General features: G+C 38.1%; 1 pseudogene; it reads right to left on the reverse strand.

Annotated features, from left to right (window-relative positions):
- Window positions 1–29,607: 29,607 nt before the first annotated feature.
- Window positions 29,608–30,138, reverse strand: LOC118841722 (annotated as a pseudogene).
- Between the last annotated feature and the right edge of the window lie 41,951 nt (window positions 30,139–72,089).

Here is a 72,089-nt window from a genome sequence, read left to right on the forward strand (position 1 = left end):
AACTAAAATGTTAAATAAAATACATACAGAGGAAAAAAGAAGAATCATAACCAATGGAATGAATCATAAGGAAGAAGAAACAAAACCAAAAAAGACAGAAAAAAAAGAAAGAGAGTAAATAGTTTTCCTCAATATGCATTCAGACTCTATGATTCTTTCTCTGATGTGCATAACTTTTTCCATCATGAATCTTTTGGAGCTTTCTTTGAACCTTGCATTGATGAGAAGAGCCAAGTCTATCAAAGTTAGACCTTACAGGTACTGTAATCTGTAATTGCATGTTCTCTTGGTTCTGCTGCCCTCACTTAGCATCAGTTCATATAAGTCTTTCCCAGTTATAATGAAGTCCTTCTGCTCCTCATTTCTAATAGCACAGTAATATTCCATTACATTCATATACCACAATTTGTTTAGCCATTCACCAATTGATGGGCATCCCCTTGTTTTCCCAATTCTTTGACAACATAAAAAGAGCTGCAATAAATATTTTTGTGCATATTGGTCCATTTCCCTATTGTGTTATGTCTTTGGTATTGCTGTGCCAAGGGATATGCACATTTTTATGGCTTTTGGGGCATGGTTTCAAACTGTTCTCCAGAATGGCTGGATCAGGTCACAACCGAAACAACAATGTAATGGTGTTCCAATTTTCCCACATCCTCTCCAGCATTTATACTTTCCCTGTTTTATCAGGTTAGCCAATCTGACAGAAGAGATATGGTACCTGAGAGTTGTTTTGATTTGCATTCTCTAATCAATAGTTATTTTGAGCATTTTTCATATTACTGCAGATATCTTTAATTTCTATCTCTGAAAACCACCTATTCATATTCTTTGACCATTTCTCAATGGGGGAATAACTTGTATTCCTAGAAAATTGACTCAGTTCCCCGTATATTTTAGATGTGAGGGTTTTATCTGGGACACTGGTTGTAAAGATTCTTTCCCAACTTTCTGCTTCCCCCCTAATTTTTGTTGCATTGGCTTTGTTTGTACAAAAACCTTTCAATTTAATATAATCAAAATTATCCACTTTGCATTTTGTAGCACTCTCTATCTTTTGTTTGTTCATGAATTCTTCCCTTCTCCATAGATCAGATAGGTAAACTATTCCTTGCTCTCCCAAATTGCTTATAGCATCAGCCTTTATTCCTAAATCGTGAACTCGTTTTGACTTCATTTTGGTCTTAGTTGATCTCTACAATCAATTTTGAGTTCTTTCAGGAATTCTCTTTTGGCTGGAAACCGATTCTCATTTGCTATTTTGATTTGCTTGTCTTCTGAACTTGTGCTTTCACCTCCCAGTCATTGTAGGAACTTTCTATGGTCAGGTTCTTTTTTGTTATTATTTGTTCATTTTTCCTGAGTATTTCTTGACTTTTAACATTATTTTAAAGTTTTTGTCTGTCCCTGGGATGAAGAGTGCTCTGTCCTAAGCTTGAGGTATTTCATCCTGATGTTTTCAGAGTTAGTCCTGGGAGTTTTTAAGTTTTCGGTTCTTCAAAGGTGGAATGGTCTAAAGGTCACTGCTCTCCTGTCCTTTGCTCTTAAGTTTCAAGTGAAGAATCTGTTCTTGATTTGATATTCTTTTCATAGCTCTATTGCTAAGATCTCACACAAATCCACAAAATTTCAGCTAATTTTCATCATGTGAAGCAGTTATTGAAGAAGCAAACTTCAAGATGGTGTCCTAAACTGTGTTAAGGTCTGTTTTGCAAAAAGCAAAGAGTATCTAAGGATCTATAAGCAAAGTGGAACCAGAGTAACAAATATGAAGAAGAGCTTTCAGAGTTGCCTTGAGAAAGAGACCTATTCTAGAAAATGCAAGACAAAGATATTTTCAGATATCAGATGACTACATTATCTCTTCCATACTGTTAGAAAGCCAGATGCCTCCCAAGAATACCAGCCCTTGTTCTGGGATAATTTCCCAAACCATCTTAAAGGATGACAGTTGAGAGAGACCTGAACTACTTTTCCAGAATTCCTGGAGTCCTCTGAAGAGGCAAGAAACTTGAGGCTCTGTTCCAAGAAAGAATTAAAGAATGGCTTGAAAAGAACAGCCAGAACAGTATTCCAAATCACTCCATCTATATAAGCTCAATTTTCCTGGAGATTGGATCCAAGAAATAACCAAAGGATTTCCTTTCTCCTTTCATAGTAGCATGGATTTGTCACAGACATAGCTTCAAGGAATTTGCTCACTGATTTGAAAAGTCAGATGGATAATGATACAACTGTTCACCACTACAGGCAAAACTCTTACTTTAAGGTGGGAGGAGTTTCATTATGTCAGTTGGGCACAGGTTGGAGGCTACTTGGGTTAAGAATAGCTACATTGGGGATTTCCGGGGGCGGAGACAAGATAGCAGCTGGAAAGCAGTGCGCTCCCTGCCGAGTCCCTCCAAAAACCTATAAAAATTGGCTCTGAACCAATTCCAGAACTGCAGAACCCACAAACCAGCAGAGGGAAGCAGGGCCCCAGCCCAGGATAGCCTGGATGGTCTCTGGGTGAGGTATATTCCACATGGAACTGGGAACTGGGAGCTGGGAGTAGAGCAGAGCCCAGCGTGAGCTGCTCAGACCAACCAGACCAGGAGCCGGGCGGAGCAAGCCCTAGCACCCTGAATCAGTGTGGTGCAGCAGTTACCAGACTTCTCAAGCGACAAACATCAAAGACAGCAGAGAAGGTTAATGGGAAAAGCTGCAGGAGGGGAAGGAGTTCACAGTTTGGCCACTGCCCCTGGGGCAGCAGAGGTGGGGCAGCTACAGCTGCTGTTGCTTCTGGCACCAGGCCCACCTGGTGGGAGGAATTAAGTGGCGGATCAGAGCAGGAGTGCACAGCCTCCTGAAGATCTAAGCCTAATACAGGTTGGGGTTTCTTCGGGAAGGAGGAGTGCTGGTGTGGCAGAGCTGGCGCATCCCCCCAAACGTGGAACATAGAACTCTTTAGTCTACTAGAAGTCATACCCCAACAAAAAACTCAAGGGTCGAGTTAGTTGGTTGGGAATATGGCCAGGCAGCGAAAACGCACCCAGATTCAGTCTCAGACTTTGCATTCTTTCTTTGGTGAATAAGAAGACCAAAAGAAGCCTAAAGAAGTCAACAAAGTGCAAGAGCCTACACAAAAAGCCTCCAGGAAAAACATGAACTGGTCCCAGGCCATGGAAAAGCTCGAAAAGGATTTGGAAAAGCAAGTTAGAGAAGTGGAGGAAAAATTGGGAAGAGAGATGAGAAGGATGTGAGAAAACCATGAAAAACAAGTCAATGACTTGCTAAAGGAGACCCAAAAAAATACTGAAAAATACACTGAAGAAAACAACACCTTAAAAAATAGACTAAGTCAAATGGCAAAAGCGCTCCAAAAAGCCAATGAGAGGAAGAATGCCATGAAAGGCAGAATTGGCCAAATGGAAATAGAGGTCCAAAAGACCACTAAAGAAAATACTACCTTCAATATTAGATTGGAGCAAGTGGAAGCTAATGACTTTATGAGAAATGAAGATATTATAAAACAGAACCAAAGGAATGAAAAAATGGAAAACAATGTGAAATATCTCATTGGAAAAACCACTGACCTGGAAAATAGATCCAGGAGACATAATTTAAAAATTATTGGACTACCTGAAAGCCATGATTAAAAAAAAAGAGCCTAGATATCATCTTTCAAGAAATTATCAAGGACAACTGCCCTGATATTCTAGAGCCACAGGGCAAAATAGAAATGGAAAGAATCCATCGATCGCCTCCTCAAATAGATCCCAAAAAGAAATCTCCTAGGAATATTGTCGCCAAATTCCAGAGCTCCCAGATCAAGGAGAAAATACTGCAAGCAGCCAGAAAGAAACAATTTGAGTATTGTGGAAACACAGTCAGAATAATCCAAGATCTGGCAGCTTCTACATTAAGAGATCGAAGGGCTTGGAATACAATATTCTGGAGGTCAATGGAGCTAGGATTAAAACCCAGAATCACCTCCCCAGCAAAACTGAGTATCATGCTCAAAGGAAAAATATGGATTTTCAATAAAATAGAGGACTTTCAAGCTTTCTCAGTGAAAAGACCAGAACTGAATAGAAAATTTGACTTTCAAACACAAGAATCAAGAGAAGCATGAAAAGGTAAACAAGAAAGAGAAATCATAAGCGACTTACTAAATTTGAACTGTTTTGTTTACATTCCTACATAGAAAGATGATGTGTATGATTCATGAGACCACAATATCATAGTAGCTGAAAGGAATATGCATATATATATATATATGTTTATATATATGTATATATAAACATATATATATGTGTAAGTGAATATGCATGAATGTATATATGTATGTGTATATATATATATATATATATATTATATATATAAAGAGAGAGAGAGAGAGAGAGAGAGAGAGGGAGAGAGAGTGAGAGAGAGAGAGAGAGGGAGAGAGAGAGAGAGAGAGAGAGAGGACACAGGGTGAGTCAAAGATGAAGGGAAGATATCTAAAAGAAATAAAATCAAATTAAGGGATGAGAGAGGAATATATTGAGAGAGGAAATAGGGAGAGATAGAACGGGGTGGATTATCTCGAATAAAGGTGGCAAGAGGAAGCAGTTCAGTGGGAGGAGGGGAGAGGGCAGGTGAGGGGGGAATGAGTGAATGTTGTTCTCATCAAATTTGGCCTGAGGAGGGAATACAATACATACTCAATTGGGTATCTTACCCCACAGGAAAGAACAGGGAAGAAGATAAAAAGGGGGGGGAATGATTGAGGGGAGGACAGATGGACGTGGAGGTACTCAAAAACAAACACTTTGGAAAGTGGACAAGGTCAAGGGAGAAAATTCAATAAAGGGGGATGGGTTGGGAAGGAGCAAAATATACACATATAGCCTATGTTGAATTGCTTGACTTCTTAGGGAGGGTGGGTGGGAAGGGAAGAGGGGAGAGAATTTGGAACTCAAAGTTTTAAAAACATGTGTTCAAAAACAAAAAAAAAAGTTTTTGCATGCAACTAGAAAATAAGACACACAGGCAATGGGGCATAGAAATTTATTTTGCCCTGCAAGAAAGGAAGGGAAAAGGGGATGGGAGGGGAGTGGGGTGACAGAAGGGAGGGCTGAATGGGGAACAGGGCAACCAGAATATACATCATCTTGGAGTGGGGGGGGAGAGTAGAAATGGAGAGAATATTTGTAATTCAAACTCTTGTGAAAATCAATGCTGAAAACTAAATATGTTAAATAAATAAATTAAAAAAAAGAATAGCCACATTTTCCTTAATGAGAGGGCATATGTTAGCACTTGAATGTTTACATTGGCACTGGATCTACTTCCCAACCTTTACTGCTCTTGTAACAGCTCCAACCTCATCGGTTGTTTAATATATGTTTCTACTTAGAGCTGATGTACTATATCCAATGTCTGTCATCAGCAGAATGCCTCCATTGTTCTGGATACTAAAGGAGGGAGCTTTTGATTGTTCAGTCTTGTTCTCTCCAGGCCCCAAACTACTTGCCCTAATTCAAACCCATTTGTACAGATAAAGATCATCTTTTCTTCATCACTTTAGGGAGAACATTTAGGTTTTTTCACATGCCAAGTATGCACTATGGAGTTCAACCAACTAGAAAGAGTTGCCACTATCCCTGTTCCCTATGGTATCTCCTTTTATCAGATTAATGGTTGTTTGAAACCAGTTGCTTCTCTTGTAATGAAAAGAGCCATCAGATAACCAGGCAAAATGCCATATCTCAGGAGCCAGGCTCTTATAGGTTGGATCACTGGGTCAAGGGAGTAGGGAATGGAGGAGAGATATAGGATTATAAGTTCTCATAGAATTCTAAATCTACCAGTATTTATTATATGGTAGGGGGAGACATAGGTATATCTCAGGAGCCAAGAAGGAAACAGCAAAAGAGGAGAAAATGACTATTAAGAATTGAAATATAGGATAATTGTGGAAGCAACTTGCCAGAAAAACTGTCAGTGTATTTGGCTCCCTGGACGCACAAGGGGCGACTGTTGTTAGAAAGTAAAAGAAGAGAGAAAGAGGTATAGCATCAAACCATTTTGAAATACATGGAAAGAAGACTTGGTTCTTGGTGAATGACTTCATATCATAAATGTTTAATGTCTTCCCTGGCCATAATTTAGATGTCCTGACATGACATTGGCAACAATGATCTCTGATTCTCTAAGGGTGATGTTTTTACTTAAGAAAACAATTCAATATATCCATGGAAAGGACTGGACATAGACTCCAATTTACATAGTCATCTTGTACAGTCACTTGTTATTCCACTGGTGCACTTTCCATAGGCCATAATACCAGAGCCAATCACATAGCAGCTTTAGCTTCTTCAAAAGCTCACTCTATTCAAGTCCTCAATTGAATTCATATTTTTTCCTGGTAACTTTATATAAAGGTTTCAAAATTTATCCAAGATGTGGAATGTGGTGCCTCCAATATCCAAACAGTCCTATGAACTTTTGTGCCTCCTTCTTATTGGTGGGGATAGGAAAATCTTGAATCTTCTGTCGATCTTGTGGGAGAATTTCTTGCAGTCCATTATTCCATTGTATACCCCAAAATTTTACAGTTTGAGCTGGTCCTTGAATCTTTGAAGGGTTAATTTCCCATCCTTTGCTTTTCATACACTCAATTAAAAGTACCAAACTCTTCTCCACTTTTTACATTTTCTCCCCGTATCAAAATATCATCTATATAGTGGGTAAGCTGTACACCAGGTAACTTCAATTCATCCAAATGTTCCACCACCATCCTACAACTAACAGTTGGACTATGTAGATATCCTTGTGGCAATTGTGTAAAATTATATCTTTGGCCCTGCCATGTGAAAGCAAACTGGTCCCATTGTTTGGAGTCTATTGGGATCAGAAAGAAAGCATTGGCTAAATCAGTAACTGCATACCAAGTCTCATCACATTTCTGGATCCATCCTATTAAGGTAACAGTATCTGGAACATTAGCATACAAGGGTGGAGTCACCTTATTCAATTGTCTATAGTCCACTGTCATTCTCCACATTCCATCTGATTTTCGAACTGGCCATACAGGATTATTCCATCAAGTTTGTAGGGATTAACACTCCTGCTTCAACATATTCCTTTAAAGTATTGGCAATTTCTACCTGGCACGTGATACTGCTTCAAAGTAATTACTTTAGAAGGTTCAGATAAAGTGATTGGGTCCATTTTTACTTTTCCCACCAAAACCGCATTAACTGCTATCTTCTTTGCTGCAAATTGATATCTTCCCTCATGCAAACAGCTAAACATAGGTACACTCTTGACCTCCTTTTCTCCATCTGCCTTCCTGCTGAATTTACAACAAGGCTGGTAGCTTCATGCTGTATTGCCATCTAAGTTTCTCCATCTTGCTGTGGTGTAGGAGAAACACTTTGATTTGAATTATCAGTCCTTTCAGCAACTGTCTGATTCCTCTTGTAATAGTCTGTCTGTTTTCACATACAATATAATAGGCTGTGAGTAAAATTCAGCCTCTTCTAGAGATTGCTTTTCGGGATCCCCATTGCTGGGTCAACAGTAACCTCTCTGAGGCATTGCTCTAAATCTTAGAGTCTACCCTGTTGCTTCTGCTTCCAGTGCTCACAGAGACCAGTGCCCTTAGACCATTTCCTTGCTAGGGAGCAATAAGTTTCATCCTCACATCCTGGGACAACTATTTTTTCTTTTAAAGCCCTTCAACCTCTAAATAGAGATCTTATTATACCTTGTGATCCCATCTTCCTAGTCACCAAATATAACAGTAAGGCAATAAACATAACATCAACAATAATGGTGAATATGCCTATATAGTTCTGTATCACAAGGTATGAGAGACTATCCATAAAGAAGTTAAGAGAAGTAAACCATTTATTCAGACACCAGAGAACCGTATCATATAACCAAATGCTCAGCTCCCACAGCCAGTCAGTCCATTTTATCATAAGAGCAAGGAAACCAAAACATTCCATACAGAATATCGCAACATGGAGTCTCACCATCTCAAAACCTTTCCAACCCCTTGCTGGGGTCTTCCCCAAAATAAATTCACAGTACAGCTAAGTCAGCCTGTTCAGTTCTAACAATCAAGAGGGTGGCCATCAGCAGCCATTAGTAGCCATAACATCTCTCTCTCTCTCTCTCTCTCTCTCTCTCTCTCTCTCTCTCTCTCTCTTTCTCTCTCTCTCCCCCTCAACATTTCATGTGACATAACTTCCTTTTCTTGTTAAGAAGCTCCTCCCACCATGTAACTTGGGCTTCCTGTGATGTAAGCAGGTCACATGCCCTATTAATGGGTGGGAAAGATCTTCAAATCTACTTGTTACTACACAGAGTTCCTAGATGAAGGAGAAAATAGTGCAAGCACCTAGAAAGAAACAATTCAAATATTGTGGAAACACAATCAGAATAACAGAAGACCTATCAGCTTCTACATTAAGTGATTCAAAGTCTTGGAATATGATATTCCGGAGGTCAATGGAGCTAGGATTAAAACCAAGAATCACCTACCCAACAAAAATGAGTATATTACTTCAAGGGAAAAATAAATTTTCAATGAAATAGAGTCCTTTCAAATATTTTTGATGAAAAGACCAGAGCTAAATAGAAAATTTGACTTTTAAATACAAGAATCAAGTGAAGCATGAAAAGGTAAAGAGGAAAGAGAAATCACAAGAGACTTACTAATGCTGAACTGTTTATGTTCCTATAACTAAAGATGATATTTGTAGCTCATGAGACCTTTCTCAGTATTGGAGTAGTTGAAGGTAATAATACATACATACATATATATATATATATATATATATATATATATATATATATATATAGACAGAAGGCACAGGTTGAGTTTAATATGAAGTGATGATATCTAAAAAATAAAGAGAGTATATTGGGAGGAGAAAGGGAGAGATAGAATATACATAAAAGGGGAAAGAAAAAGCTGGTACAATGGAAGGGAAGAGGGGGCATGTGAAAGTGAATGAATGAACCTTACTCTCATCAGATTTGACTTAAGGAGAGAATAACACACACACACAACTGGGTATCGTACCCTACAGGAAAGTGGGGGGGAAGGGATGTTGCAACAATTCGGCTAGCAGCTGTTGTGGGGGTGAAAAAGCAACATAAACCCAACAACAACAAAGCTGCCAGCACAGATACTTTGATGTGCTTTACTAAGGAAAGTAACTTTAAGGGGTTAACAATCTTACTTTAATCCAACATATACATACAAACTCATTTAATGCAGGAGGAAAAGCCAGCAACCTGAACTACAGAGCAAATACAAAGAAATTACACACCTACACAATATGAACAGACCAAATCACAATTCATAGTTACCAAGAAACCATCAACAATTTGACAAGCTGGGAGACTCTCAGAGTGGCTGCCAGAGTCCCAAGCCAGCACTCCTCCAGGAGTGAGAGCCTCAAGCAAACAGTTCTGTTCTCTCTTTTTGCACAGTCTTTAGACATCATGAAATGTCATCTGAGTAAACAGAACTTAGGTGCCTGCTATTTGCTCTGATCTTAGCAACTCCCCTCAGGGCCCTGAGAGCTTCACACCCACCCCAGCTTAGCACCTAGCAATTAGGGGTTTGGGCCTGGGGCTTTGCAATTAGTAAGGCTCACTCAAATGCACTTAATAAATTTAGCATTGTAAAACACTTAAAATGCCCAAAGTTAATTAATATTACAGGGGATAAGAGAGGGGGGATTATAGAAGGGATGATAGATTGGGGGAGGGGTTAGACAGAAGCAAACACTTTTGGAAGGGGACAGAATCAAAGGAGAAAATTGAATAAATGGGGGACAGGATAAGATGGAGGGAAATATAGTTAGTTTTTCACAACATGACTATTTATGGGAGTGTTTTACAAAATGATACATATACAACCTATATTGTTGGGGTGGGGGTGGGAGGGAAGAACAGAGAGAATTTAGACCTCAAAGTTCTAAAAACAAATGTTAAAAACTGTTTTTACTTGCAACTGGGAAATAAGATATACAGACAATGTAGTATAGAAATCTAACTTGCCCTACAAAAAAAGTAAGAGGAAATGGAATGGGGGGGAGGGGAAATGAGTGATAGAAAGGAGGGCAGACTGGGGGAAGGGGTAATCAAAATACATGCCATCTTGGAATGCAGAGAGTGGAGAGATGGGGAGAAAATTTGTAACTCAAAATCTTGTGGAAATGAATGTTGAAAACTAAAAATAAATTAAAAAGGCAAAGAAAGGAATTTTTTTTTGAAAAAATGGAAATTTACATGATAAAAAGAATCAGAGGGCAAAATAGAATTAAAAAACATACACTGGTCATCTATTGAAAGACAACCCCAAATTAAAACTTTCAAAAATGTTATAGCCAAAATGCAGTGTTTACAGGTCAAGGAAAATAACTCCTACAGGTAACCAGAAAGAATTCAAGTGCTGAGGAGGAGTTCAAGTTAGGATCACAAATGATTTGACAGCCACCACTATAAAGAAGTGAAGAGCTTGGAATGCATTATTCCTAAAAGTTTACAACCAAGAACACCTTATTCAACAAAACAACATTGGAGTTCAAATGCAGGAGTTAAAAGAAAGAAAAATGCAAGCATGAATGAAAAATCCTGTTTCTCTCAAACCATCTCTTATAGTGGTACAGTGGCACAGTGGATAAAGCATTGGGCCTGGAATAAGGAAAACCTGAGTTCAAAACTCATCTCAGACATCAGCTTTATAACTCTGGAGTGAATCATTTCATCTTAGTTTACCTTGGCTTCCTTAAGTATAAAATGAAGATAAAAATGGCACCTATATCATAGGATTGTTGTTAGGATAAACTAAGAAATTTGTAAAAAGCAGTTAGCACAATTTCTGTTGTATGTTAGGCATTATATGAATGCCTACTACCTTCTCCCCTCTCCTTGTCTTTGCTTCTAATTTTATCATAAACATAAACATGAAGACTAAACAAGGAAAAACTACTTACATTCAAATATGGGGACATTGTTTCCCTATGGAGGAAGTTTAATTAGACAGAAGGTGACAGTGGTTCCTTTCTGTCTTAATGATCCTAAGAGAAGAGTGGAGATGAGAAGAATATTCACACAAGGGAGAAAGGTAAAGAAAGTTTAGAGAAAATTATGTCATATAATTAGGGTGCACAAGGAAACACTTGTATAAACATAACTACCTCATTTTGGTCTGAACTAAGTAAAGGAAGCAAAGTCAAATACCCACACAGAGTTGAGGACAAAATTTTAGATGACCTGAGTGAGAAGGTCAGAAAACAGATTACCAAAGGTTGATAAGTACCTGAAAGGAAGGTAAGAAGTATATACTTTTCCTAGGAGGCAGTGAAAGAGAAAAGATTTGGAAAAATAGCTTGAAGATAATAGAGGGTAAGAGAGCCTTTTCAAGCTTGGGAGGTCAAGATATATATTTTATAGGAACAAAAATTTAACGGTATTCTATAAGCTGCTTTGAATTGTCCTTTTTCTTATAGGTAATGTAGCAATGACAGGATAATGTAGAGGAAAAAAAAATCAGTTCAAGCTTTACTATATACGAAATTCCACAGTCTCAAAGACTGATAGGAGGATAACTTGTATTTTTGCCAATGTTCTAATAGTCCCTGATGAGAACTACTTTTTCTTGATAAGGAAAGACTTAATATAAAATGGACATAGGACAAAAAATTGCTGTCTCTCCTGATTCCATTGTGTATAGTAGGTGGCAGAAAACTTGGTTGTTCTGGGAAGGAGCAGTCTGCGGATCAGTCTATAGATATCTTTCCCCAGATACTCCAGAGGGTATGGTGTCATTGTCTCACCACACACAATGAGTCCTTCTGAGAAAGAAAATATGGGACCTGTTGGAGGCATTTTGTGCCTCCATTTCTCCAGCTCAGAGGGATATGAACTTCGGTGTGCTGGTAAGTTTTTTGAACATTAGCTCTCCAGGGGGAAAAATGAATGCACAATACACTTTTAAGTTTAATCTACATATTAACCTTTTTTCTATCCCTTTGTTAAGTCTAAATAAAAAAGAAATAATTGAAGTCAAACTCTGATTTTCAGTGTCTGCTAATTTCTGTAGTATACTGCTCATGCTAAAAACTTAACAATGACATATCTCATGAGAACAGAGCATACCCTGGATATAAGGGACCATGAATAGGACTGAGGGTTCATAATCCACGTGAAATCCAGTCACAAAGAGAATGAACAAAATATCCCTATAAGCAAGCAGGAGTAAGCTCTGAAATGCTGCACCCCTCACCCCAAGGTAGATCTAATATATGCTGAAGATAAACAATGACAAAAGCTTGGGGTGTCTTCCTAATTAGAAAAAGCATTGGGATAAACTGGGAAAATAACAGAAACATAGAAAAGCCTGATGAGCATTCCCTCAGTGCTGAAGGTAGATTGGAGTGATGAAGGACAGACACTGTAGTCCTTTCCAATGATATTTAGATCCTCAGCATCACTAACCTTCCCCAGGGTTTTAGAAGTAATTCTGGGGGAAACATCTCTATGCAGCTCAGGGAGGGGACTCATACCAGTGGGAGACAGTTGTTTTTAGTCATGCTAAACAGAGAAAGACATGCAAATTGAGTTCCTCCCTCTAGGGTGGAAAACCAGGAAAAGCCCTTGTCTGCAGCTTTGGGAGAGGAGCTTTTCTTTTGTGTGGCCTTTCTCTCCTAAGGATTGACACTCTAGAGTCTGAACAATGGGCTATGGCCTGAATGGAATTTTCATTCTGACTATTTTACAAGATAGTTTTGTCTTTTGTTTGTTTCTTAACCAAGAAATACTATTTGAAGTTATGCAATTGTGTGACTGTTGTGTTAAATGACTCTATTTGCAGGTGTCCATTGGGATGTTCAGCTGGTAGAGTCTGGGACATGAGACAGGCTGGAGGATCTCTTTACCTTTCCTGCAAAGCTTCTGGAATCATCTTCAGCAATTATGAAATGCACTAGTCCACCATCCCTGAGGGAAAAGGCTGCAGTGGCTTTCATATATTAATAGTAATGGAGCAACCACATACTATGCAGACTAGAAAGAACCTTCCAAAACCAATATGTCCCTCTCACAATAGTGACCAAGAGGTTACAGAAAAATATTATGGCAGCAAGCCAAGCCGTACTGGTGCTTCCTCCAAATGCTAGGGCTCTCCAGTAAGAAGATTACCCACTGGCCTGCGGCCCTTGCTCAGCACTCTCCAGTCTGCATGAGGATCAGTCCTGCTTTTTGTAGCACCTGCTAACACTGCCTCTGCTTCCGCTGCTGCTGCCCCTGCCATCCCCGCCACCACTACTTCCACTGCTCCTGCCTCCACTGCATTTCAGTCACCAAGCTGTGTTCTCTCCTTTTATATAGTCAGCAGATGTCATCCTATCGACTAGAACGTCACCTGAGAGACCAGAACTCAGGTGCCTACCATTAGCTCTAGTCTTAGCCACTCCCCCTAGGACCTGTGATCCGCCCCCCCCCCCCAGCCTCTTCAAATGGGCAGGAAAGATCTTCTCATTTACTGATTGCCTTTACAGCAAGGAATAGTTTATCTGTCAGATTTACGGAGAACTGACCAAACAAGGGATAGAGAACATCATGAAATGTAAATTGGATAAATTTGATTACATTACATGAAAGTGGTTTTTTTTTGTTTTTTTTTTTGTTTTTTTTACAAATAAAGCGAATGTGATCATGATTAGGAGGAAATGACACAACTTGGAAAGAATTTTTACAACCAGCATCTCTGATAAAGGCCTCATTTCTAAAATATATAGAGAAGTGTGTCAAATTTACAAGAATACATGTTATTCCCAATTGAGAAATGGTCAAAGAATATGCACAGGCAGTTTTCAGAGGAACAAATTAACCTATCTATAGTCATATGAAAAAATGCTCTAAGTCACTATTGATTAGAGAAATGCAAATCAAAACAACTCTGAGGTAACACATCACACCTGTCAGTTTGGCTAACATGACAGAACAGGAAAATGATAAGTGTTGGAGAACATGTGGGAAAATTGCAACACTAATGCATTATTTGTGAAGTTGTGAACTGATCCAACCATTCTGGAGAGCAGTTTGGAAGTATGCCCAAAGAGCTATAAAAATGTGCTTACCCTTTGACCCAGCAATACCACTTCTAGGTCTGTATCCCACAGAGATCATAAAAATGGGAAAAGAACCCACATGGACAAAAATACATATAGTAGTTCTTTCTGTGGTAGCTAACAGCTGGAAACTGAGGGGATGCCCTTCAATTGGGGAATGGCTGAACAAACTGTGGTACATGAATATAATGGAATACTATTGAGCAATAAGAAATGGTGAACAGGTGGACTTCAGAAAAGCTTGGAAACACTTTTATGACCTGATGCTGAGTGAAGTGAGCAGAATCAGGAGAACACTGTAACATCCACAGTGTGTAATGATTAACTATGATTGACTTATTTCTTTTCAGCACTACAATGATCTGATACAATTTGAAAGGGTTCATGATGGAAAACACTATCCATATCCTAATAAAGAACTATGGAGTCTGAATGCAGATTGGAGCACACTATGTTGTGCCGAAAAAAAGTGAGTGAGACTCAGATAGGAATTTTGATGTGGATTTATTCAAGCGCCTGACTGTTCAGAGTAAAGACTGAAATCAAACAGCCCCGAACAGGGGTGGGGTCAGAGTATTTAAAGGGAAAAAATATAAACTGATTTCCATAGAGATGGGAGCACAAACTGTGGAGCAAGCTGGGGTAGGATCATTTCCATGGAGATGGGATCACAAACAGTGGGGTGAGCTGGGGCGAGATGGAGAGTAAATTGGGGGACAGAGCACAACAACTATTTTCCATTTCTTTTGCTCTATTTTTGGTGGCTTTCACATTTTGTTCTGTTTCTTTTTTCAAGGCATGACTAATGTGGAAATATGTTCATACAATTCCACATGTATAATCTATATTGATTGCTTCCATCGTGGGGAGGGAGAAAAAATTTGAAACTCAAAATCTTAAAAAAAATTAATGTTGAAAACTACCTTTACATGTAAATTGGAAAAAAAATACTATTTTCAAAAAAAAAAATGTCATGACAAATAGCAGGAAGGATTAAGGAATGCCATACTTGTAGCATTCTGTGAAATATACAAAACATCCCAATACTTTGGGTTTTAAATAATAAAGGAATTATCTAAATGTATTTTCAAAATATCATAGCAACCAAGAAAACATGCCTTAAAAGATCATAGGAATGAAATTTAGAAAAAATCACATAGGGCCTACTCATATTCTTAAAAATTACCGAATAAGAGCTGCTCAAAGCAGCTAAACCTCATAACTCCCTTTTCCCTCTATTTACTAGATCTCCCAATTGTTTTGGATCAGGGAATTCCTGGACAAGCTACTTCTGCCACCCCAGCCATAGTTCCCCTCCATTGCCTTCAATATCCAATTAAGCCCAAGGCTTGTGAGGGACTGCAACCACTAATTGCCACTCAAATCTCTGACTCACTCCCTCTAGAGTGGGGCCCCTACCCAGCACAAGCTTTTGGGACTTTGAAAACTAAACTGACTACCACTCCAGAATTAGTTCTACCTAACCTAGAAAAACCTTTCACTCTGTATGTTGTTGAAGGGAGAGAACAGGCTTTGGGAGTTCTAACCCAGTCCTTAGGACCTGACGCCAAGCTAGTTGCCTGTTTTTCAAAACAATTAGATTCTCTGGCTGCTACAGCCATTCCAATTGAGGAAGCTTCTAGCATACCAGCCCCTAGAGCATCCTAGAAGCAGAGGGCCACCAGTGGCTGGTTAGCCACAAGCTCACCAAATACCAAGCCTTGCCCTTAGATACCCCTGACCTAATTCTTCGGGTGTGCCACACACTCCTGAACCCCAAAGCAGTGTGGAACACAGAACAAGTGATTAGGGCAGCTAGGTATGAAATACTAATCTTTGATAACCTCCAGGGAAATTGTCCTTTCTCTATACTCCTATACTGTTTGGTTGTTTGCTTAACCTCCTTGCCAGGTTTGTCCCCTCCAGGCTCCAATCCATCAATTTCCAGATGACTGCCCAGACTATGTACCCCCCTGAACTGGACCCATCAAGGCAGGGACAGCTCTACGCCCCTTGCCAGCAGGAAGCAGTTTCAGAAGCTGAGACCTTTGTCCCTGGCCCCAAAAGAATTTGGGTCCTATTTGTTTGAGGGGGGAATGATGAGGGCACAGTCTCTGGGAACCCCCTTGAATCTGGAATACAGTCTCTGGGAGCCCCCTTGAACTGTCCTTGAATCTTCCTACTAGATCCGGCCTTCCCCTAAGACCACAAGCCTTACATGATCATTAGGCTCAAATCTCTACCTAGAGTCACCCTTTATTGTCCTGCTACTTCCCACCCTTGATATTATCCATATCCATGCCTTCAGCTACTTCCCACCCTTAATCCCATTCTCCTGGTTCCTGGACTCTGACCTCATTTTGTCTTCCTTAGACTCCTTCTCAAGACCTTCCCTGAACCTCTCCTCTAGTCACACCAGACCACCCCTCAATCCCTCCTACAGTCTTTGTGTATATAAGCTCCATCTTGCCTCCATGAAGGCGCTCAGATTCAATCTAGCTCAGCTTAGATTGAATCTGGCCCGCTTGTGAAAACAGGCATCACAAAAGGTGGGATTTCTTAAGACAACCCATTATGGTGAATCCCTAACAAACTTCGTCTTTTCCCTTGGCAAAAAAAATAAATAAATAAAATAAAATAAAAATTACCAAACAAGACCAAAAAAAGTATTCACATTAATATACTGAGCAAAAGTTAAGACTTTTTCTTTTTTGGTGAACAGTTGCATGGTGAACTTGGATGACATTTTTCTTCCTGGATTTTATCTATGAGCAGCTTTTTCTAAATGAAAAAATAAATTTTTAAATAAAGAGGGAAGTTTTATACCAATGTCACCAATATTACTTTTTCTTGGGATCTCAGAAAGAATCACATTCTTTACAGGGGATACTGTTTAAACTGGAACTCCTACTAATTAGCTTCACATTTCTCCAGTTTATTTTACACATCAATCTGAGTAACAATTTCATTCATATTTATCCAAAACCATCCCCAACAACACCATTTCTGCCAGAATATTGTGGACTTTGTTTACATGGGGAATTCAATTCAATCCACCAATATTTTTTAAAACATAGTATAGTATTTCCACAAATACTTGTTTTAGGCCCACAATGCCAAGTTTACTTCTGAAAGATCCACACAAAAGACAAATGTAATGTGGCATAATATTTGTAAATATTTGTAAAACAAGTTACTGGATCCACTTATTCACAGGCCTCCTTCTAGGAAGTCATCTCTTCAGTCTGCGTCTCATTTATAATGCTTTTGTTTACATTATAGGAAATGAGATGCTAGCAATAAGTTTTATTTTTTATATAACAAGTTTTATATTTATTTTGTTTATTTGTAAAATGTCTTTATTGCATTTTACAAATCCAAAATGCTTATAAATTCTTGCATATTGCTCATAAATGCTCTATATTTCAATAAACTTTTTCTCTTTTCTTGTTTTTTTTAATTGATAAAAGCTTTGGAATTCCAGAAGACTTTGATCACATTGAAGAGGTTTGGGGTTGAGGGGTACTTGACACCCCAAAGTACAAACACACCACTGTGGAACATTTTATACCATTTTATATCATTTTTGTAATTTCAATAAGATTCAGGGCCATAACTTATTAACCAGAAGAAAAGCCTGATCCTAACAGTCGCTTTGTTCTCTGAGTAAGCTCAGAGATGTCTCTATCTTATGTCAACAAACCGAGATGGAGCATTCCTTACTCTGTCCATGGCCATTAACGGTGAAAACCTTGGCCCCAGACAATATCTTGAATTATGTGACTTTTCCTTATCTTAATATTTTATGGGCATAGACTATGTTATGAAATGTTAATGGCAAATTAAACACAGAGATCCTGGGTTGTAATTTCAATTGACATTTTGTCAATTATCTGATTTGCTGTATTTACAATCTATTTCATTAAGGAAAATCCTGTCTTGTATCGTAATTAGCATACATGGGGGTCATAAAAGTGATGTAATGCAGGCTGCTCTCTTGGGACTAAAAAATGTATTTAAGCCTACTCATTTCTTTGTTCAGGGAGTCAGACTTAGTGTGGCCCCCATGCATGCATGTATTTACTAAGTTTAAAGGGAATGAATGAATAAATATAAGTAATATGAATTTTTCTATCACCTAGCCTGTTGTTTCCTTCTGTGATACCTGAGTAGCCAGCTATTGCTAGAAAAACCCTGCCTCCAGCCCCTAACTGCAAACCCCAGTCTGCATAAAACAAAAACAGACTGAGGTCCTGCCTGTGGCGAGTGTCCTGGGCCCCTAAGACATTTCCAAGGAATGTAAGCTAATTACCTGAGTAGCCAGCTATTGCTAGAAAAACCCTGCCTCCAGCCCCTAACTGCAAACCCCAGTCTGCATAAGACAAAAACAGACTGAGGTCCTGCCTGTGGCGAGTGTCCTGGGCCCCTAAGACATTTCCAAGGAATGTAAGCTAATTAACTGAGTGGGCTGAGAGACAACTCTATCTCTCCTCTCAACAAAGCCAGCTGGAGCATCCCTCAGTCTGCCTATGGCCTTGAAGGATGAAAGCCTCAGCCCCAGATATTCTTTTGAATTATGTGACTGTTCCTAGCTCTTATCTCATGAGTCATGTTGTGGGATGTATGGCAAACTGGACACAGAGATCCTGGGTTGTAATTCCAATTGACACTTTGTCAACTATCTGATATGTTGTATTTACAATCTATTAAGGAGTTTCCTTTGATCATGGTCATAAAAGGTACAGGCATGCCGAGTCTGCAAAATGACATTTCAAGAGATAATTAAGCACTGAATCCTGTATTCTCTATAAAAACTACCCTCTCCCTTTAAACGTGGCCATTGATTTGGGAAGACCCCAATGGCCGCCGGCTAATAAACTTCTCCATTCAAAACTTATACTCTGTGGCGTGTCTCACTCGCTTCTGGTATAACATTTTGGAGGCCCCAGCGAGATGAGGCGGTATTCCGTGTTACCGCTCTGGAGACACACACAGAATTCCGGACCTCAACAGGGAGTCTTTGCCCCTGATCCACCTTCTCTCACTTCAGAGGGCCGGCTCCTGGGGATTTCTTTTCCTAGGACTCTGATGTGGGGAGATGGTCTCGGAGAATGGGCTCTTTGCTGACCTGTCCCTTTTCGGCCTACGGAGAATTCTGATTTTCAGGCCTCTAGAGGTAAGATTTTCTGTTTCTGGGCTAGCCACTCTGGTCTCTGTTACCACGACACCCTGACGAGGGGAAGGTGGGCAGAGTGGAAGAGCTGAGACGTCAGCCTCTTCCTGCTGGGGTGTGGGGAGATTGGGGGTCATATCCTTAAGGAGGAAATCTGGTTCACTTTTCTTTCCTCTGAGGGGACCTGTTTAGACCTCAACCAACTCATGCCATCTGGTCTTCTGTTTTGTGTTGGGTGTGGGGAGATTGAGGGTCCTATCCCTAAGGAGGAAATCTGGTTCACTTTTCTTTCCTCTGAGGGGACCTGTTTAGCCTTCAATTTTGTTTTTTGTTACGTTTTGAGTTCGTCTCTGTTCGTGTGTCTAGTCAAATTGTGAAATGTCTATGTTTTGTTAAAAATCTGAAATGCAGGCAGCCAGAGATTTCAGGCTGCAACTAGGGAAACAAAGACTTTTTTCCCTTGTGGTTCTATTTGTGGCCGAATTAGAGCTACGACGGAAAGAAAAAGGGTTAAAATTTTTGGCAAATTCTAGGTTTTAATTGTTAAAAAGTTTGGAAATTGGTTAGTTGAATTCCAGGAGAGGGAACTCCTAAAATTGTAAATTCATTCCAGGATCTCCTCTTGCTGAAAGACCTCCTCCCAATGAATGCCTTCTGGCTAAAACCTCTGTTAAAGTTTTCCATGGGACTCTCACATTTGTCTTTGTCCCTGATCACAGTTAGGAGGGAATCTTTTCCCTTAGATTCTAGTACAAAAGATTTTTTAGGAGTAAGCAAGGAGTGAAGTTTACTTCATTGAGATTTTTCACCATTGTTATCCTGTCTCAGGGCTGCAGTAAAGGTTAGAGCAGATAAAACAAACTCCTCTCCTCTCAGATCAGATTAGAAGAACGCAGGAGAGCTGTAGGGAAAACTTAAATCACCCTTCCCCACCCGGTAAAAAGGAGGAGAAGGACAGAAATTCACAGACTAACAGTCAGTCCTGTGCCCCTGGGTAGCCCATCCTTTTTGGCAAAGCTTGGAAATGCCATCCAGGTCCTTTGCATCTTGCCCACTCTGTCCTCAGAAGCTGCAAACTGCCCTAGTCTCAGTAACTTCTGTGGTGATGGGGGAAGGGCGAGGTAGATGGATTTGGACTTTCTGCCTCCCAGAATTGTCACCATTGGGATACCAGCTTCTGCTCTAGGTAACTTCACATTTTTGTTCCAATTGCAAACTGTATTTTAATCTCTGTTTGACCTGTTTCCTGATTTGCAAAGGGAAATAATAATGATGGTTGTTTATATTTTAGACACAACATTATTATCTCTCTGATTTCATGTAATTGTTAACCTTTGAAGTAGTTTTTTGGATACCAAAATAATAAGTTGAATAATTTCTATATGTGATAAAATTTGGAACTGTTATATGTGGTTGTAACAAGTGAATAATTAATAATACTGATATTAACTATGAGAACACACTTTCCATGAGAGAAAGTTTTTATGAGCATATATCTGGTGGTTTAAAGATGAGATGGAAGATTCTCTGTGCATAGAGGTTTAGAAATTTGCTCACCTAAATTGGTAAACGGGCTCTGAATTAAGGGGTGGTTAGATTCTAAAAATAAGAAAAGCTGGGAGAGTATGTAATTGATTATTCACTTGAAATGTTTGAGGTACTTTGGGTCAAGAATTAGGAAAGAAAGAGAAAACTTGTATGGGGAAATTTAGGTGGGGGGGATGTTGCTCCTGGCCACATCCCTCCCCCCACCCTCCACATTGAAAGACTGTGGAAGCTGAAGCTAAAAGAAACTTGTTACCTGATTGAGAATATACAGTTAAATAAATAAAGTGTATTTAAGATATTAATGTATTGATATATGTTATGCATGTATATTAATATATTAGTATAGAAATACCAGAAGTAATAGGATCAATAATTCCTATATGTGATAGTCTGGAATTGCAATCTGAAATTTATTGTTTCTGTACTTCTAAAATTATATTTCTAAAATTCTTAGTTTGTGTAATTTGAGAAGACCGTTATGTGATTTTAATCTGAGTTTGATATCTGTGAATTGGGTGCTTTTAAAGGATGTGATGAGAATTTGGTAATTTTAAACTGTCATATTTGGTTTAGAATGTACTTACCTAGATAGAAATGAGTAGTTCAAACTTTCCACACATAATAATGTTTAGGGCTTAAAGTTGCATTAGGTTAAGAAGCTGGACAATTGCTGTAACTTAAAGAATTATAAACTTCCAAGTTTTGTCTTTATTTAAAAGGAAGTTCAATTGAAATTGTTTTTGCTATAAGTCAGGAATTTGTGCAGAGGCCTTTCGGGTTTTCTTGTGAACTGTTAAAGTATGGTTTTATAAACAGTAGTGTTTTCTTTTACTATTGTGTGGGACGAATGAAGACCTCTCATAAAAGGGAACAAATTAAATAAATAGAAATAAGTAGGATAGTGAGTCCCATTTCTCTACTTAGATATTTTCCCCTCCACAAGCTTAGCTAGTGACCGTAGGCCCCCGAGGTTAAGAACAGGTCCTGCGTATTTACCTAATGGCGAGAGGCCTGGAAGAAAGAAGGGTTGAGGTGAATAAGTCAGCAACCATAAAATTCTCTGAGGATAAGGATAAGACACAGGATACTCACCCCCTGTACATTGACCCCAAGATAAGAGAACCTCTGTTTGGGGAAGAATGGATGGAAAGCCGAAAAGCCAGGTGCAATATAGATGTGCAAGATTAGGTAACTAACAACTAATTCCTGCCTGTCACCGATAACCGAACTGTTTGTTTAATCGTCATTGTCATTTAAGACAGATTTACTACCTTGAGATTGATAGTAGAATGAAACAAGGATGGTGGGAAGTTTATGACTGTCACCTGCTTGTAAAAAATAACCATACTGTTTGTTCCTTGCCATTGTCCCTGGGTAGATTTATTGCGTCTAGATTGTACCCTCAAAGCTTACGTCTGCAAGCTGAGAGGAAGGAGGTTGGGAGGGGGAATTGCGGTTAGGGACCTATATAAACACCCCAATTTTCTGTGTCCAGTGCGCTCTGACACTGAGAGGACCCCCAGTCCTTTCAATGTCCGGGTTGCCCTTTCCTGCAGGATCGTAATAAATTTTCCTTTCTACTTTCACCTTGAGATGCCTCTGTTGTTAATTTTTGGATTCATAAAATCCATCCCACACACTATGCTAACAGTATTGGGCCTTAGAAGTTAAGAATGTTACCACTAGTGGTTATGAACCAGATCTGATTGCTTATCCAACTCAGTTATGATCACTAGATTGGTAATTAATTAGATTTTTAATACATGATAATTGCTTGTGGTGTACTTATTTCTAAATTTGTTATTATATACAAATTGGTTAACATTGCATTACCTATGCTGTTAGAAAATAATTTCTCTCATAATCTGGATGTTGTTAGATTAAGAACTGTACTTAATTAAGAAATTGAGGTTGTTAACTGAACTGAGGACGTTTCAATATTCAATCTTGTGAAAGTTTTCAGGATAGAGGGATTCCTATGAACAAAGTTTTTAAGGGTCTTGGTAAACTTTGTTATTGTAGTAAAGCTAACTTAATTGGGTATAGAAACTAAGTGTTATCCCCATTACAACATCTTTTTGACTAAGGAACTTGTACTATCTAGGAATTCTGGGCAATATTTGAGAATGAGGACATTTGGCACCAACTTAGTTAATGAATTCCAGCATTTAAGGGTTAGTTTGCTTTAAGGAAAAAGAAGGAGATGTCTATCATTTTAAAAATATATATTTATATATGTTAATCTGGAGTTTTATGGACTAATTTGTGAATGAATCCAAATGTTTAAAGGTTATTTTGCTTTAAGAAGGAAGGGGGAGGGGCAACACTTACTGGGATTTGAGTTTTTACTGAAAGAAAGAACAGTAGGGGTCTCAAACCTGGCTTTTTAAAGTCAGCAAAGGTGATGTTTTTAGGATAAGATTAGGTTTCGAGGAGGATGTGGATCTTAAGGATACAGTTCTTATTAGTGAAGCTTGCCATCGGATGGGAAAGAACCCACCCTCAGGGGGAGATGATGTGGCAGATCTCTTTAATCAGAAATAAGCAGGTAGTGACAAAAGGGAAGTTATCTGCCAGAATGTGTTACCGCTGTGAAAGAAGTTGTTTTAAAAAATGGGAAATTGGATAAATGCAAATATGTAAAATCTTGTTGTTTTAATCAAATGATTGGTTATATTGGTACTCTTCTATAGTCAAATGAAAGACAATATGGTTTCTAAAGTGTTAATGAGAATAATTAGAAAGGGAAGAGAAGTTTTATGATGTAGGGTTGAATCATTATCCCGTGGACTAAGACTGGGATTTTAAAGTTATATTGTATTTATGTGAAATAGAGTTCTTAGATGTTATACAGTGATATAAGAGCAATTAGGTATTGACACAAATAGTGTAATTAATTACTGCGACTAAATCAGAGATATCTTCAGTTTAGGTAAACAATTCTAGAATTATTTTGGAAAATGTTTTTGTGATTTTAAGTGAGAGTTAGAGCTTAACAATGTGTATAAGACTCAATTCCTGAAGTGTTCCTTTTTTCCTCCAGAAGGAATTAACAGGGACAAATCCATCAACTTGTGAGGTCAGTCATTAACCGCTTTTGTTTGTTTAAGCAAACTGGAATGGGATTCCAGTATACACAGTTATGTCAGTAAAAAGTACTAACTTATGAGTTGTTTTGTGTTATGGTTGAAACGTAAAGGGACACTGAGTAATAGGTTGGAAAGGTAAATAAAAGCTTGAGAGGATACGAAAGGCAGATGAGAAAGTTAGGGGACAAATGGGAGTTAGCTAAGCCTCCCCTGTCCTGAGAATGATAGTTTCAGATGGTTTTAGCAAGTTGGGAAAGAGTGTGAGGAAGTATTTAGAAGCTGGAAATGTTATGTAGCTTGATTTGTTAATTATTAGCTCAATGAAATTTGGGCAGTCTCATGTGAAGGATATTTATTTGCTGTTTAAGATTTTATGGGACTACAATTTAATATTGTTTTAAGCTCTGATTACAGGTTTAGGTCGTGAAGCCAGTAGTAGTATGGCGGGCATTGCAAGCTGAGAACTTGAAAGGTCTGTGCCTGGGAAAAAGTCGTGAAGACGACCTTGGACACAGCCTAGGTAGGATCTTCCTGACTCTATTTCCCAATTCTGCTATTTCCTTTCTGAAAAGGAAAGTCTCCACCTGATTACTCTTAAGCCCTGCTTTCAGCACCTGGTGACTATAAGATTGGCTATCAGATATGACTGGTGCCTGGAATCAAACAGAGCTGAGGAAGTTCTTTCCTTCTGTTAAGATATATGACATAGTCCCTCATTTCTTTCATAGCAAATTTATATTAACAAGAAGTTTTGTAAGCACTATGCTAAATCTATTAGGTAATAGAAGAATATTGAAATATCTCTGAGTTATTATAATAGGATACAGGTATGAATAGCTTACAATTTTAACCTATGTTCATGGCCAAATAAAACATTGAAATAATATAGGGATAACATCCTCCAAAAGGGGAAAATGATTAGGCAAAGCAAATAAGGCAAAGATGTAATGTGATCAATGTCTAAGAGAAGGAAGGGATAGCAAATTTTGAAAAAGGCAATTCCCCTAAGAATTATATACATATGTGTATGACTGGCTCCAAAATTTATCAATTCTGGAAATTCGAGCTGATAAGTACGTTTTGGTAACAAGATTTTAAATGTGGATTTTTGCACAAGGAAATTGTATGAGATATTGTTACAAGTGAAATTATATCTCCTTTGTAAGGTATCTGTCTGATGATTTTAAAGGAAGATGAGTTCAATTTATGGTTGGACCTTCATATTTTAAAGGATTCTTATACCAGGTACAAAATTTAGGTAAGGACAGAAACAGTAGATGATATATGAACTGAAATACTCTGAAGTTAAAGGAAGGAGAACCAAAGTTAAGTGATTGTACTAAGTTATGTTAAGTTAGAATTGTTTGAGAATTTCTAGATCTGAACCAGAGAAGCAGAACTCTCTTTTACTATCTAGGTATTGTATTTGTTTGAACTTAGCCCTGCATGGCTGGGACCTATGTTGTGCTGTTTTTCTCTCAATTATCAAATCATATGTATTCTGAAAGCTCCTATCAGATCTGACTACTTCTACAGCTGCCAACTTGTGGATGGACTCCTTGATACTTCTGTCACATCTGCCCCTGATCCCAAGTGGACATCTGAGCCCATAGGACACCTTGCCCTCCAGTTTCAAAGGAGCCTGAAGGGCACAGCATCAGACGCAGGCAGCCCCTCCCGAGACTCTGGACCAGAATCTGTACGAAGGACAACTCTCTTTCTGAGTCCCTTGCGTTCCCAAGACTGTTTACTTGTACCTTTAGTGTCTTTAGCTTATTTTACTTAAGTGCTCTAGTTTCCCCATTGTGCTCCCTACTGATCCCCCTTGCAACTTGCTCCCCCTGCTTGTTTACGAGTAGTTTATAATTACTGTCCATCTCTGGGGATGTCCAAACACAGAAAGAAAAAAAACCCTGAATCCACCTAGATAAGGATTTTTAGAACTTTTAAGGTAGAGTTTTTTTTTTTTCCATACCTTACTTGGTCTTCAGGTGAAACCTTCAGTTTGCCTTTGACCAAAAGGGGGAAATGTGGAATGTTTTATACCATTTTGTAGCCTGAATTAATGAGTAACTGGAAGAAGATCCAGGACCTGGGCTTCTTTGTTCTATAAACTTTGCTCAGGAAATACACCTACCTCTGTTGACAAGGCCAGATCAGACTTACTTAAGGATATTTTTCCCTTGTTAGTCATTGAGGGATGAGACCCTAATCCTGAGAGGAGCACCTTGCTTAATATTTTACAGGTATATACTTTAACTGACTCTTGTCAACACTCTTGTCTTTACAAACTTTTCACTTGGCATGTTGATGAAGGGAGAGCACAGGCTTTGGGAGTCCTAACGCAGTCCTTAGTTGCCTAAGCCAGTTGCCTGTTTTAAAAACAATTAGACTCCCTGGCTGCTACAGCCACTCTAATTGAAGAAGCTTCTGAATTTCTGCCTGAGTCTTGCCCTCTATTGTTACTTTATGCATGCCTTCAATTACTTCCCAAACCCCTGCTTTAGAGGATGCGTTTAGGGAATTTTTACTGCAAGTTTTTCACCTGGCACTAGCCTAAGCTGATATTGAGTAATTTTCAGGGGACCAATGTCCCCCCTGGCTCACCACCTGCTAGCACTTTGGCTGGCCCCACCTCATTTTATTGATCCTGTCTGTAACTATAGGTTCCTGATTACTTTCTCATATCTCCAACCTTATTCGTTCTCATGTTAATTCTGTCCCTGTCTTAGTGGCCCAAACCTCAGGTGCTCTGAATCAAGTCATTCCTTTTCAAATATTTGAAATGTTCCATAAAAGAAGTGGGAGATGTGATACCTGAGTAGCCAGCTATTGCTAGAAAAACCCTGCCCCCAGCCCCTAACTGCAAACCCCAGTCTGCATAAGACAAAAACAGACTGAGGTCCTGCCTGTGGCGAGTGTCCTGGGCCCCTAAGACATTTCCAAGGAATGTAAGCTAATTAACTGAGTGGGCTGAGAGACAACTCTATCTCTCCTCTCAACAAAGCCAGCTGGAGCATCCCTCAGTCTGCCTATGGCCTTGAAGGATGAAAGCCTCAGCCCCAGATATTCTTTTGAATTATGTGACTGTTCCTAGCTCTTATCTCATGAGTCATGTTGTGGGATGTATGGCAAACTGGACACAGAGATCCTGGGTTGTAATTCCAATTGACACTTTGTCAACTATCTGATATGTTGTATTTACAATCTATTAAGGAGTTTCCTTTGATCATGGTCATAAAAGGTACAGGCATGCCGAGTCTGCAAAATGGCATTTCAAGAGATAATTAAGCACTGAATCCTGTATTCTCTATAAAAACTACCCTCTCCTTTTAAACGTGGCCATTGATTTGGGAAGACCCCAATGGCCGCCGGCTAATAAACTTCTCCATTCAAAACTTATACTCTGTGGCGTGTCTCACTCGCTTCTGGTATAACACTTCAACCAACTTTCAGGTTTAGCACCACACACAGGGTCCAGCCAAGGGAAAACACAAAGTTTATTAAGGATTTGACATAATGGATTGTCTTAAGAAATCCCACCCTTTGTGAGGCCTGTTTCACAAAGGAGAGAGTTCTAAGGAGGACCTTGATGGGACTGAGATGAGGTCAGACTCCAGGGTGGGAAATAGCTGAAGGCTACATGGCCATGACAGACAATAGAGGGCTAGGGTAACAGAGCTAGGGTATAGATATTTTGATCAGGATTAAGGGTGGGAAATGGCTAGATAATAGAGGGCTAGGCTAAGTGGAGACTTGGGCCCAATTATAATGCAAGGCCCATGGCCTTAGGGGAAGGCCAGATCCAGTTGGAAGACCCAAGGATAGTTCAAGGGGGCTCCCAGAGACTGTACTCCAGGTTCAAGGGAACTCAGAGACTGTGCCCTCATCAACATAGACTAAAACATCCAGTGGCAGTCCTAGATTACTTGCATGTATGTTAACATTGTCTTTCCAAGATTATTAAAAGGTCATACACTTGCAACTGTATTGTTAAAATTTGAATTTGCGTCAATAAACCATCAAATACCCCCCTGAGACAGAAAAAAAGGCTTTCTGTGAGTGACATCTAGACAGACCATATTGACACACCTAATCATGTGGACACACCCAACCTAAGTAGATGAGTATACACACACACACACACACACACACATAGACTTCTGTTTTTTATTTTTTGTTATGCTGAAAGGTCAAATTCAGAATGAAATTTATAGCTGCTAAAACTGGGAAATTTGGAATACAGTTTACCTAAAAGTATTTCATTCCATGCAAAATGGGACTTTTCACTCTCCCTTTGTTTGAATGGGGAAGGTCAAGTGGGATCTTTTGCCTTGGGGTGTTTCTCAGCACTAAGGTAATTGAGAGTCATTGAATTGCATATGATGTGGTGCTGGTGGTTGGAGCTTTCACACACTCTTGGTGTTAGATATTTCTCTAGCTCTAAATGGTAAGCCTTGAGCCCCCAGATCCAGGAGACAGGTATATAAGATCTGAGGTTTAGGGGTACACTCGTTGAAACAGTATGGTTGACAAGACTCTGGGCAAGCTGTTGAAATATACCCTCCCCCCTTACCCTCTGGCTTTCATAACCCAGACAGATGCTTGGTGCTTCTCTGGTAACTATGAATTGTGATTTGTATCAGACAAGATCTGTCTGTTGATGTTTGTAATTTCTGTTTCTATTTGCCCTGAAGTTCAGGGGGTTGATCTTTTCCCCCTGAACTAAGTGAAAGATATATGCATGTTTAATTAAACTGAGATTGCTAACCCCTTAAAGTTGCTTTCCTTAGAAAAGCAGATCAAAGTACTTGTGTCAGCAGTCCTTCTGTGTGCTGGTTGTTGTTGGTCTGACACAGCCACAGTAGCTGCTAGCCACATTGTTGGTATACTCCTAAAATTGACTGCACTTAAAATAATGGATGTTAACAAACTGCTTCAGAACAACTAAGTAAAAGATAAGGACTTTTATTTTTAAATTTAGGACTATTTATTTAAGAGCAGACTGAGATAAGAAAAATTTTGCCCAGATAAAATTCCAATGTAATTTGTCATATATACACAAGCACAGATAAAATAGAACAAGTGTTTTCCAATTTTGCTCACACTTTCAGGAAATAAAAGATACAGTTTTTCAACTTTACAGACATATACATTTTTGTGATAGTTTTACATGGTTTCATTTTATTCAGTTTGGATGTAATCTCTTCCAGAGTTAATTCTACTTCAGCTTGTAGATGAAATGAAAATGTAGAAAGGTCCACTTCATATCGTTGGCACATTTGTGGGCATCTCTTCCCTTTTTCACAAGCAGTCAACTGTAGAAAAGTCTATCTGAAGATTCTTATATGCTGAAAAGTAACCTAAGACCAGGCAATGATCCTATAATGATCCTTGAGGTACAACTGTAGCAAGTTACTGTAATTTGAGCTTAAAAAACATTAGACCAAGAGGAATTCTCTCAAATGGGTTTAAATGCGTTTTATTTTAGACAACCTACATGACATGTTTTTAAAAACAATGCCTCCACTCCAAATAAATCAAGGTCAAAAATAAGTGAATAAAGCTCAAGATGACATCAGTCCAAGTTTGTCCAAGTCCTGGTGTTGTGTAGATGACAAAAAGCAGCAGCCAGTTATGATGACAGGTGATTCAAAGTAATCAGCTGAATTTAACATTTCTCCATTTCTAAACCATCCTTAAAGAAAATCATATATGGAGTCACATCATCCTCACGGAAATCCAAGAGAGCCACCATGCCATCTGGATTCATGTTTTTGCCTATGAAGAACTGATAGTTTTTAAAATTAGCAAGGATGTGTTTGATTTGTTCTGCAGCTCCCGTCATAAAAGGTTTTACTCTATCTGGCTTGTGTTCTTCAAGTCTGCCTTTGATTGATTTCATGTAATCTTTGATGTACTTTTTGTAGGATTCTTTTGTGAAACTAAATTCTTGCAGATGATGGTTTATTACTATGTCGACTCCAGTGATTACAGTGGCATCTGTCCCTTCACCCTCAGGACCTTCAGCAGAGGCATTTCCACCGATGAGGGAATCATCGATGGTACCCTATGTCCTACTGACCATCTTCCCCAACACCTCCAGGCACAGGCCGTTCACGATCTCCCGGATCTTATAAATGTCGGAGACCATCTCATCATGGCTGATGAGGTCCCTGTAGATGATCATGGCGGTGGAAGGAGGGAGGCGGCGGTGGAAGGAGGGAGGCGGCGGCGGCGCTAGCGCTATGGCGGCCCGGAGCTCGATGTGAGCGCGATGCAGGAGCTGCGCTTCGGGAGGAGAGGGGGGAGCAGGCGGAAAAGTGACATATACATTTTTTAAAAATAAATCATATTAAAATCTAGGGGACTAACCCATCCCTGCCATACCAGTTTCCTTTCATATCATTTGAGTCTAGAGAGAATACTAAATCATACAGATACTAGAATTCCTTTACTTGTTAAACACTTACAGACATACAGAGAGAAGACACACAAAAGAGGTTATGGCAACATTATTGGTTAGTTCAGTTCCCCTGCAGCTGTCCTACTGAACTGAGGAGGGTAAAAATGGACAGACAAAAAAGTTAGAGACACACATTGAGGAGAGGAAACATACAAATAGCTAGTACATGCTTGCTCAAAAGCCTGACAAAATTTTTGGAGACAGATTCTTATAGAACACACACGTTATAGAACATACATAGTACCTTATGCTTGCTTAAACAGACAAATGATTCCATGATAGTTAATGGAGTAATTAAAGCATCATTGTTATTAGAATCCAAATTCTTGTTGGCACAAAACATAGAGCTGTACTCTAGTGAAACAAAGGAGCAGAAATAACATGACAAGAATAATGGCTTTCGTTTCTTATTTTTTTTAATAGTACATAGACTTTACTTTGAATGTAAAAGTGATAACAGTGCATTATAATTCTTTTTTTCCAGTTAAAAGTATCGTATTTTTCCAATTATATGTAAAAATAGTTTTCAACATTTATTTTTATAAGATTTTGAATTCCAAATTATCTTCTCACTCTCTCTGCTCATCCACAAGACAACATGCCATCTGATTTAGGCTGTACAATTACAATCATATTAAACATTTTTCCACATTAATTGTGTGTTGAAAGAAGAATTAGAACAAAGCGGAAAAACTGTGAAAAAGAAAAAAAAGGAGGAAAAATAGTATGCTTCAATCTGTTTTCAGACTCCATATTTCTTACTGCGGGTGGGGATAGCATTTTCCATCATGAGTCTTTTGTAATTGTCTTAGATCATTGCATTACTGAGAAGAGTTAATTCTATCAAAGTGGGTCATCACACAATGTTGCTGTTACTGTGTGAAATGCTCTCTTGGTTCTGCTCCCTTGACTCAGCATTAGTTCATGTAAGTCTTCCCAAGTTCTTCCTAAATCTGCCTACTCATCATTTCTTATAGCACAACAGTGTTCCATTACATTCATATACCACAACTTGTTCAGCCATTTCCCAATTGATGGGTAACTTTTCATTTCCCAATTCTTAGCCACTACAAAAAGAGCTATTGTAAATATTTTTCACATGTCAGTCCTCCTTGTTTTTTTAATGATCTTTTTGGGATTCAGACATAAAAGTAATATTGCTAGATCAAAGGGTATATACACAGTTTTATACCCCTTTGTGTATAGTTCCAAATTGCTCTCCAGATTGATTGGATCCATTCACAACTTCACCAACAATGCTTTAGTTTTAGTGTTCCACATTTCCCACATCTTATTCAACATTTATAATTTCCATTTTATTCATATTAGCCAATTTGATAGGTGTGAAGAAGTACCTCAAAGTTGTTTTAATTTGCATTTCACTTATTAGTAGTGACTTAGAGCATTTTTATTTGACTATACATAGCTTTAATTTCTCCATGTGAAAACTGCCTGCTCATATCCCTTGATCATTTATCAACTGGGGAATGATTTGTTTTCCTATAAATTTGACTCAGTTCTCTCTATATATTTAGAAATAAGGCTTTTATCAGAGATACCAGCTGCAAAGTTGTTTCCCTGCTTTCTGCTTCCCTTCTGATCTTGGTGGCATTAGTTTGTTGGTGCAAAAACTTTAGTGTAATGTAATCAGAATTACTTATTTTGCATTTCATGATGTTCTCTATCTCTTGTTTGGTCAAAAATTCTTCCCTTCTCCAAAGGTCTGACAGGTAAACTATTCCTTGCTCTCCTAGTTTGCTTATAGTGTCATCCTTTATGTATAAATCATGTACCCATTTTGACCTTATCTTGATACATGGGTGTGAGATTCTGGTATACGCCTAGTTTCTGCCATACTATTTTCCAGATTTCCTAGCAATTTTTTATCAAGTTCTAGGTGAGTTCTTATCCTAGAAGTTGAAGTTTGAGGTTTCTGAAACAGTAGATTACTATAGTTATTGACTACTGTGTCTTATGTACCTAACCTATTACACTCATCAACCACTCTATTTCTTAGACAGCAGCAAATGGTTTTGATGGTTACTGCTTTATAATACAGTTTTAAATCTGGTATGGTTAGGCCACCTTCCCTTGCACTTCTTTTCATTAATTCCCTTTATATTCTGGACCTTTTATTCTTCCAGATGAATTTTGTTATTACTTTTTCTAGCAGTATAAAATACTTTTTGGTCATTTGATTGGTATCATACTGAATGAGTAAATTAATTTAAGTAGGATTGTCATTTTTATTGTATTAGCTCAGCCTACCCATGAGCAACTGATATTTTCCCAATTGTTTAGATCTGACTTTATCTGTTGGAAAATTTTTTTGTAATTGTGTTCACCACCCCCTGCCCCAGAATGGTTTGTCTTGGCAGGTAGACTCCCAAATATTTTATATTGTCTACAGTTATTTTAAGTGGAATTTCTCTTTTTATGTCTTGCTGTTGGGCTTTGTTAGCATTATATGGATTTGTTGATTATTTATGTGGGTTTATTTTATATCCTGCAAATGTACTAAAGTTCTTAATTATTTCAGGTAGTTTTTTAATTGATACTCCAGGATTCTCTCAGTATGCCATCATATCATCTACAAAGAGTGATAGCTTTGCTTCTTCCTTGCCTATTCTAATTCCTTCAGATATTTCTTCTCTTATTGCTAAAGTTAACATTTCTAGTACAACACTGCATAACGGTGGTGATAATGGGCATCTTTGCTTCACTCTTGATCTCATTGGGAATGCTTCTAGCTTAACCCTATTACAAATAATGCTTGCTGCTGGTTTTAGATAGATGCTACGAATAAACATTTTCATCAACCTGGAAAAAAAAACAGAAACAAGGCAAGTCCAAGTCTCTGAAAAATGTGGAATCCACAGGTAAGAACTTTCTCCAGCAGCCTACGAGAACTCAAAAGTATCTTTCTTACCTCATATCTAACACCAGGAAGGGGAATGGGAGAAGTAAGTGGCCACATTTTTGTCTTCAGAAAATAATGTTAAATGCTATGTTTCATCTTCACAATTTCTCCCAGTATCTCTTTCCTTCCAACTCTCATAGATTCATCACACATAACAAATAATATTTTTAAAGAAAAAAAATAAGTGAAAACAAATATTATAGCAAGTAAATTTGAAAATATATGTACTCTACCACACTCATAAACCTTAACATTTTTTTTGAAGCTTTTGGGTGGGGAAGTGTTCCTTGGGACCATGCTCATGTTATGTACTTTTCTAACATTCATTTTGATGGATTTATGTTAATTCTTTCATTTACATTGTTATGGATATTTGTGTATTATTTTCTTGGTTCTGCTTTTTTCATTCTACCATTTATCATGGAAATGTTTCCATATAGCTTTGGATTCATCACATGTATTATTTCTTACATTGCTCCCTAACATTTATGTGCCAAAATTTATTTAGCCTCTCTACTTCTTCCCCATTTGAAATGTATCTACTATGTTTCCAATTCCTTTCTTCTATGCTTCCATAAATATTTTGTCAGTTATGGAATTTTCTTCTTGTCAATAGTGTTCTTGAGATAAAACCTAATAGAAGAATCACTTTCTATGTTTTGTTAAGTCATTTTTCAGTTATATCTCACTCTCTGAGACCTTAAATAGGGTTCTTGGCAGAGTTATTGGAATGATTTACCTTTTCTTTCTGAGCTCATTCTGCAAATGAGGAACTGAGACAAATAGAGCTAAGTGATATGCCCACGTTCACAGAACTAATAAGCATTTGGGGTCAGATTTGAACTTATTAAGATGAGTTTTTGTGGTTCCAAGGCTCCATCAACTGTGCTACCTACCCAATGGACATATATGAAAATACACAAATCATACAATATATACTTATATACAATGTGTATATGAATAAAAAAGTAAAATAGTTATTTTATAATTCCCTTTTTATTGCATATTCAGATCTCTACCAATAATGCACATGTGCTTATCTTTCCATAACCCATAAAACATGGAGTATTTCCATCTTTTTGCACCTTTGCCAAACCTCAGAGATTTTTTAATAGGCATTTCTCCTATTTTTAGTAACTTGGTGCATTCTTTCATATGATTATCAATAGTTTGTAATTCTTTTCTGAGAACTCTTTGTTAATATTCTTTGACTACTTACCCACTTCTGTATTGGGAAACAGCTTTTGGCATATACGTATGAAAATATATTTATACATGTGTATATACATATGAATATATATTTACACACATAGAAACATGCACAAAAGCCATTTACATATGTGTATAAATATCTATGTATAGACATAAATATGAGTAGTGAGGTGGCAGACTGGATAGAGCATTGGGCTTGGAAGCAGGAACTCATCTTCGTGAGTTTTGATCTGGCCTCAGACACTTACTATTTATGTGACCCTGGGCAGTTTACTTAACCTTGTTTGCCTCAATTTCTTCATCTGTAAAATTAAATGGAGATGGAAACAACGAGCCACTCCTGTATCTTTGCCACAAAAACCCCAAAATGGAGTTATATAGAGTAGCATATGACTAAAAAACAAGAAGAAGATATAAATATGGCACAAATATTTACGTGCATTTATGCATGAATTCCCATACTTGTGTTTATGCATGTATTCATAAGACATGGAAAGGAGAAATTATAAGCAAAAAAAGAAATAATAGAGGAAAAAAACCCAGAACTTCTGAACCAAGGAAATGGGGCCAATTGAAAGCATTCATGTATCATGTTCAGCAAAGAAAAGAAGAAACAAACAACAACAAAAGTTAGGCTGTTCAGCTACAGGCTCCAGGGAAGTTTATTTCATTACTTAAACTTTTCTTATTTCTTTCTTCTTTTTTTGATACTCAATTTTTTTTCTTTTTAATTTAATTTATTTAATATATTTAGTTTTCAGCATTGATTTCCACAATAGTTTGAATTATGAATTTTCTCCCCATTTCTACCCTCCTGCCCACTCCAGGATGGTGTATATTCTAGTTGCCGCAGTCCCCAGTCAGCGCTCCCTTCTGTCACCCCACTGCCCCTCCCATCCCCCTTTCCCTTCTTCTCTTGTAGGACAAGATAAATTTCTATGCCCCATTGCCTGTGTATCTTATTTCCTAGTTGCATGCAAAAACTTTTTTTTTGTTTTTGAATGTCTGTTTTTAAAACTTTGAGTTCCAAATTCTCTCCTCTCTTCCCTCCCCAAGAAGGCAAGCAATTCAACATAGGCCACATGTGTATCATTATGCAAATCCCTTCCACAATACTCATGTTGTGAAAGATTAACTATGTTTTGCTCCTTCCTAACCTATCCCACTTTATTGAATTTGCTCCCTTGACCCTGTCCCTTTTCACAAGTGTTTGTTTTTGATTACCTCCTCCCTCTGCCTGCCCTCCCTTCTATTGTCCCTCCTTTTTTATCTTCTTCCTCCTTCTTTTCTGTGGGGTAAGATACTCAATTGAGTGTGTATGGTGTTCTCTCCTCAGGTCAAATCCGATGTGAGCAAGATTTACTTATTCCTCCTCACCTGCCCCCTCTTCCCTTCGTACAAAACCTCTATTTCTTGCCACTTTTATGCGAGATAATTTACCCCATTCTATCTCTCCCTTTCTCCATCTCTCAATGCATTCCTGTCTTATCCGTATCCCTTAATTTGATTTTATTTTTTTAGATATCATCCCTTCATATTCAACTCACCCTGTGCCCTCTGTGTGTGTGTGTGTCTATATATATACATATATATATATATATACATATATATATATATACATATATATACACATATATGTATATATACACATATATACACACCTACATAAATACATACATTGACACAAAAATATGTGTGTATATATACATATATATATATATATATACATACACACATATACATATATGCATATTCCTTTCAGCAACTATGATACTGAGGTCTCATGAATCATACACATCATCTTTCCATGTAGGAATTTTAAACAAAACAGTTCAACTTTAGTAAGTCCCTTATGATTTCTCTTTCTTGTTTACCTTTTCATGCTTCTCTTGATTCTTGTGTTTGAAAGTCAAATTTTCTATTCAGCTCTGGTCTTTTCCCTGAGAAAGCTTGAAAGTCCTCTATTTTATTGAAAGTCTGTATTTTGCCTTGGAGCATGATACTCAGTTTTGCTGGGTAGGTGATTCTGGGTTTTAATCCTAGCTCCATTGACCTCCAGAATATCATATTCCAAGCCCTTTGGTCCCTTAATGAGGAAGCTGCCAGATCTGTCTTATCCAGATTGTTTTCCCACAATACTCAAATTGTTTCTTTCTGGCTGCTTGCAGTATTTTCTCCTTCACCTGGGAGCTCTGCAATTTGATGACAATATTCCTAGGAGTTTTCTTTTGGGATCTTTTTGAGGAGGTGATCTGTGGATTCTTTCAATTTCTATTTTGCCCTCTGGCTCTAGAATATCAGGGCTGCTCTCCTTGATAATTTCTTGAAAGATGATATCTAGGCTCTTTTTTTGATCACGGCTTTCAGGTAGTCCAATAATTTTTAAATTCTCTCCTGAATCTATTTTCCAGGTCAGTGGCTTTTCCAATGAGATATTTCACATTGTCTTCCACTTTTTCATTCCTTTGGTTCTGTTTGATAATATCTTGGTTTCTCATAAAGTCACTAGCTTCCACTTGCTCCAATCTAATTTTTAAGTTAGTATTTTCTTCAGTGCTCTTTTGGACCTCCTCTTCCATTTGGCTAATTCTGCCTTTCAAGGCATTCTTCTCCTCATTGGCTTTTTGGAGCTCTTTTGCCATTCGACTTACTCTATTTTTTAAGGTGTTGTTTTCTTCTATATTTTTTTTCAGTATTTTTTTGGCTCTCTTTTAGCAAGTCATTGATTTGTTTTTCATGGTTTTCTCACATCCTTCTCATTTCTCTTCCCAATTTTTCCTCTACTTCTCTAACTTGCTTTTGCAAATGCTTTTTGAGGTCTTCTATGGCCTGAGACCAGTTCCTGCTTTTCTTGGAGGCTTTTGTTGTAGGCTCTTTGACTTTGTTGACTTCTTCTGGCTGTATGTTTTGATCTTCTTTGTCACCAAAGATTCCCAAGTCAGAGACTGAATCTGGGTGCATTTTCACTGCCTGGCCATGTTCCCTGCCAACTAACTTGACACTTGAATTTTTCAGCAGGGTATGATTGCTTGTAGAGTAAAGAGTACTATTTTCCAAGCTTGAGGTGATGCGCTGTTGTTTTCAGAGCTATTACAACCATCTCTTCCACACCAGCACTCCTCCTTCCCCAAGAACACCCAACCTGGACTGGACTCAGATCTTCAGCAGGCTCTGCACTCCTGCTCTGATCTGCCACTTCATTCCTCCCACCAGGTTGGCCTGGGGCCAGAAGCAACTGCAGCTCTGATGCCCCAGTGGTGACGACTGATCCATGAATGCCTTCTTTCACTCTGTCCCCAGCAGGGGCCTGCTGAGATAAACTCAGGGCTTTGGGATATGGGTGGAGCCAGGAGGAGGGGTCTTGCCTTTGTTGCCTCCCTGGCAATTCCAGGTTTTTGCCCGGGCCTACCTGACCACATGGAACTTCCGGCTCTCTGTCTGCGCTTGCCAGAGCATGTGGAGTTTCCGGTTCTTTGCCTGGACTGCGTGACCGCAGGGAGCTTCGGGTTAGCGTGGGAAGAGAAGGGGAGGAGAGTAGGCGGAGTCGGGGCGGTGCTAGTCCTCAGGTGTATTGATTTTTACCTGTCCTTCACCCACGTAACCAAAGAATGTACCTGCGTCACTAAAGATATAAAGGTGCTGCTTGCTGAAATAAAATTCGGAGTCCTTCACCATCTTTCGGCTCCCGCCCCATTCATTGTCCGTGAGATCAGGTCCTTTGCTTAGGCAAAGGCCTGGTGCTTGGGCGGAACCCCGAGTATTGTTGCGAGGCTTCAGGAGCCCGTAACAAGTGGCGCTCAACGTGGGCCCGCAGCAAGTGGCGCCTTTAAAGGTGGGGCAATTACACGGTTAGGCAACGCCCGTGTGCACCCCAAGGCACCCAAGGTGCCTCCTTCGGGGAACAAGAAGGAGACGAGAAGGAGGGAAGACTACGCACGCGCACTGCCTTTGGCCAGATTCAACACGCTCTGTGAGAATTGCTTTATCTTCTCGTCTCTGCGGACAACTCAGTTTCATAACCACAACTCAGAAAAGCTGATGAGGTAGGTCTATCTTCTTGTCATCCTTCACAGACTCTAAGGACTTAGAGACATTCTGTAGAATACTTCACAAGCTTAGCAAGAAGCAAGAATGCATGATTTATTTGAGAAAAGTTAGGGACATCACATCACAGCAGCAGCTGCAGCAAACATGATATGCACTGAAGTTCCTCAAAACAAAAGTTTTACAGACTTTTGGGGCTATTGGAACAGAGCAAGAGGAGGAACTTGCAAATCTGGCAGACTTAAAGGACAAGATACCAGAAAAAGGCAACTTAGACTATGATCCGGAGGAAAGAATGAAGTCTCCTTCGGCCCCTCCCCCAATTCCTCGTTATAATTTCAATCCGTGCATTTTGGAACTTAAAATACATTATCGGAAAGTTCAGAAGAAGCTAGTAAGGTAAAAATATCTCCTAAACAACTGGAAGAGACCAAGGGGCCATTTGCCCCAGATTATCTTAAAAGCAGCGTCTCCGCGACCCCAGTAAAGCATGGCACCTGGCCTCTGTTACATCAGAGGGCCAAGCACTTTGTGTATAGGATTCAAAAAATCCCCTCTGTGTCTCTGTGTCTCTGTCTCTGTGTCTCTGCGTCTTCTGTGTGAGTGTGTAATCTGACACCCTGTAATCTCCTTATCTTTTTCTCTCCCTTCGAGGGGGAGAGAGAAAGAGAGAGAAAAATGTAGTTTTGGAAAATTGCTGGACAATAATGCTCTTTCTTTTTCACTTCATTCCTTCAAATATGGCCAGTTTGAGGGATCTGAAGAGAGAAAAGAAAGAAAACGGGAACTTTTCCCTTAAACTTAAGTGAAAATGTGTTCTAATTTGGCTTAAGATAAAGTCAGAATTTCTTATACCATTTGGCACTAAGGCAAATTTGGAAAATGCGTGAATCTCTAATAAAGATACACTCTGAGTCTTCCAGCACAAGGAGAGGGGACAAGGTACCACTGGATTCTCTTTTTTTCCAGAGTCCTACTCACATTTGACTGGCAAGTTCAAAGTTCTCACTTCCAAAAAAGTTTTAAGCTGTTGCTCATTTTAATCTTTAAGTTTTAAGGTGAAAAGTAAGCCAGCTGGGGAAAGGGAAAGCTGGGTGAGTATGTAATTTATTTACCTGAAATGTTTAAGGTAGTTTGGGAAAGAAAGATTGTAATTGGAGATACAGAGGGTAAAAAGGAAAGAAAAAAGTTAAGGTAAAAGTTTGGGAAGGAGAGAGAGACTTTAATGGAGGAGTTTGATTGTGGGGGTAGAGGCTGTCCACGTGGCTTGGGGTCCATGTGCTCAGGGGCCATCCCATTCCCCCCACTTCACCTTAGGAGTTGAAACTAAAAGAAGCTTCTAACCTGAAGTTAATGATGAAAGGTTTTATTGAAACTCTGGGTATTTATTATAAGAAAGAAAATAATCATTAAGCTCTGTCTATGTAAGGTATGACTGTGTTAAAAATGTTTAAATCTTACTGTTGGTTAAGGAAGCTCCCGGTCTGGGAAATTAACATAAGCAGGGTCTTTTGTTCTCTATAGGACTTAACCGCCCAAGGTAATTTACCTGTGGCTGAGATTTTTATCATGGATAATCCTGAGTTCCTTTTTAACTCACCTTTGCCAGTTCTGCTCAGCAAACTGAAATTGTTTTAGCTTGCTCCTTTTGCTTGAAAGGAAGTGGCTCACCTCTTTAAAATTCCTTAGGCTTTTTGTTAATTCAAACCGTTTTTGTAAAAGCGGAAGAACTAGAGTCAGGGATTGGAATGCATAAAATGAAGCTTGGAGAAAGCTGGGTGCAAATAAAGTTTTTTTTTTCTTTTCTCTTATAAGTTCATACATGGCCAGGCAAATAATCCTAATAAAGTGTATTTAAGATATTAATGCATTAATATATGTTATGCATGTATTTATATATTAATGTATTAATATAGAAATACCAGAAGTCACAGGATCAACAATTCCTATTTGTGATATCTAGAAATTCTGTAATAACAAAGAATTCTGTTATTATAATACTTTGAAAATATAAGAGTGTGATTTTCAAGCCTGTATCATCTAAAGCTGAATTTATGTTAATCTGGAGGTTTATGATCTAATTTGTGAATGAATCCAAATGTTTAAAGGTTATTTTGCTTTAAGAAGGAGACACATCTCATTTTAAGGCTCTCCAAATAATTTTTCTTCATGAAAGTTTAGTGACCATCCCTGTTTATATCACGATAAATTTTAAATTGTTTTTAAAACGCTATGTAAACTCTTTTTGTATGATTTTCAGAAGGCCTGCTGAATTTCCACCTGTAAGCTAATTGGTTGCAGTTTTCTGTGAGTTATCCAAGTTCTGGGTGAGATGATATGATGCCTTTTTATGGCACGTCTCTGTAATCAGAAATAAGCAGGTAGTGACAAAAGAGAAGTTGTAGAATATTTCTGTATTAATGGGAAAAAGTTGAATGTGGATTTGAATTCATTCCATCATCTAAAACATAAAGATAAAGTTATATGGCTCAATTCTTTCAGATCAGGCATAATTAGAGAAGAATAGGAAGATTGAAGAGAAACTGATGCAAATGCACTAGAGCAGTAACTTATGATCTTAAGGGGAAGATTTTATGAACAAGGGAGAAAATGCATATGAGCTATTTACAGCTAGCTTTAAGGATGTTCCTGAAGCAATGTGAGATTATATTCATTCAATCTTGCCATTCAAAGACTTTATGGGACTATTAACTGACTGTCTTTCTGAGTCTAACTCCAGGTGTGAGTATCAAGGAAGGCTGACCCAAGATGCCAGCAGCCCTGTGAGAGGGCAAGCATGAGCTGCAGGTATGATTTCTTGGCAGGGTTGAGAGGGCAACTGTTCAGCATGTGCTGAGGTGGGACCTTTTTGACTTGATGCCTTAATTCAAACCTGGCAGTCTAAGCCTGACTCAATGCAGCTTGCAGTTTAACATAGCCTCTGCCTGGAGTTGACAGGAAGCTGGGGAAAATACAGTCCCCTTACTCTAAGTCCCTACTCTCTTGATGGCAAAATTTCTATAGTCAGAAGGTTTTGTAAGCACAGTGAAACTCTATTACTATTAATTATGGAACATCTTAGATTACTATAGGACTGGGATCAGTGTTTTTGCATAAGTCCATACATGATTTAGGTTTTTTCTCAGTAATGGTATAGAGACAATTAGATCAAGGGCTTGTGAGAATATTATTTTGCTTTTTGGTTAATATCAAGCTTGTCTAAAGCTTTGTTACAATTAGTAATGTTAAAAGAAGAATGGTTTGTGTATTATCCTCTAAATGCCATCAAAGAAACATGGCATGACAAAAGCTTATGACATTAATATGTACTGTGTTGAAAATTGGTTATTTAATGTATTTATGTATGCACTGGTGTTTCATCCTTCTGGTGGGAAAATTAATGATGAGTAATGTAAAGTATAAGAATTTGGGTTCTGATGGGAATTTCTTAAACAGAACAATTGGTCAAGGTTCCAATTTTGAATCTGTAAAATGATCAGGGTTAAAGGATTAGAAATGGTAACTTAAAATTCTGCTAAGATTACTCTTGTAGGAGAATGGACAGAAAGCTGGTTCCTGCAAGAAGAGAAGAAGAAGAAGCCTCTGTGCTGGAGATGTCTGGGGCAGATGCCAAGGACCAGAAGACTTGATGTTCCCTGCTGGACAGCTATACAGGAAAAGACTTTTTGAATCTTAAAAGGACAATTACATCATTGCTTTTCCTTTTGGGTCTATGTATCTGTATTTACAAAGGGGACTGCCCCCTTTGATTTATCAATGTGTCGTTCAATCTTTCCAATGTTTATTTCCTAGGGGATAGTTAAAGGGAAAAATTCGGATGTACACATAGTGGTGAGGTGTCAGCAAAGACAAAAAAGGGGAGTACAAGTTATTGAGTGGAATACTGATTAAGTGGAATATTGAAGTAGCAGAACAATTATTGATTATTGATAGTTTCAAAAATTATTAGTATTTTCAAAATATTTACCCATTTCCTAATGTATTCTTGACTATTTTCCATACAGTACCTTAGGTTTTTTGTTTGGTCATAATAAGTTTTTGTCTACCTTGTGCCCTTAGGATAATGAATGCTATTTTAAGCCTTATTTCATAGTCAGAACATTACAGCAGAAATTACCCAGGTGTTACAAATTGGCCACTGAGGAAGGAGGGGCAGTGCATGAGAACTTGCAACCTGACAGTGTTATAGACAACTTTGAGTCATATTAAGACCTTTTTAACCCTCAATTGGCTTAGTCATGTCTTAGAGACTGTGGCCATTGTGGGAGCTTTGCCTTTTTTGCTATGTTGTACTCCTGTAGTGACGAGTATGTTTTTTGGGGCCCTGTATACAGTCATTGAGTCGGTACCCGTTGACTCTTGTTGCAAACAGAAAAGGGGGAGTTGTTGCGGACTGAATTAGAGCTGAGCCCTGTCCTCCTGGGACCTCCAGGCCCAGGGGCCTGCTGAGATAAACTCAGGGCTTTGGGATATGGGTGGAGCCAGGAGGAGGGTCTCACCTTTGTTGCCTCCCTGGCAATTCCAGGTTTTTGCCCGGGCCTGCCTGACCACATGGAACTTCCAGCTCTCTGTCTGCGCTTGCCAGATCACATGAAGTTTCCGGTTCTTTGCCTGGACTGCCTGACTGCAGGGAGCTTCGGGTTAGTGCGGGAAGAGAAGAGGAGGAGAGTAGGCGGAGTCGGGGCGGTCCTAGTACTCAGGTGTATTGATTTTTACCTGTCCTTCACCCACATAACCAAAGAATGTACCTGCGTCACTAAAGATATAAAGGTGCTGCTTGCTGAAATAAAATTTAGAGTCCTTCACCATCTTTCGGCTCCCGCCCCCTTCATTGTCCGTGAGATCAGGTCCTTTGCTTAGGCAAAGGCCTGGGGCTTGGGGGGAACCCCGAGCATAGTTGCAAGGCTTCGGGAGCCCATAACATAAGATGGGTCAATGACTGCCCCATAATCCAGCCAAATAACTCCAGCATAAGATGGCTTTCCAGGGCAAGATGGCACTGTGAAAGAAGGGAACTGCTAGAGGTCTATCACAAATTCTTTCAGATACATCTAAAAAGTGCATCTGAGCAGATTTGGGAGTGTTAGAAGCCACTAGTAGACTGTGGGGGCAGGAGTGCTGGGCATGTGGAAAGGCACCATATCAAACCAACTGGGAACAGTAGAGGATACCAGCCATCAAGCCAGTCCATGAGAGTGCTAGGCAAGCAAAACACTAGAGCAGGAATAGGCCCAGGGCAGAAATACCCATTATGGCAGAGATCAAGCCCCAGGCCTCTCAGACCAGGATGGGAGTCTGTCGGAGCTACAGAGCCATGGGAGACACCAGCACATAGTGTATGGCTGCAGGAGTGGCTAGCATGGAGGCCTCCAGCCCACAGTCTAAAGGTTTGAAACTGACCTTCTTGAACTTCTGGGAAACTTGATGGCCAGGTAAAGCAGATCTCATCAATCCATTGAATAAACCCGGAGAATAATACCTCAGGAGAAACAGAGGAGCAAGAAGTTGGGCTTCAGTAGTGAGAGAAGTTGGGGAGAGGGACCTTCCTGTGGTGGCAGACAGAGATTAGTGCAGGAAGAGAGGTGTCCCAGCAGGCCCCACCTCAGCAGAACAATGAGAATAACTGAGACCTAGGGGGGTGCAGCTAACAAACATCAACACCAGTACCCCAGACATGCCTTTGTGCAGCCAGGGGAAGTGGCAGACACAAGCACAGACAACAGCTGAGACCACCCATGCTCTAGAGCCGTCCAGGGGCAGAAGAGACTTCCAGCAGCCAGACCATCCCTCCCACATACCTCATGAAACCAGAGGCCTTGGTATACAAAGTCAGTGGCCAGGCCCACAGATTCTAATGCAAGAAACTTGGGACAGAGCCCCCTGAAACCCAGAAGCAGAGATCCATTTTAGAAGCCAGGAGGGAAAAAAAACTGCCATGAAAAAGCAGGCAAAAAAGCTTTCAAAAACCTTTGATTCCTCTTGTGGAGACAGGGAAGATCAAAATAATAATTCAGAAGAGGATGGCATGGACACTATACCCACATGTGAAATCTCAAAATGGATTTTGAACTGCTCTACAGCCCAAAACGCATTCCTGGAAGAACTCAAGGAGGACTTTAAAAACCAAAAATAGCGAGGGCAAAGAAAAAATGGAAATTGAAAAAAATTCACTGATGAAAACAAATCTTTAAAAAGTAAAATCGGCAAAATGGTTAAGGAGATTCAGAATATAAATGGAGAATATGTCTCATCAAAAAGTAAAATCAACCAAATTGAAAAAGTGATAGAGAAGCTAAAGGAAGAAAACAATACATTAAAAACTAGAATTGGCCAAGTAAAAGCTAATGACTCTATGAGACGTCAAGAATCATCTAAACACAATCTACAGAATGAATAAACAGAAGAAAATGTGAAATACCTGATTGGAAAAACAACTGACCTGGAAAATAGATCCAGGAGAGACAATCTAAGAATTATTGGTCTACCAGAAAGCCACAATGAGAAAAAGAGCCTGGACAGAATTTTCCAAGAAATCGTCAATGATAATTGATCTGAGGTCCTAACATCAGAGGGTGAAGTAGTCATCGAAAGAGTGCAACCATCACCCTGTGAAAGATACCCCAAATTGAAAACTCCAAGAAATATTATAGACAAATTCTAGAATTATCAGGTCAAGGAGAAAATTCTGCAAACAGCCAGAAAGGAACAATTCAAATATTGCAGAATTACAGTCAGGATCACACAAGATCTTTAACCTTCTACATTAAATAACAGGAGAAATTGGATTACGATATTCTTAAAGGAAAAGAGGTTCACCACAACTCAGCAAAATTGAGGATAAATTTTCAAGCAAGGAGATGGACATTCAATGTAATAAGGGAATTCCAGAACTTCCTGATGAAAAGGCCAGAGCCAATGGCAACTTTGATCAGCAAATACAAAAATGAAGAGAGACAGAAAAAGGTAAATGGGGGGAGGGGAAAGAAACCCTTGTTAACCAATAAGGCAAATTATTTACATTCTTACATAGGATTATAATGTTTTATACATATACATATATATATATATGTATATATATATATATGTATGTCAATCTTCAGAATAGTAAGTTATTATGATAATTGAAAGAGATAGACATAGATTATGGGTATCAGTATAAAATAACTGATATAATGATAAAGCCATAATTAAGAGATATAAATGGATGGTTCTGGGAGAAGATGTAAGGCGGTAATAGAAAAGGATAAATTGCATCACATGAAGAGGCACAAACACATAGTATAGTAGAGGGAAAGAAAGGAAGGAGAACAGCAGTATTTGAGCTTTGCTGTCATTGGATTTGGTTCAAGAAGGGAATAACATACTCTGAGAAGTATAGAAATCAAACTTGTCCTACAGGGAGTAGGAGAGGAAAGGGGAAAGAAAAGGGAGGGGGTGGTCAGAAGGGAGGGAAGAAGTAGACAGGGGAAAAGGTAAGATAAGGGAGGGAAATCAAGAGGGAGGGTAAACTGATTAAGGTGGTTGTCAAAAGCAAAACTCTTTAGAGTAGTGGAAAGGAGAATGGAGCAATAAAAGAATTAGGAGGGGGAAATGGGATGGAGAAAAAGACAGAGATAGTAATCATAACTGTGAATGTGAATGGGATGAAGTCTCCCATAAAATAGAAGCAGATAGCAGAATCGATTAAAAACCTTAATCCTACAATATGTTTTTTTACAAGAAACATGTTTGAAATGGGGTTACACACAGGGTAAAGGTAAAAGCCTGGAGTAGAATATATTGTGCTTCAGCTAAAGTAAAAAAAAAAACCATACAGTAGTAGCAATCCTATTTTCAGACAAAGCAAAAGCAAAGATAAATCTAATAGAAAGAGATAAGGAAGAACACTATAATTTGTTTAAAAGCACCATAGACAATGAAGCAATATCATTATTTAACATATATGCACCAGGCATACAAATTCTTAGAGAAGTTAAGGGAGTTACAGGAAGAAATAGACAAAACCTATACTAGCAGTGGACCTCGACCTCCCCCTCTCTGAACTTGATAAATCTAACCTCAAAATAAACAAGAAAGAAATTAAGGACATGAATATAATTTTAGAAAAATCAGATATGATAGACTACTGAAGCAAACTGAATGGGGATAAAATGGAATATACTTTTTTTTACAGCAGTAGGTGGCACATGCTCAAATTGACCATGTAATAGGGCATAAAAAACTCACAATCCAGTGCAGAAGGGCAGAAATAGTCAATGTATCCTTTTCAGATCATGATGCAATGAAAATTATATGTATTATACTAAATAAACTAAAAATCAACTGGAAACTAAATAATGTGATCCTAAAGAATGAGTGGGCCAAAGAAGAAATCATAGAAACAATTAATAACTTCATTCAAGAGAATGGCAATAATGAGACAACATTCCAAAACCTATGGGGAGCAACAAAAGCAGTTCTTAGGGGAAGTTCTATATCTGTAAATGTTTATATGAATAAAATAGAGAAAAAGGAGATCAATGAATTGGTTACGCGAATGAAAAAGCTAGAAAAAGAACAAATTGAAAATTCCCAATTAAACACCAAATTAGAAATACTGAAAATCAAAGGAGTTAAAAATTGAAATCAAGAAAACTGTTAAATTAATAAATAAAACTAAGAGCTAGTTTTATGATAAAATCAATAAACTTCATAAACTTTTGGTCAATTTGATTTAATAAAAAGAAAGAAGAGAACCAAATTACCAGTATTAAAAACAAAAAGAATGAAGTCACCTCCAATGAAGAGGAAATTAAAAGAATAGTTAGGAACTATTTTGCCAAATTGTATGTCCATGAATTTGACAATCTTAGGGAAATGGATGAAAAAATATGTAAATAGCCCCATCTCAGAAAAAGAAATTGAACAATCCATCAATGAACTCCCTCGGAAAAAATCTCTGGGGCCAGATTGTCTTATATGTGAATTCTATCAAACATTTAAAGAACTATTAATTCCTATACTTTATTGACTGGGAAAACAGGTAAGAAGGAGTCCTACCAAATTCTTTCTATGACACAAATATGTTACTAATACCCAAAATAGGAAGAGTCAAACCAGAAAAAGAAAATTATAGAACAATTTCCCTAAGGAATATTGATGCAAAAGTTTTTAAATTAAATAATAGCAAAAAGATTACACCAACTTATCATGAGAATAATACACTACAACTAGGTAGGATTTATTCCAGGAATGCAAGGCTGGTTCAATATTAAGAAAACTATCAGCATAATTAATCATATCAACAACAAAACTAGCAGAAACCATATGATCATCCAATAGATGCAGAAAAAAAACCTTTGAAAAATACAACACCGATTCCTATTTAAAACACTAGAAAGCATAGGAACAAATGGAGCCTTCCTTAAAAGTATAAACAGAATCTACCTAAAACCATAAGCAAACATTATATGTAATGGGGATAAGCTCAATGCATTCCCAATAAGATCAGGGAGGAAACAAGCATGTCCATTATCACCCTTATTATTCAATTTGGTGCTAGAAATGTTAGCTGTAGCAATAAGAGAAGAAAAAGAAATGTAAGGAATTAGAATAGGCAAAGAAGAAACTAAATTATCATTCTCTTCAGATGATATGATGATTTACTTGGAGATTCCTAGAGAATCATGTAAAAATTTACTTGAAATAATAAAAAAAAACTTTAGCAAAGTTGCAGGATATACATTACTAACAAAGCCCAAAAGCAAGAGATAGAGAAATTCCATTTAAAGTTATTGTAGATCACTATAAAATATTTGGGAGTCTACCTGCCAAGACAAATCCAGGGGTTATATGAACATAATTATGAAATACTTTTCACACAAATAAAATGAGACCTAAATAAATCAAAAAATATCAGTTGCTCATGGTTAGGCAGAGGTAATATAATAAAAATGACAGTTTACCTAAATGAATTTATTTATTCAGCACCATACCAATCAAACTACCAAAAATTATTTTATAGAGCTGGATAAATTACCAACAAAATTCATCAGGAAGAACAAGAGATCCAGAATATCCAGGGATTTAATGAAAAGAAATGCCAGGGAAGGTGGCCTAACCATACCAGATATTAAAACTGTAGTATAAAGTGGCAGTCATCAAAACTACTTGGTACTGGCTAAGAAACAGAGTGGTGGATCAATGGAATAGGTTAGGTACACAAGACACAGTAGTCAATGACTATAGCAATCTACTCTTTGATAAACCCAAAGAATCCATCTTCTGGGCTAAGAATTCACTACCTTACAGAAACTGCTGGGTAAATTAGAAAATGGCATGGCAGAAACTGGGAACAGAGCAATATCTTACACCATATACCAAAATGAAGTCCAAATGGGTTCATGATTTAGGAATAAAGGCTGACACTATAAGCAATTTGAGAGAGCAAGGAATAGTTTATCTATCATTTCTGAGAACAAAGAATTCATGACACAAGAGATAGAGATCATTACAAAATGGAAAATGGAAAATTTTGATTATGTTAAATTGAAAAGTTTTGGTGTAAAAAAAGCCAATGCAACAAAGATTAGGAGGGAAGCAGAAAATTGGGAGAAAATGTTTATAACTAGTATCTCTGATAAAAGACTCATATCTTAAATGTACAGGGAACTGAGCCAAATTCGTAGGAATAAAATTCATTCCCCAATTGAGAAATGGTCAAAGGATATGAAAGGGCAGTTTTCAGAGGAAGAAATGAAAGATATCTATGGTCACATGAAAAAGTGCTCTAAAACACTATTGATTAGAGAAATGCAGATCAAAACAACTGTTCTGTGCCACGTCTCTCCTGTCAGGTTGACTAACATGAGAAAAAAAAAAGGAAAACGATCAATACTTCAGAGGATTTCAGAAAATTGGAGCACTGTTACATTGTTAGTAGAGTCGTGAACTGATCTAGCCATTCTAGAGAACAATTTGGTACTATGCCCAAAGTACTATAAAAATGGTACCCTGCAACACCACTTCTAGGGCTATATCCAAAAGAGATCATTAAAATCGTTATAGAATCCACATGTACAAAAATATTTATGGCAGCTCTTTTTATGGTAGCCAAGAATTGTAAATCAAGGGAATGCCCATCAGTTGAGGAATAGCTGAACAAGTTATGATATATGAATGTAATGGAATACTATTGTTCTATAAGAAATGATGAACAGGTGGACTTCAGAAAAACCTGGAAAGACTCATATGAACTGATGCTGAAAGAAGTGAGCAGAAACAGGAGAACACTGGAACAGTCACAGTGTGCGAAGATTAACTATGATTGACTTTGCTCTTCTCAGCAATACAATGATCCAATACAATTTGAAGGGATTCATTATGGAAAGTACTGTCCTCATCCAGAGAAAGAACTATTGAGTCTGAATGATGATTGAAACAATCTATTTTGCATTTTTTGCTCTGTTTTTGGTGGATTTCCTCTTTTGTTCTGTTTCTTCTTTCACAACATGAGTAATGTGGAAATATGTTTATATGATTGCACATGTATAACCTATATCAGATTCCTTGCCTTCCTGGAGAATAGGGGATGGGGGGAGGAGAGAGAAAAAATTTGAAACTCAAAATCTTATAAAAAATTAATGTTGAAAACCATCTTTACATGTAAATAGGAGAAAATACTATTTACAAAAAATTATCCTGACAAATAGCAGGAAGGGATAAGGAATCAAGCAATGAATTGGAGCAGCATTGCAAGGAGTGCTTTGCTGGCACTGAGGCAGGTTCTCTTGCTGTGCCCTGCTTTGATCTGGGTGGTGCACTGGTTGGCAGTGAGAGGAACTCTCAATTGATGGACATCTCCTTAATTTATAATTCTTGACTACCACAGAAAGAGCCACTATAAATATTTTTGCACATATATGTCATTTGCCTTTTTTTTTTTAAAGAAATGATTTCTTTGGGATACAGACCTAGAAGTGGTACTGTCCAAGATAAGATAGCCCTTTGGGCATAGTTTCAAATGGCTCCCCAGGATGGTTGTATCTGTTTACAACTACACCAACAATGCTTTAGTAGTTTTAGTGTTCCAGTTTTCCCACATCTTCTCCAACATTTATCATTTTTCTTTTTCATCATATTAGCCAATTTGATAGAATGGTACCTTAAAGTTGTTTTAATTTGCATTTCTCTTATCAGTAGTGATTTAGTACCTTTTTATATGATTATGGATAGCTTTTATTTCTTCATCTAAAAACTGCCTGTTCATATCTTTTGATGATTTGTCAATTGCGAAATGATTTGTATTCTTATAAATTTGACTCAGTTCTCTATATACTTTAGAAATGAGGCCTTTATCAGAGACACTGTCTGCAAAAATTTTTTCCCAGCTTTCTATTTCCCATCTAATTTTGGTTGTGTTTCTTTTTTTGTGCAAAAACTTTAATGTAATGTAATCAAAATTACCCATTCTGCATTTCATAACATTCTCTATCTTGCGTTTTGTCAAAAATTTTTCCCTTTTCCATAGTTCTGATGGTAAACTATTCCTTGCTCTCCTAGTTTATTTATAGGATCATCCTTTATGTCTAAATCATGTGCCCATTTCGATCTCATCTTCTGAGATTCTGGTGATTGCCTAGTTTCTGCTATTCTATTTTCCAGTTTTCCCAACAGTTTTTGTCAAGTTCTAGGTGAGCTCTTATACCAGAAGTTGGAGTCTTATGGCTCATCACATAGATTACTATAGCTATTGACTATTGTGTATTACACACCTAACCTATTCCATTGATCTACCACTCTATTTCTTAGCTAGTACCAAATAGTTTTGATGGTTGGTGCTTTATAATAGAGTTTTAGATCTGGTATGGCTAGGCCACCTTCCCATGCATTTCTTTTCATTAATTCCTTTTATTTTCTGGACATTTTATCCTTCTAGATGAACTTTGTTGCTATTTTTTCTATCTCTATAAAGTAATTTCATGTAGTTTGATTGGTGTGGTATTGAATAAGTAAATTAGTTTTGGTAGAATTATCATTTTTATTATATTAGCTCAGCCTACTCATGAGCAAGTGATATTTTCCCAATTCTTTGGATCTGACTTTATTTGTGTGAAAAGTATTTGGTAACTATGTTCATAATTATATTCACACCAAGGAAGGGTTTGTCTTAGCAGGTAGACTCCCAAATATTTTATATTGCTGACAGTTAATTTAAATAGAGTTTCTCTTTATATATCCTGCTGTTGGGCTTTATTAGTAGCATACAGAAATTTCAATGAATTATGTGGATTTATTTTATATCCTGCAACTGTGCTAATGTTGTTAATTATTTCAAGTAGGTTTTTAGTTGATACTCTAGGATTCTCTAAGTATTCCATCATATCATCTGCAAAGAGTGATGGCTTTCCTTCTTCATTGCCTATTCTAATTCCCTGAATTTTTTTCTTCCCTTATTGCTAAAGCTAACATTTTTTTTTACCATAATATTGAATAACAGTAGTGATAATGGGTATCCTGCTTCACATTTGATCTTACTGGGAATGCTTCCAATTTATCCCCATTGTATATAAGGCTTGCAACTGGTTTCAGATAGGTGCTATGAATAAACATTTTTATTGACCTGAAAAAACAGAAACAGGGCAAGTCCAAGTTTTTGAAAGATATGGAATCCACAGGCAGGAACTTTCTCCAGCACCCTAAGAGAATTCAAAAGAATCTTTCTTACCTCATATCTAACACTGGGAATAGGAATGGGGGAGGTAAGTGGCTCCATTTTTGTCTTTAAAAAATAGACTTAAGGGGGGCGGAGCCAAGATGGCCACATGAAGGCAGCGTCTTACTGGAGCTCTCTCACAAGGTCTCTCAGATTCCCATAAAAAAGTTAATTTGAGCAGATTTGAGAGAGTCAGAAACCGCGAGCAGTTTGTGTGGGGCAAATTTACGAGCCGGGAGAGTTTGAAAGGCCGAAGGCATGAATCAGTAGGCTGGGAGAGGGCTTGGCTGCGGAGCTGCTCCAGACCAAAGCGGAAGCGCCTGGCCAGGAAATCCAAGTGGGAGACAGGCTGGGAGAAAGCTGGGCGCCCGAAACTGGCGGAGATCCCCAGGCGTCCCAACACAGGACGGTAGTCTGTGGAAGCGAGGAGAGGCAGCTCAACACCATTGGCTGGGAAACACCAACTCCTGATGCTTACAGCCCAGAAACTCGGATTCTTGAACTTCCAGGAGACATAATGGCCAGGTAAACGGCTCTAATCACTCCCCACCCCACCCAGAGAATTCCTTAGGGAAAAAAATAAAGAAAGCTCGAACAGAGGAGAAAGAAGTGGGCTTCAGTGGTCAAATAGTAGAAGTTCATTAGTCCCAGAGGGGCAGAGTCAGCAGGGGTCAACACCAGGGGCCCAGACCTAATCTTGCGCCCCCAGGGGAAGAGCCAGAGATCAGCTCAAACAACAACCAGCTGAGCCCATTGCTGAAAAGCAAGTGCTGGAGAGCACCCGTAGGGAGTGAGACGCCAGGGAGCCATACCCCTCCCCCACACCTCAGGAAACTGAAGGCTATAATTCTAGACTTACAATCCCCAGAATAAGAAAGCTGGAACAGAGAGCACTGAGCCCCATCGGCAGAATTTTGTTGTAAAGCCAGGAAAAGGCAAAGCAACAAACATGAAGAAAAACACAAAAAAACCAAGGACAATAAATTCTTTTTATGGAGACAGGCAGGATCAAAATACCAATATGGAAGTGAACAGTAATGACACTATAGACGTGTCTGATACCTCAAAGGGTAATGTGAATTGGTCTCCAGCCCAAAAAGCATTGCTGGAAGAGCTAAAGGAGGATTTTAAAAACCAAATTAGGGAGCTAAAAGAAGACGAAATCAAGTTCCTAAAGAATAAGATTGGTGAAATGGCTACGGAGATACAGAATCTAAAGAGAGAAAATGACACTCTGAGAGGTAAAATCAACCAATTGGAAAAGGAGACTCAAAAGCAAAATGAAAACACTAACTCATTAAAAATTAGAGTTGAGCAAGTGGAAACTAATGAATCTCTGAGGCACCAAGAAGTAGTAAAGCAAAACATTAAGAATGAAAAAATAGAAAAAAAATGTGAAATACCTGATTGGAAAAACAACTGACCTGGAAAATAGATCCAGGAGAGACCATTTAAGAATTATTGGTCTACGATGTATTTCTGGAATAAATCTTACCTGGTCATAGTGTATTATTCTCGTGATGAGTTGCTGCAATCTTTTTGCTAATATTTTATTTAAAATTTTTGCTTCAATATTCATTAGAGAAATTGGTCTATAATTTTTTTTTTTCTCTGTTTTGACTCTACCTGGTTTGGGTATTAATACCATATTTGCGTCATGAAAAGAATTTGGTAGGACAACTTCTTCAACTCTTTTCCGAAATAGTCTACAAAGTATTGGAATTAGTTGTTCTTTAAATGTTTGGTAGAATTCACATGTAAAACCATCTGGCCCTGGAGATTTTTTCCTAGGGAGTTCATTGATGGTGGAAATCCACGATGAAAAAATGAGCCTTGACAGTATCTTCGAAGAAATTATCAAAGACAACTGTCCAGAGGTCCTGGAACCAGAGGGCAAAATGGTCATTGAAAGAATTCACTGATCACCCCCTGAAAGAGATCCCAAACTGAAAACACCAAGAAATATTATAGCCAAATTTCAGAACTATAAACTCAAGGAGAAAATATTGCAAGCAGCCAAAAAGAATAAATTCACATATTGTGGAACTACAGTCAGGATCACACAAGATCTCTCAGCTTCCACATTAAAAGACAGGAGAAATTGGAATATGATATTCCGAAGGGCAAAGGAGCTGGGACTACAACCAAGGATCAACTACCCAGCAAAACTAAGCATAATTTTTCAGGCAAGGAGATGGACATTCAATGAAATAGGGTAATTCCAGACCTTCCTGATGAAAAGGCCAGAACTCAATGGAAAATTTGATCTCCAAATACTAAACTCAAGAGAGACATAAAAAGGTAACCAGGGGGAAAAACCCCACAAACCTTATTAACCAATAAGGGCAGGTTGTTTGCATCTTTATGTGGGACTATACCATCTTATGTATGTTTTATATATATACATATATATGTAAGTCTTGAGAATGGTACAGCTATTATGACAATTGAAAGGGATATACATAGGTTGTGAATGCCTGTATAAATTAACTGATGTAAAGATAAAAAATATAAGTAAGAGATATAAAGGGAGGGCTATGAGAGAAAAGGTAAGGAGGTAGTAGAAAAGGGTAAATTACACCAAATGAAGAGACACAAAAACATATTATAATAGAGGGAAAGAAGGGAGGGAGAAGAGCAGTATTTGAGCTTTACTGTCATCTGATCTAGTTCAAGAAGGGAATAACATACCCCGATAAGTTTAGAAATCTAATTTGTCCTACAGGAAGTAGGAGGGGAAGGGTGGAAAAAGGGAGGGGGTGGTCAGAAGGGAGGGGAGAAGTAGCAAGTGGGAAATGGTAGGATAAGGGAGGGGAATAAAGAGGGAGGCTAAACTGAGGAAAGTGGCAGTCAAAAGCAAAATTTTGTTGAGGAGGAGAAGGGGAAAGGGAGAAATAAAAGCATGAACAGTGGGAAATAGGATGGAGAAAAAGACACAGATAGAAATCACAACTCTGAACTTGCAGGGGATGAACATTCTCATAAAACAGAAGTAGATAGCAGAATGGATTACAAACCATAATCCTACAATATGCTGTTTACAAGAAACCCATTTGAAACAGGGGGATACACAAAGGGTAAAGGTAAAAGGCTGGAGTAAAATATATTGTGCTTCAGCTAAAGTTAAAAAAGCAGGTGTAGCAATCCTAATCTCAGACAAAGCAAAAGTAAAGATAGATTTAATTAAAAGAGATAAAGAAGGACACTACATCCTGCTAAAAGGCACCATAAACAATAAAGCAATATCATTGCTTAACATATATGCACCAAGTAGTAAGGCACACAGATTCTTAGAGGAGATGTTAAGGGAGTTACAGGAAGAAATAGACAGTAAAACTATAATATTGGGAGACCTCAACCTCCCCTTTTCTGAACTTGATAAATCTAACCTCAAAATAAATAAGAAAAACAGTTAAGGAGGTAAACAGAATTTTAGAAAAGGCAGATATAATGGACCTCTGGAGAAAACTGAATGGAGATAATAAGGAATATAGTTTCTTCTCAGCGGTACATGGTACATACTCAAAAATTGACCATGTACTAGGGCATAAAAACCTCACAACCCAGTGCAGAAAGGCAGAAGCAGTCAAAGCACACTTTTCAGATCATGAGGCAATAAGAATTATTTGTAACAAAGAACCTTGGAAAAATAAGCCAAAAATTAATTGGAAACTAAAAAATCTAATTATAATGAATGAGTGGGCTGAAGAACAAATCAGAGAAACAATTAATAACTTCATTCAAGAGAATGACAATAATGAAGCAACATACCAAAACTTATGGGTTGCAGCAAAAGCAGTTCTTAGGGGAAGTTTTATATCCCTAAATGCCTACATGAATAAAATAGGGAAAAAGAAGATCAATGATCTGGGCATACAGCTGAAAAAGCTAGATAAAGAGCAAATTGAAAATCCCCAATTAAATACCAAATTAGAAATACTGAAAATGAAAGGAGAGATTAATAGAATTGAAACCAAGAAAACTATTGAATTAATCAATAAAACAAAGAGCTGGTTTTATGAAAAAACCAATAAAATTGATAAACCTTTGATCAATTTGATTAAAAAAAGAAAGAAGAAAATCAAATTACCAATATGAAAAATGAAAAGGTTGAGGTCACCTCTAATGAAGAGGAAATCAAAGCAATAATTAGGAATTATTTTGCCCAACTGTATGCCCATAAATTTGACAACCTTATAGATATGGATGAATATCTACAAAAACATAAACTTCCCAGTTTAACAGAAAAGGAAGTAAAATTTCTAAATAACCCCATCTCAGAAAAAGAAATTGAGCAGGCCATCAATGAACTCCCTAGGAAAAAGTCTCCAGGGCCAGTTGGTTTTACATGTGAATTCTATCAAACATTTAAAGAACAACTAATTCCAATACTTTGTAGACTATTTGGGAAAATAGGTGAAGAAGGAATCTTACCAAATCCTTTTTATGACACAAATATGGTACTAATACCCAAACCAGGTAGAGTCAAAATAGAGAAAGAAAATTATAGACCAATTTCTCTAATGAATATTGATGCAAAAATTTTAAATAAAATATTAACAAAAAGATTGCAGCAACTCATCACGACAACAATACACTATGACCAGGTAAGATTTATTCCAGGATGCAAGGCTGGTTTAATATTAGGAAAATTATTAGCATAATTGACCATATCGACATCAAAACTAGCAGAAACCATACGATCATCTCAATAGACGCAGAAAAAGCTTTTGACAAAGTACAATACCCATTCCTATTAAAAACACTAGAAAGCATAGGAATAAATGGAACCTTCCTTAAAATTATAAATAGCATCTACCTAAAACCATCGACAAGTATTATTTGTAATGGGGATAAGCTAGATGCATTCCCAATAAGATCAGGGGTGAAACAAGGATGTCCATTATCACCCCTATTATTCAATTTGGTACTAGAAACATTAGATGTAGAAATAAGAGAAGAGAAAGAAATTGAAGGAATTAGAATAGGAAAAGAAGAAACTAAATTATCACTTTTTGCAGATGATATGATGATTTATCTAGAGAATCCTAGAGAATCAAGTAAAAAACTACTTGAAATAATAAACAACTTTAGCAAAGTTGCAGGATATAAAATAAACCCACATAAATCCTCAGCATTCCTATACATTACTGACAAAGCCCAACAGCAAGGGATAGAAAGAGAAATTCCATTCAGAGTTACTGTACACAGTATAAAATATTTGGGAGTCTATTTGCCAAGACAAACCCAGGGCCTATATGAACATAACTATGACACACTTTTCACACGAATAAAGGCAGATCTAAATAAATGGAAAATATATCAGTTGTTCATGGTTAGGCCGAGCTAATATAATAAAAATGACAATTTTACTTAAATTAATCTATCTATTCAGTGCCATACTAATTGAACTACCAAAAAATTATTTTGCTGAGCTGGACAAAATAATAACAAAATTCATCTGGAAGCTATACATGTGTAGTCTTGCGAAACATTTCCATATCAGTCATGTTGTGAAAGAAAATGGAGACCCAAAAAAAAACTTCAAGAAAAATAATGAAAGTAAAAAAAACCAACATGTCAACTTCAATCTGTATTCAGACACTTTCAGTTCTTTCTTTGGGAAAGGATATAATTATTCGTCATAAGTCTTTCAGGGTTGTATTGGATGTTTTCTGGAATTTTATCATTTTTATTTAATATTTTATTTTTCAACATTGTTTTCCACAAGATTTTGAGTTACAAACTTTCTCCCCATTCCAGGATGGCATGTATTCTGATTGCCTCATTCCCCAGTCAGCCCTCTCTTCTGTCAACCCACTCCCTCCCCATCCCCTTTCGTCTTATTTTCTTGTAGGGCAGGATAGATTTCTGTGCCCCATTGCCTATATATCTTGTTTCCAGCAGCATGCAATAAAACAACTTTTTTGAGCATCTGCTTTTAAAACTTTGAGTTTCAAAATCTCTCCCCTCTTCCCTTCCCACCCACCCTTCCTACGAAGGCAGGCAATTCAACATAGGTCACACATGTATCATTACATAAAACACTTCCACAATACTCATGTGCAAGGTTAACTATATTTCCTTCCATCCTATCCTGTTTCCCTTTATTCAATTTTCTCCCTTGACCCTGTCCCTTTTCAAAAGAGTTTACTTTTGATTACCTCTTCCCCCTATCTGCCCTCCCTTCTATCATCCTGCCTTTCCTATCCCCTTCCTCTTGTTTTCCTGTGGAGTAAGATACCCAATTGAGTGTTTATGTTATTCCCTCCTCAAGTCAAATCCAATGAAAGCAAGATTCACTCTTATTCCCCCCTCACCTGCCCCTCTTCCCTTCCAAAAGTACTGTTTTTTCTTGCCACTTTTATTGGAGATAATTTACCCCATTCCATCTCTACTTTTCTCACTCTCTCAATATATTCCTCTCACACTCCTTAATTTAATTTTAGTTTTTTTAGATATCATCCCTTCATATTCCACTCACCCTGTGCCCTCTGTCTATATGTTTGTATATTCCCTTCAACTACCTTAATAGTGCAAAGGTCTTATGAATTACACACATCATCTTTCTATGTAGGAATGTAAACAAAAAAAATTCAACTTTAGTAAGTCCCTTATGAGTTCTCCTTCCTGTTTACCTTTTCATGTTTCTCTTGATTCTTGTATTTGAAAACCAAATTTTATATTCAGCTCTGGTCTTTTCATTGAGAAAGCTTGAAAGTCCTCTGTTTTATTGAAAATGCATATTTTGCCTTGGAACATTATACTCAGTTTTGCTGGGTAGGTGATTCTTAGTTTTAATCCTAGCTCTAGTGACCTCCAGAATATCATGTTCCAAGCCCTTCAATTCCTTAATGCACAAGCTGCTAGATCTTGGATTATTCTGATTGTGTTTCCACAATACTCAAATTGTTTCTTTGTGGCTGCTTGCAGTACTTACTCCTTGACCCAGAAACTTTGGAATTTTGTGATAATATTTCTAGGAGTTTTCTTTTGGGGATCTTTTTTCAGGAGGTGATCAGTGGATTCTTTCAATTTCTATTTTACCCTCTGGTTCTAGAATATCAAGCCAGTTTTCCTTGATAATTTATTGAAAGATGATGTCTAGGCTCTTTTTTTGACCATGGCTTCCAGGTAGTCCAATAATTTTTAAATTATCTCTCCTGGATCTATTTGCCAGGTCAGTGGTTTTTCCAATGATGTATTTCACATTGTCTTCCATTTTTTCATTCCTTTGGTTCTGTTTTATAATATCTTGATATCTCACAAAGTTACTAGCTTCCACTTGCTCCAATCTAATTTTTAAGGTGGTATTCTCTTCAGTGGTCTTTTGGACCTCCTTTTCCATTTGGCTAATTCTGCCTTTCCAGGCATTCTTCTCCTCATTGGCTTTTTGGAGCTCTTTTGCCATTTGGGATGGTATTATTCTTTAAGGTGTTATTTTTTGGGTCTCCTTTAGCAAGTTGTTGACTTGTTTTTCACGGTTTTCTTGCATCTTTCTCAGTTCTCTTCCCAATTTTTCCTCTACTTCTCTTATTTGCTTTTCCAAATCCTTTGTGAGCTCTTCCATAGCCTGAGAGCAATTGATATTTTTCTTGGAGGCTTTCTTGTAGGCTCTTTGACTTTGTTGAATTCTTCTGGCTGTATGTTTTTATCTCCTTTATCACCACAAAAGGAATCTAGAGTTTGAGTTTGAGTCTGAGTGAGTTCATTTTCACCGCCTATTAATGTTCTTAGCCAACTACTTGATCCTTGAGCTTTTTGTCAGAGTATGACTTCTTGTAGGGTAAAGAGTACTTTGTCTCAAGCTTTGGGATCCAAGCACTGCTGTTTTCAGAGCTACTTCTACTCCACTGTCACCACAGACTCTGTCACAAAGCACTCCTACTCCTCCAAGTACTGCCAATCAGGACCGCAATTCAGATCCAAGCAGGGCACAGCAAGAGAACTTGCCTCTGGGCCCACAAAGCACTCCTTGCACTCCTGCTCTGATCTGCAGCTATATTCCTCCGACCGTGTGAGCCAGGGACTAGGGAAGCAGCTGACGCTGGAGCACTGTAAGCAGCTACAGGAGCTCTTTGCTGCTGCCATTGACACCATTGCACCACCTCTGTTACCCCCAGGGATTGGGCCAGACCTCTCTAAGTGGGATCCTGCAGTTTCCAACTAACCTGTTTGTTGTTTGTGGGGTGAGAAGTCACACTGCCACAGTTCATAGCCCTAAGGCTTTGTTCTGCTGCCTGATTCCAGGTCTGGTCTGTCCTTGGGCGGCCCATGCTGGGCTGTGTTCTGCTTCCAACACCATGTGATAGAACCTTCCCAGTGACCATCCAGGCTCTCCTGGCCAGGTGACTTGTTTCCATTTGCTATTCTGTGTGTTCCGCAGCTCTAGAATTTGTTCAGAGCCATTTTTTACAGGTGTTTGAAGGTATTTGAAGGAGAACTTAAGCATGTCCCTGCTTAACAGTCACCATCTTGGCTCTGCCCCTCTGTATTGGATCTTTTAATTGCTAAGAATAGCTAAGTCAGTCATAGTTGATCATTGTACGATATTGCTGTTGCTTTGTACACAGTACATTTCCCTTTGCATCTGCTCATGTAAGTCTTTCCATGTGTTTTGTTTTTGTTTTTGTTTTTTTGAGATTGTTCTGTTAATCATTTATTTTATTTTATTTTTAGTAAGATTTTTTATTTTTTGTTTATAGCACTTAGTTTTACCAGTTCTTGAGTTTCAAATTTTCTTCCCTTCCCTCCCCTCCCCCCTCCCACAAAGGGAGCATGCAGTCCAGTATAGATTCTACAGAAACCTTCACATTAAACTCATTTACACAATAGTCAAGTTGCAAAGAAGAATTACGACTAATGGAACGAATCACAAGACAGAAGAAACAAAAAAAAGGAAAAAAATAGAGCAAATAGTTTGTCTTATTCTGCATTCAGACTCCACAGTTCTTTTTCTGGATGTAGCTAGCCTTTTCCATCATGAGTCCTTTGGAGCTGTCGTTGAGCATTGTATTGCTGGGGAGAGCCAAGTCCATCAAAGTTAGTCATCACAGAATCAATATGTCTGTGGTTGTGTATAATGTTCTCCTGGTTCTGCTCCTCTTACTCAGCATCACATCATTTAGGTCTTTCCAGATTATTATGAAGTCCGTATCTTCCCCATTCCACACAATAGTGTTCCATTACTTTCATATAGCATAACTTGTTCAGCCATTCCCCAATTGCTGGGCATCCCCTTGATTTCCAATTCTTGGCACCACAAAAAGAACAGCTATAAATATTTTTGTACATACAGGTCCATTTCCCACTTGTGTGATCTCTTTGGGATATAGCCCTAGGAGTGGTATTGCTGGGTCAAAGTGTATGCACACTTTTGTAGCCTTTTGTGCATAGTTCCAAACTCATCTCCAGAATGACTGTATCGGTTCACAACTCCACCAAAAATGTATTAATGTTTTAATTTTACTACATCCTCTCCAGAATTTATCATTTTCCTGTTTTGTCATGTTATCCAATCTGACAGGAGAGATGTAGTACATAAGAGTCCTTTTGATTTGCATTTCTTTAATCAATAGTGATTTAGTGCATTTTTTTCTTATGCCTATAGATATCTTTAATTTCTTCCTAACTGCCTGTTCATATCCTTTGGCCATTTCTCAATTGGGGAATTGCTTTTATTCCTATAAATTTTCCTCAGTTCCCTGTACATCTTAGATATGAGGCCTTTATCAGAAACATTGGTTGTAAAGATTTTCTCCCAAATTTCTGCTTACTTCCTTAGGTTTGTTGCATTGGCTTTGTTTATACAAAAACTTTTCAGTTTAGCATAATCAGAATGATCCATTTTGCATTTTGTTATGCTCTCTATCTCTTGTTGGGTCATGAATTCTTCCCTTTCCCTTAAATCTGACAGGTAAACTATTCCTTGCTCTTCCAAATTGCTTATTATATCAGCCTTTATTCCTAAATCATGTACCCATTCTGACTTTATTATGGTATATGGTGTAAGATGTGGGTCTGTGTCCAGTTTCTGCCATACTATTTTCCAATTTTCCCACCAGTTTTTGTGAAATAGTGAATTCTTAATCCAGAAGTTGGATTCTTTTGGTTTATCAAAGAGTATATTGCTATAGTTGGTGACTTCTGCATCTTGTGTACCTAACCTATTCCACTGATCCACGACTCTGTTTCTTAGCCGGTATCAAGTAGTTTTGAGGACTACTGCTTTATAGTACAGTTTGATATCTGGTATGGCTAGGCCACTTTCCCTAGAACTTATTTTCATTAATTCCCTTGATATTCTGTAATTTTTGTTCTTCCAAATGAATTTTGTTGTTATTTTATCCAGCTCTGTAGAATAATTTTTGGTAGTTTCAGAGTGTGCTATTCTCTTCTTGAACCAAATACGATAAGAGTAAAGTTCATATACTACTCTTCTTCCTCCCATCTTTCCCACTACTGTAATGCATTTTTCTGCCTCTTCATTTGATATAATTTACCCTTTTCTACTACCTCCTTACCTCTTCTCCCAGAACCTGTTTCACCAATCCAACTAACAGCTGCTTGTGGGGGTGAACCAATACAAGCCCAATAACAAGCATGCTACCAGAATGCTGCAAAAGCCCAGGTTCTTTTGACCTGCTTTACTAAGGAAAGAAACTTTAAAGGGTTAACAAGCATACTTTAATCCAGCATACAAATATCACTCCCTTAGTTCAGGGGAAAAAGCCCGCACCCTGAACTTCAGAGCAAATACAAACAAATTACAAACAGACCAAATACAATTCATAGTTACCAAGAAAACCAAGTCCAGACATCCAGGAAAGCTGAAGGGTTCTTAACTACAGCTTCCCAGAGTCTCCACATCAGTGCACCACCAAGAGTGAGAGCCATAAGCAAATGGCTTTGTCTTACCTTTTTCATACAGTTTCAGATGTTATCAAACATCATCCGAGATACCAGAACTTACCTCCCCTTAGGACACCGGGAGCTTCAAACCCACATAGGCTTAGCACCCAGTAATTAGGGGTTTGTGGCAAACCTAGGAGCAAAGATCTAAATAGGCCTCTCCTAGTTAACCCCACCTGGGGACCCACTTGAGTTACCAATTTACACCCACATAGGTTTAGCACCTAATAGGGGTTTGGGCCTGCAGCTTAGCACCTAGTAAGACTCAATCAAAGACGCTTAATTAATCATTTTAAAACAGTAAGAAAGTCCCAACCTAACTGATATTACAGAACCCTGCCTTTACACCTCTTAATTATGATTTTTATCATTACACCAGTTATTTCATACTGACACCAAAAGTCTATATGTATCTCTTTCAATTGTCATAATAACTGTACTATTCTCAAGATTCACACACACACACACACACATGCACACACACATATGTATATAATATATACGTAGAAAACATATAGAAAACAATATAATCCTATATAAGGATGTAAACAATTTGCCTTACCGATTAACAAAGTTTGTTTGGGTTTTTCACCCATTGACCTTTTTATGTCTCTCTTGACTTTTGTATTTGAAGATCATATTTTCCATTGAGTTTTGGACTTTTCAACAGGAAGATCTGGAATTCCCTTATTTCGTTGAACATCCATCTCCTTGCCTGAAAAATTATGCTCAATTTTGCTGTGTAGTTCATCCTTGGTTGTAGTCCAGGCTTCTTTGCCCTTCAGAATATCACAATCAAATTTCTTCTGCCATTTAATGTAGAAGGTGAAAGATCCTGCATGATCCTGACTGTAGTTCCACGATATTTCAATTGTTTCTTTTTTGGCTCCTTGTAGTGTTTTCTCCTTGACTTTGTAATTCTGAAATTTGGCTATAATATTTCTTGGAGTTTTCAGTTTGGGATCTCTTTCAGGGGGTGATTGGTGGATTCTTTCAATGACTGTTTTGCCCTCTGGTTCAAGGACCTCTGGGCAGTTAGTTATCTTGGATAATTTCTTTGAAGATACTATCCAGGCTCTCTTTTCATCATGTTTTTCTGGTAGACCAATAATTCTTAAATTTTCTCTCCTGGATTTATTTTGCAGGTCAGTTGTTTTTCCAGTCAGATATTTCATATTTTCTTCTATTTTCTTCTTTCTTTATATTTTATTAGACTAAACCTTGATGCTTCATGGAGTCATTAACTTTCACTTGCTCAATTCTAGTTTTTAATGAGTTGTCTTCATTTCGATTTTGAGTCTCCTTTTCCAATTGGTTGATTTTACCTTTCATGTTGTAATTTTCTCTATTTGGATTATGAATCTCCTTAGCCCTTTAGACAATTTACATTTTAAAGATTTGTTCTCATCCATGTTTTTTTTTCCATTTTTTCTTTTATCTCCCTTATTTGGTTTTTAAAATTCTACTTTATCTCTTCCAGAAATGCTTTTCGGGATTGAGAGCAGTTCACATTTCCTTTTCATGGAACAGATGTGGGTGCAGTGTCAATGCTGTTCTCTTCTGAATTGGTATTTTGATATTCCCTGTCTCCATAAAATGAATCAATGGTCCTTGGTTTTTTGGTGTTCTCCTTCACATTGGTTAGCTTTTTCCTGGCTTTACAATGGATATCTACTTTTGGGGCTCATGGAGCTCTGTTGCAGGTTTCTTGTTCTGGGAATTGTGAGCCTAATTACTGGCTTTGTGTGTTATGGTGTTTGGTTTCCTGAGGTGTGGGGAAGGGGTCACCTGGCTGCCAGAAATCTCCTCTTCCCCTGAGGGTGTGCTCCAGCACCAGTGGTCTCAGCTGTTGTCTGTGCTGGTGTCTGTCACTTCCCCTGGCTGCGCAAAGGCAAGTCTGGGTTCTTAGTGTTGACCCTTGCTGGCTCCACACTTCTGGGACTTTGGAATTCCCACTGTTTGACTACTGAAGCCCCACTTCTGTCTCTTCTATTCCAGCATTTTTCCTGAGGAATTCTGAGCTGCTCTAAATATTTTTGTACATAGGGGTTTTTCTTTGTGTTCTTTAATCTGTTGTTTGATACAGACTTGATAGGTGTAGTGATAGGCCAAAGGGTAAGAATGATTTATAGCCCTTTGGGCATAGTACCAAATTACTCTACAGAATGATTGAATCAGTTCACAACTCCACCAACAGTACATTAATGTCTCAGTTTTCCCACATGCTCTCCACCATTTGTCAGTTTCCTTTTCTGTCCTATTGGCCAACCTAATAGGTATGAGGTAGTACCTCAGAAATGTATCAATTTGCATTTTTTTCAATCAATAGTGAGTTAAAGCATTTTTTAAATATGGCTATAGATAATTTTTATTACTTTGGTGAATGGCTTTTCTTTTTATAAATTTGACTCAGTTCTCTATATGTTTGAGAAATGAGGCCTTTGCCAGAGGAACTTGCTTCAAACATTTTTTACAGTGATTATTGCTAACTGTATTTCTCTTCCTCATAATCCCCCCATTTATTCTTTTCTCTCTCTCCTTTCACCCTGTCCCTCCTCAAATGTGTTTTACTTCTTATCACCTTCCCTCCCAATCTGCCATCCCTTCTCCTACCGCCTTCCCCTCCTACATTCTTGTAGGGTAAAACAGATTTCTATGCCCAAACAAGTGTATATATTATTCCCTCTTTGTGCCAATTCTGATGAGAGTAAGGTTCACTCATGTCTCTTCATCTCCCCTATTTTCTCCTACACTGTAATAGGTCTTTCCAGCCACTTTTATGTGAGATAATTTACCCTATTCTACCTCTCCCTTTCTTTCTCACAGTACATTCCTCTCTTACCCTTAATTTTATTTTATTTTTAGATATCATGCTTCAATACCAACTCACACCTATGCCCTCTGTCTGTGTATATATATATATATATATATATATATATATATATATATATATATATATATATATATAACTCCTAAGAACTTTTTCATTATAAGGGCATTTTGGAATGTATATATATATGAAGTATCATTCTCCCATGGAGAAATGTAAACCATTTAACCTTCCTAAATCTCTTATGATTTCTCTTTCCTGTTTACCTTTTTATGCTTCTTTTGAGTCTTGTATTTGGAAGTCAGATTTTCTATTCAGCTCTGGTCTTGTCATAAGGAATGCTTGAAAGTCCTCTATTTTATTGAATATCCATCTTCCTCCTGAAAGGATTATATTCAATTTTTCTTGGTAGGTGGTTCTTGGTTGTAATCTGTAAGGTGTGGAATTCTCCTAGGTTATCCTCCTTCACCTCCCCCTCTCCCCAAAACTGTTATACAAGTTCAATACCAAAGGAAAAGGCCAAGGAGCTCCAGACTGATTATAGGTAGCAGTTTAATAATTTTAGTTACGTACATTGGGGCAATATGATAATTCCCTGCTAAGAGTTTTGGACTGTGGCAGAAGCCAGACTAATCAGTGAATCCCTTCAAAAGAACCCCTCTCCAAAATATTCACAGTAATTATGACAAATAAAGGGAGGATGAGCTACAGGGTACATCACTACTGATTAGTGGATATTTGGGGTTTTCTGCTTAGTAATGAACTTATTTCCAAGGCTGGGGTTTTACCCCGTATTATGGGATAAAAGCCTAAACACAAGATTTAATACTGGTCCAAACAGTCAGAAACAGGTCACCATATTCTTGTTATGGCCTTTACCTGATACATTATCTGAACTACCACTCAGATACTGAATTTGTGATTCAGTATCTAAGCTATGATTTTTAACAGGTCACCTTGTCTGTGTTTCCACCTTTCACAAAGTTTATGTTAATGACTTCTCATTTCATTCAAGTATAATGACTGTTTCCCATTCGGAACCCACATAATCCTACCATCTTTGCCCTCTGGGTTCTCATATTTCAAGCCCTCTGATCCTTTGATGTAGAAGCTGCTAAACAACTCATGGGGCCCAAACAACTTGACACAATTAGTTCACAGCAAAGACAACAATTAGAGGATGAATCTTTCAACTATAAATGTGAGGCACACTTTCCCATAAATACACACAGAATCAATGGGAAGAGTGGGCACATGCACAGAGTAAGCTTATTGAAATATACATATAAGGAATACACATGGCCAAGCCAAGTCAAATTTCTACCACTTCAAGACCCTGATTTCCTTCCTCTTATTGTGAAATTTCAATGTTGCTCTTTAAAATATTTAATTTATTCTTAATTTATGGAATGAAACAACCATTTCCATAATATAATATAATAAAAACTGATTGCGCATGAAATTGCAAATCTATTATGGATGGCTTGCTATTCCTTTTAAATAAGTTTACAGTTTTAAAAAGTTACATAAATATCTTTCTTTCTATTCCCTCCCACCCTAGAGATGGCTATTAGAGAGAAATGTGTATATGTGAAATCATTCTATTCATAATGCTATTTATCTATTCTTTCTCTTTATGCAGTGTGTTCCTTCATATACCTTTTGTAGTTAATTTGGGTATTTATAATAGTTAAAATGTTGTTTTTTTAATGGGAACAGTGTCTTTGCAAGGCAGTTCTTACAATTGTATTTACTGGGGCATCTTTTCTCCTAAAGTGAAATCCTGAGAGCAGAGGCAACTCTCCCTCTATTTAAAACAGAACTGGCTATATTGCTTTTTTATCTCAATCCAAGGGACGTGGATAATCTGGATCTTTCCCACGTGGTATCAGTTGCTTTCATCATATGAGCAGGACCCCAAGTAATCTCAGGTTGATTAAAATTTCTCTTGTTAATGAAGGGAGTTAAAATACAAACATTTCTTTAAATGCACACTATAAAGAGTGAATAGGACACTCTCACATTTTGCAACCTTTATGGTCTATGAATAGGTCACATAGACATTTAATGTCTGAAATGGGAAAAGTCTAAAAACCTAAGACTCTTTTACTAGCATATCTGAAACAATGATTTGTGGACTCTGCACTTCAACAGTACCAATCTAAACTTTTCTCTTCTACAGTAATCGAACTTTGTTCACAACTCTGTTGTGTTATGTTTTCCTTAACTTGGTAAATAATAGAGTAAGAAGGAACCACCTAAAATGAAATAACAATTACAGGGGGGAGAAAACAAAGAGACACAGCTCAGACACCCTGCTTTATGATGAAAACTCTATAGCTATAATGGTGATTAAGAGAGGGATTGGTGGCATTTTATCTATATTTTTCCCCCACGGAGTTGTGTTCTGGAAAAAAAAATGATGGTCTCAGAAAGAACTCTAGATGTAGATCTCTAAAAGGATATGGACCCTGAAATTATAAATCTCTCTTCTAAAAAAAAACTGTGGAAATGGAAATGGAAACATGTTCCTGAGTATACAATTAAATGTTCAGCAGGTGGCAGCAGAGCTAGATATTCTAGGTGATGAGAATGGTACTTGAAATGTGGGGATCATGTCATAGAAGTCTCAGCCACACTTTCTCCATAAATCAGATTAATAGGTCAGTGTCACAGAGAATAGTAGTTTCTCTGTCCCATCAAACAAGAGATGTCTGTATGAGAGGTAAGGTATTTGTTGCAGGACATTTGTAATTTTCTTATTGTGAAGTCTGACATTCATAACTCAATTTCTCTACATAAAGGAGTGAAACAAGGATCATGAACTATTCCTAGAAAGGCAGTGGGTAAGCATTAGTGGGACTGTGGGTGCGTAATTTAGGTGAAATGTAATCCTAGGTAAAAGGAGACAAAAAATTGACTCAGGAAGCAGTAGATTGCCAAGGATCAGGACAAGAGACACTCAGAAGAAAGAGATTCATAAAATAGATTCAATCTGTTAGTTATTGGAAATGGAAGATTGTTTAGGAGCTTTGACAATCAGAAATGGGATTAAGATTGATTAGATGTGTATTAGGAACACAGCACTACATGTGTTCCACTTGTTGAAGTGATATGGGATGATTGACACTGAGTCAAAACCATCAGTTCTGGGAGTGTCAGAGTCATCAACATTCTCCAGTGTTTTGGAACCAGCTCTAGCACAGCTTTCTCCCTGAAGTTCAAGAAAGAGACTTTTCACTGGGAGGAAGTAGTTGTTCTTCTTCTTTTTGAATAGAGCAAGATATGTATATTGGGTCCCTCCCTATTGGGATGAAAAGCAGCCCTAAACCTGTACCTGTATGTCTGGGAGACAAACTCATGCTCTTTGTGACCTAGAGGACTAACCTAGGATCTCACCATGAAATTTAGACTGAACTGGATTTTCCTTCTGACTATTTTCCAAGGTAGTTTTATAGAGAAGGAGGGACAATATGAAATAGTGACTTAATGGGACTACTGACTTTAATGCAATGTCTTTGTGTTGCAGGTGTCCAGTGTGAAGTACAGTTGGTGGAGTCTGGGGAAGATGTTAGACAACCTGGAGGCTCTCTGCATCTCTCCTGCAAAACTTGTGAATTTACCTTCAGTGACTACTCCATGAGTTGGGTCCACCAGGCTCCAGGGAAGGGAAGAATGGGTTGCAGGTATTAGTAGTAGTGGTAGTACATACTATGCAGACTCTGTGAAAGGTTGATTCACCATCTCCGGAGATGATGGCGACAGCATGCTATATCTACAGATGAATTCCCTTAATACTGGGGATACAGCTTTCTATTACTGTGCAAGAGACACAGTGAGGAAAAGAAATGTGAGGCCAGACAGAAACTTCTCTTGCCAGGAGGGGAGGTACCAGTGAGTCAAAAGGGGGTTGAGCTCATGATGCATGGAGTACAAGATGCCTATATCCAGTAACAGGGGTAGAGTGAATCTGAACCATTTCGATTTATAGCCTCTGTTGTATTTTCTTCTGCCCCAGGAGAAGTAACTTTTCTAGTATCTAGCTATCATTTTCAATGGCTCACTCTCATCCCCACCCTCACACCCTATTCGATTAATAGTTATGTCCTTTCAATTCTACTGTCATCACATATCTAGCATACTCTCCCTTTTCTCCTCAGGTACTGCAACCACCCTGAGGTAGCCTCTTACCAGCTCAGCCTGGACTATTATGCTAGCCTGCTGGTTGTTCTCCCAGCCCCAGTTCTCTCTTCACTGCAGTCCATGCTAAACTCAGCTATCAAAATTATCTTCCCAAAGCACAGGTCTGACTATTTCTCCCAAATTCCAGAGACTCTTTGCTACCTTCAAGATGAAATACACAATCCTGTTGGGCTTTTAAATCCTTCCCTAGCATGGCTCCTTCCTATCTTATTCTACCTTATTCCCTTCCACATACTCACCAAGCCAATGATACTGACATCCTTGCTGTTCTTTTCACAAGAGATTCCATCTCTCTACTTTATGTGTTTTTAGTGGCTGGAATTCTTCTCCTGCCATCCCTGCCTCCTGGCCCCCTTGACTTCCTTCAATTTCACCTAAATCTCCCCCCTTCTACTTTCCCAATCTTTTCTAATTCTAATACCATTGAACTGCAGTGTTGGTAATCAAAATGGGCACCTTAGCACTTAGTTCAACAAGTGCCCTTGAATAGTTTGTCTTTTATTCCCTTTGAGTAATTCATTGAGCCTTACTGGGTGCTAATCCCCAGGCCCAAACCCCTATTAGGTATAAAACCTTAGTGGGTGTGGATTGGCAACTAAGGTGCGGCCCAAAGTGAGGCTAACTCCAGGGAGGACCTAGTTTACATGTCTGGGAGAATAGAGGCTTTTAGACCACGTGGGTTTAAGTCTGCCTCTCTGTGATGATCCTAGGTCATGTGTGTGAGTCGCATGTGCAACTCACCCCTGATGCTGAAAAAGATATAAAAACCAGGGGTTGGCTGTTTGTTGTTTGGAGCTCCTCCTTACAGCAGTGGTGGGGAGCACGACTCTTGGCCAGCCCTTGTTCTGAGCTCCCGGGTTGAACCTAGATGTTGGTAACTATGAATTGTATTGGGTCTGTCTGCTGATATTTGTAATTTGTTTGTATTTTGTTCTGCAGTTCAGAGTGCTGGCTTTTTCCCCTGAACCAAGTGAATGTTATTTGTATGCTGAATTAAAGTAAGCTTGTCAACCCTTTCACCTTGCTTTCCTTAGTTAAGCAGATCAAAAGAAACTGTGCAGCTTTCCAGGTGCTGGCTGTGGGTGGATCTTACACCTAGCCAGATTGTTAAAACAACTGCATATATATATATATATATATATATATATATATATATATATATATATATATATATATATATATGTATATGTGTATATATATATATATACACACACATATAGATATATATATTATTTTCATGTTGTCTCTGAATGAGACTGACCTCCTCAAAAAGTTATTAGTTTTTGCCTTTCTTCATACCTCTGGTACTTAGCATAGCACTGTGCTGAGCACAAAATAAGTGCTCAATAAATAGACACTTGTTGCTTATTTGACCTCCTGTTCCTTTCTGAATGAGCCTCTCCCATATGGCTGAAGTGTGTTCTATTCATGATTTCCATGTTATTTATGTAATGAGTAAATTCTCTGACATTTTAACACATTAGTAACAAAAATATCCGTGTGAAGTATTACAAATCATTGAGTATTGTTGTAAGCTAATTTTAACAAAAAGGTAAACTAAGGCACATTTTTGAAGCAAGATGACATTCTATCATCATGGCTGGCAACCTTAGAATAAGATGAGTCAATGCCAGTCTCATTCTCCAGCTAAAGACCCCATGCAAAAGACAGCTCCTCTTTTATAAATTTTGGTGATGACAGAACAAGATTGATGATATCAAGCCTTGAAGTCAACAGAACCGATTACATAGCTGAGGTATAGGGGAACAACATGGTTGTTTGGAAGTTGAGAATGAGGCTTAAGAACAGTCCTCTCTGTGACTCAGAAGTGGTTATTAGTTGAATCCCCTTGC

Source organism: Trichosurus vulpecula, chromosome 3 (genome assembly GCF_011100635.1).
Source record: "Trichosurus vulpecula isolate mTriVul1 chromosome 3, mTriVul1.pri, whole genome shotgun sequence".
NCBI classification, from domain to species: domain Eukaryota; kingdom Metazoa; phylum Chordata; class Mammalia; order Diprotodontia; family Phalangeridae; genus Trichosurus; species Trichosurus vulpecula.